The sequence below is a fragment of the Populus euphratica genome, unplaced genomic scaffold (assembly GCF_000495115.2).
Source record: "Populus euphratica unplaced genomic scaffold, PopEup_1.0 scaffold10.1, whole genome shotgun sequence".
In the NCBI taxonomy this organism is placed as follows: Eukaryota; Viridiplantae; Streptophyta; class Magnoliopsida; order Malpighiales; family Salicaceae; genus Populus; species Populus euphratica.
This window is the reverse complement of record NW_011499856.1, coordinates 2,833,626-2,887,268: the sequence shown is the minus strand read 5'-3', so window position 1 is coordinate 2,887,268 and position 53,643 is coordinate 2,833,626. Positions and strand designations below refer to the sequence as shown.

General features: G+C 31.4%; 1 protein-coding gene and 1 pseudogene across 2 annotated transcripts; one reads left to right on the top strand and one right to left on the bottom strand.

The window, feature by feature from the left end:
- The first annotated feature begins 12,059 nt into the window (after nt 1–12,059).
- Nucleotides 12,060–19,260, top strand: LOC105123495 (coiled-coil protein). 2 transcript variants are annotated; one of them, XM_011023123.1, is made up of 7 exons: nt 12,060–12,456; nt 12,621–12,682; nt 12,836–12,892; nt 13,159–13,398; nt 14,804–14,965; nt 17,583–17,672; nt 18,920–19,260. In XM_011023123.1, exons 1-7 carry the CDS (start codon nt 12,176–12,178, stop codon nt 19,105–19,107), a joined length of 1,080 nt encoding a protein of 359 aa, XP_011021425.1. In that variant the 5' UTR covers nt 12,060–12,175; the 3' UTR covers nt 19,108–19,260. The 2 variants fall into 2 exon arrangements, with proteins under 2 accessions (XP_011021425.1, XP_011021426.1); XM_011023124.1 differs by lacking the exon at nt 12,836–12,892.
- A 187-nt stretch (nt 19,261–19,447) lies between these two features.
- LOC105123494 (probable RNA 3'-terminal phosphate cyclase-like protein) lies at nt 19,448–23,701 on the bottom strand (annotated as a pseudogene).
- Nucleotides 23,702–53,643: the final 29,942 nt, after the last annotated feature.

The following is a 53,643-nucleotide window of genomic DNA, read 5'->3' as shown; positions in this document are numbered from 1 at the left end:
ATATTAATGAAAGCAAAGCATAAACATTACAAAAAATACAAAGAGAGAAAGGAAGAGCATGATCTTGATCTGAAAACCAAGATGCCTAAATGTATGACAAATGCTTTTTTTTATAGGCCAAAATTAGAAACTATTGATTTGTTGACTAATTGTTGAGTGGGTGACCATTTCTTGACTTGATAACAATCCTTATTTGCTTGTCTAAACAAAACTTTATTGCTAATGTCAAAATTTGAATAAACTTGATTCATGAAAGTTTTAGAAAATTGTCTCAACTTTTCAATAAAAAAATAAATTTAGTCATTCGGATTTTTAGAACTTGAGATATAGGGTGAACAAATTTAGTCATTCGAATTTTTAGAACTTGAGATATAGGGTGAACACTGAACAATGTTTGTGCCACCTGACAGATTTGTACTTCTTCATTATTGTTAAGATTTGAACTTTCAAACAACAAAATTGAGTCTTGCACTTATATAAATATTTTAGGCCTATGTCTTAACTTTCTAGCCATATAAACCAAATTGAAATCCAAGGTCTACAACTCTAAACATGACCCAATGACTGAACAATGTTCCACTTTGAACTAAACTAGCATCTCTTTTCTAAGCTTCAACCTCTTTTTGTCCTCTTAATTTCAATAGTTGAACTCATTAATCAATCCTTTGATTTATGTGATAGGCTTGCATTTAAGATGAACATTTACCATAAATTAAAAGTATCTTATAATATCAGACTTGTTATTATAAAACATGCTTTAGTTAAGGAGTTATTGATACTTCAAGTACAAAATATTAGTATAAAACCTTGATAAAAATGCACTTTTAAGTATTAATCAAGCATCATAATATTTTATGATTTGCTTTGTATGAAGTTATCTTGACCTCATAACTCGGATCACAGATTTGACATGTTATCTTAGGTTAACATAAGTGACTTATTGATTTATTTATTTTGTTTTTTTGTTTAATTTCATTATTTAATATTGGATTGTTTAAAGATTGAGATTCATGACTCTCTCTTTTTTACAAGTGTTTTTCTTATACAGGCCAATATGATGACTTTTTTGTTATAAAAAAATCATTATACTGACTATTGTTACTTCTATTTTTATCGTATATTTAAATGAAGATAATTTATTAGATTCAGTCAGGTTTATGACCCGAGTCATAAATTTTTTCTTACTTCATTAAAATATGTTAACATCTGAATATTTTTTTACATTAAAAAACGTTTAGTCCAATCTATAATGTAATGCGTGCCACTGTCTAATAGTATATTAATCACCAAAGGTTTTTTTAAAGTTAGTAACATACACAGAAGAAATAATATATATCTTGAACCAATAGTTATAAACAAATATTTAAGAATACATGCTAATCACTTTTAAATTAGAATACCAAAAAAAAAATTGATACACTACTACTAATAATTTTTTTTTATCTTTTTCAACAAACTAGATTAAATTGATGGTATAAAAAAATTTAAGAAATTATTGGTTGAATAATTCTTTTGACAAGCTAAATAAATAAAATAAAAAACTTCATTTTTTATTTTTATGTTATAAATGCATAATATAAATACTCATCTATTTTAAGTCTAAAAGGAAAAAAAATAAAGATAAAGTATAATAATATTTTAAAGATATTAGAAAATTATAGAAACCATTTAAAATATTTATTACTATTTAAAAAATTTAAACAAAATATTTTTTTAAAAAAAGAAGAGAGATGATATTATTAAAATCAGATTAAAAACAAAAATAAAATATTTCCTTTCCTTTACTTAGTTAACTTTTATGTTCTTATTTTGTTTATTTATTTTCCTTTCTTTCATTATGTCTAGCTAAGTTAATTATGTCAAGGTGAAAAGGTTACACTAATGGTGTAAGAATAAGTATAATGTAAACTTAATATGGACTTTAATGTTTAATACTAACATGTTTTATATTTGTTATTCTTTCTTTATTATTATTACTACTACTACTACTATTATTATTATTGTTATTGTAGTTATTATTGTTATTGTCATTGTTGTTATTATTGTTATTACTATTATTATTATTGTTGTTATACTATTGTCGTTTATAATTTGTACAATTAACCTCCCTGTAGTTCGACCCTAGTCTTGTCGGGTTATTTATTACTTCGACACTCCTGCACTTGGGAGAAGACATTAATCTTTTAGTTGTGTCAGTTGATAATGGATATTTTTATGTTAATTATTAAAAATAAATGGTTTTATCAATTTAGAAAAAAAATTTAATGTTAATCCCTAAAAATAATGTTATTCCTTAAAAATAGGAGACTCATTGATAATGGATATTTGAATTTTGGATGGCAATTCCTAAAAATAGGTGATTTCATTAATTTACAAAAATTTAGATGATAATCCTTAAAAATAAAATTTTTTATCAATGTGGGAAAATCTCTCTAAATTGATGACATTGTCTATTTTTAGAGATTATTGTTAAGATTTTCCTAAATCGATGAAATTATCTATTTTTAAGGATTATTGTCCAAAATTCTTAAATCAATGAAATAACTTATGTTTAGGGATTAACATCAAAAAATTTCTAAACTGATGAAATTGCTTATTTTTAAGGACCAAGTTCAAAGTTTTTCCTAAATTGAAGAAATTATATATTTTTAAGGATTAATATAAAAAATTTCCTTTATTAATAAGTCTTTTATTTTTCAGGACTGACTTTATTTTTTATTAAAATAAATCATAAATAATTAATAAAATGCAAAAAATAAATTTAAAAAACATATAGTAAAGATAACATTTCATTTGAAGTAATGAAGTAAGAGTTATGTCAATCTTTTCTTAGATATAACTAATTAATTAGTACTTAAAAGTGCATTCTCATTAAGGATTTATGTCATCATATTACACCTAAAGTATCATTAAATTTTCTAACAAAAGCATGTTTTATATTAGCAAGTGTAAAAATATAATATACCTTTAATTCATGGTAAATGTTCATCCTAAATGCAGGTCTATCACATAAATAAAAGGATTGATTGATGAGTTTAAGGAAAAAAAGGATTGACTGATGAGTTTAAGTATTGAAATTGAAAGAACAAAGAGAAGGCCAAACTTAGCAAAGTGTTGCTGGTGCATTCCAAACTCGAACACTGTTCAGTAATTGGATCATATCTGGAGCTGTAGATATCGTATTTAGGTCCATTTTATATGGATGGAAAGATAAGACATAGACCTAGAACTTTTATAGACTCAAAGACTCAATTCTGTCGTTTTCAAGTTTAAATCCTAGCAACAACGAAGACATCAGAAGTTTTCCTGCAGCTCAAACACTATTCAATTTTTTGCTCATATCTTAAGTTCTAGAAGTCCAAATGAGCTCTGGTTTTTTTTGATGGAAAGCTGAGACAATTGCCCACAGATTCCACAATTCAGTTGGCTATAATTCTGATGTGAGCAATGACGTTTTGGCCAGCCAACAATATAAAAAATCAGCCCACAATATAAAAAAACCAGCAGCCATTAATGTCAAAAACCAGCCACCAAATCAATGGATGCCCACCAATTCTTCAATCAATCAATAGTTCTGAAACTTAGCCTATAAAAGGAGGCATTGTCCATGTATTTAGTCATATTAATTTTCAGATCAAAGTTATCTTCTTGCTTTCTCTCTACATCTTTGTAATGTTCAAGTTTTCTTTTATGCTATAGTAATCTCTTGTTTATGCTCTTTCATTTCCTTTCCTATACTTAGTTAGCTTATATTATGTTTATGTTCTTATATTGTTTATTTGTGTTTTTCTCCTTCTTAATGTTTAGCTAAGTTAATTATGTCAAGGTGAAAAGGTTTCTCTAATGGTGTTAGAATAGGTATAATATAAACTCAACATGAGCTTTAAATGTTTATATCCAAGAAAGATTGTTATTAACATGTTTTATCTTTTTATCTTACTAATTCTTAATACCTTGCTTATTAAATGTTTAATTTAGATTTGTGTTGTATAATATTTGGTACATCAAATGCTTGATCTTTCATAGTTTTCGGCCGAAATCGTTATTATGATAGAAACTTGATTTGTTGTTAACATAAACTAGCAACATGAATGCTTGATGATATTTATAAGTATGGTATTACTTATATAAGATAATTAATATGATCATGTTAGTAATTTATAATGAGCTAATAACGAGAAATCATCCGATTAGAACCTCCTTTGTGTGTGGTTTCTAGTTGAGTAATAAAAAGAGTTTATATTATATTTATTTGAAATACCATTAGTGAATCCTATAACCTTGACATATATTTTATTATTATTTAATCCTTACATCAATAGCACATCCCAAAACTTTCTTGAACTCCTTTTCTATTATTATTCTCTTCAAATCTTTTTCTTTATTTGTAATTTATATAATTCACCTCCCTGTGGTTGGACCCCGGTCTTGCCGGATTATTTTACTTTGACACTCCTGTACTTGAGATAAGACATTAACTCTTTGATTGTGTCACTAATCAAATACATGAATCTCTAAGATTAGTATCTATTTAGAATATCTAATTTTCTTTAATTATTAGGTGGAAATTTTATTATTTTTTATTTTTTATTTTTCATTTTAATTCTGGAGAGTGCAATATTTATCACAGTGTGACAAACATAGATATGCATAGTGAAACAATGATTTATTTTAGTTTTAGTTTTAATTTTTTTGTTAATGTTAATATGGAGTAGTGACAATAGTGTTAAAAAAAAGAGAAAAAAAACTTAAAAGACATTTGGTACATGCATTATCATATATCCTCCAAAGCATATAATATTTATACTTGGCTAGAAATAAAAATTTAGTAATATGTTTTTATTGTGTCAAGGTTTGTGCAAAAAATCCATAATGAATTTAAACAAACTTACTATTATACTCTTAAGACATAATGTTTATAAGATTCAATAATAAATTTAAATTTATAAGAAAATGAAACATGTCAAATAAAATAGTAAGTCTGCCAACAAATTACATGTTGCATAAGCATATATATGTTAATTAATGATTTTAATAATATAATCAAGTTGTTAAAAATATATATATTAGGTTATTCAAACAAGTTATAACTTTATAAAAATTATATTATTACCTGTAAAAATAAGGATATACCTAGCCATTTAAAATGAAAACATGGACAATTAAATAAAAACATTAGTATATTTAGTATAATATGCAATGAATACTAAATTCCCTGACATTTATTATTTTTTTATATAATAAATAAAAATATTTTTAATATTAAATATAACTTGGTGCAGGAATTTACAACAACTCTTTTTAGTATATTTAAAAATATCTTCTATTATTATGACTTAAGGGACTAGAATGAATATTTTTTTTTTTAAAAGTAACTAATTTAACCATTTTTACTTTGTTTTGAAACTCGTACTATCTTTAATGATCGACTTGGGATTTAGCTGACACGAGTTTGGATCAGCTTGGGTTGAAACAATTGATAAAAAAAACTAGTTGATTTATTAAAAAACTTATGTTAATCTGGTTAACTTTGATTATTAACTTGTATATTTTAATTTTTTGTTAAAATAGTATTATTTTAGTTTTTTAATTTTTTTTAAGTTGATTTAGGCGACATCATTTTAATTCTTTTAAAAAGAAAAATTATGGGTTGATCTCAAATTACACTCTATACTGAAAGACATTAATCTTTTACTATGTGAATTCATGATAAAAGACTGATTTCACCCTATGGTGAGCAAAGTAATATGCATTGGATCTAGAGTATGATGGTATTTTCATGTAACATATTGGTCATTACTTGAAAGAAAGGAACTAGAGGATAATTATATCTTTTTTATAGTGTGACCACTTTATTGCCCTTGAAAAAAAAAATCACTTGGGTTAAGAGGCTTTTAAGTTTGACTTTATTTTTAAACAAGTTACTTTATTATGCTTGAAAATTAAAAATAATTATCTTTAACTTAGGGGCTCTTTTTTCATTTACATATTGTCATTTGGTAGTTATTGGATGTTCTTGGAGGCAATATGATAATTTGATAAAAAATTAAAAAAATTAGATGAATAGTATCAGTCGCCTTTAGATGGCTCATGTGGCATTGATCGATGGCCAAAACCATGATTTCAGGGCAACTTCCAAAACACCTCGACGTCCCTTCCATGGATTAGCGGCACGTGTGGCACTATGGCAGATGGTGTTATGTGTATGGTTTTTTGTTTTATTTTTTGTTTTTCTCTTTCCTACTCAATTTTCATGCTGCAATTAAAAAAATATATATAGCCCCTAAAGTTTGTTGTACTTAAGTTGTCATCCCTATTCTCTTTATTATAATTTTTAAATTTAGAATACTTTATGAAATTAAGGAGTTTTTTAATTTCATTCTTGTTCTCTTTGTTGCATTTTTATTTAATTGAGAATAGTGTATTAAATTAAGAATTCTTTTCACTTTTATCTGCAATTGATATTTTCATATATTAGATTTAGATTCCATTCTTTGAAAAAAATTTGGTTGGTTTTGGCAGTTTTTTTTTTTTGCAATTTTGTTTTGGCAGTTTTTTTTTTTTTTTATTTTTTCTTTTTTTTTTTTTTTTCAATTTCTTCATTTTTTGTTTTTTTCCCCTATCAAATCTATTTTTTTATATAGTTCTATTTTTTTACCCTACAAGATTTTTTTATATTGATTTATTATGATTAATATTATTCCATCTTCCAACATTTTATTAGTTGGATGTTTAACTTGTTAGTTGAGTTCAGATTTAAATTTAACAGTTTGAGGGTTTAAAATATTAACCCTGATTTACGATGTTGACATAGGTTTTTTTGGGTTTTTTAGCCTTTTCTCCTATTCTTCAGCATTTTGTTATTTTTTAATGCAATTTCTATTGTATTTTTTGGTTGTTTTGAAAATAACACCAGTTGCCTTGGTTTTTTATGTTGAATTTAACATTTCTAAAGGAATTTTGTTTTAAATTAAATTGATTGATTTTATCCTCTAATATCTAATTTTTTAAATGTTAAGTTTTTGGTTGAGCCCGGGTCAAGAATTTAATGGATTATGGATTCAATAATTGAACCTGAATTTACAAGGTTTAGTTAAGCTTGCTTGTTTTTTTTTTTTTTAAGCTTCTTTTGTTTTATATTTCATTCTCTAACATTCCTTTTTATTCTTTTTTTATAGGATTTATCTTTATTTTTAAAATAACAAGGGCTGCCTTAAGTTTTTTTCTTTTTTGTTAAATTTCGTTTCATTTAAAAGAATTTTATTTTTTAATTAAATTAAACTTATTGATTTCATTATCTAACATTTTATTTGAGGTAATACTTGAAGAAATTTTATTTTTTTAATTATTTTTTTTGGAAATTGGTATTGTTTATTTTTTTTACCTTTTCTTTCTATAGAATTATCCTAATATCATGTCATGGATTATGGATTCAATAGGTTTATCAAGTTAGACTTGAGACTTTTTTTACTACTTTTTATTTTTTTATCTCGAGTTAATAACTAAAATTTTAGATTTTTCTTGAAAAAAAATTATATTTTCTTAATATTTATTTACAATAAAAGAATGATAGGCCCGCGATGTAGCACATGCCACTGGTCTTTCTTTTTCTAAATAAGGTTTTAAAAATATTATAACAAAAGCTAAATATTGTGTGGAAATCACTATAAATCAAGAGACATTTCACTGTGGATTGTAATAGGAGTTTCATTATCAATTTCTCATCTTTTCATAAGTGAAAAAGATGAGAAATTTCCAAGTATAATCAGGTTTTTTCAATTTTCAAGTATAAGTAAATAACATTTTTAGCCTTAGAAAAGACAAAAACAAGCTTTGCCTTTGGGGGTATTTGTATTTATACATAGATATTTTGTGTAATTAAGAGGACCATAAGGGGAATTTTAGTATTTTTCACATTGTATTTTTTAATCAAAAAGTTGTTGGTGCGTGTTCTACGCACTCTAGCAAGTGGGCGGTGCTCGCATCATTAAGGAAGCAAGTGAGGCACTTCCTAGTAGTCAAATCTGACCATTCGTCGTATAATTAGATGTGTAGCGATGCCCTTTTAATATGAAGCGACATATATAAACATATCATAGTTGGATTGTCATCGATACTCGATTGTTTGTGTTTTTCTTTCTTTTCTCTCTTCTGACAACTAAAGTGTACAATTATCCTCTCTTTGTTTATTGCTTGTTTGAGTCTAGTATGATTGTCAGGCCCAAGTCATTTAGGTCTAACATGGCCGCTAGACCATAGTGCTTTGGTTTGATAGCCTAGTTTGACAACTATCCTAAACCCACGGTGCCTGGGTTTGGTAATCATACAGACCCAAGCGCATAAGTAAGAAAATTTAAAATTTCTCAACAACATGATCGGACTGCAAAAACAATACTATTTCATTCAAGCATGATGTTTTATTTATATGTAGTAGAACTTAACTTCAAACTCTTTTTTATTTGTTTAACTTATTTTATAAATTTGTTATATTTGAAAAGGAAACAACGAAAAAAATATTTGGTTTTAAGTGATTTATATCAAGACTTCAAAAATAAACTTCTTTTTTTTGTATGCATTATGAATAAAAATATTTATTTTATGTTTTCATCCAATTGTTGAACAATTTTTTAAAAGGTTTATGCTTTTTATAATTTAAAATATTATTACATGATCTAATTGTTAAAGTTTGTTACAAGCAGAGTCTTTTCTATATTATAAATATTAGTATTTATGAAAAATTGAAATATATAATCATAAAAAAACTTTTGAATTAATACATTATGTTGTAGGAAAAGAACATATTATACATGTAAAAGATTTATTGTCCTTTTAACTATCTTAATCTTATTGATGATTTCTTCACTAAAATTAGAAATAAAAAAAATTGTGTGAATTTTAGGGACACGTGTGGTTAATGTCCTAAAATAGAAGAAAAAAATATAAAAAAGATAAAAATATATTTTGTGAAAAAAATAAAAATAAAAATACAAAATAAATATATTTTTAAAATAATTATAAGTATAAATATATTTTTAAAATAATTATAAGTAAATTACTATAATTTTTTTTTAAATGCATATATTTAACATGGTTATCAAATCTAGTTACATTGATCTAATATGAGTATTAGACCTAGGTGGCTGTAACGAGTCACTTAGATGTATTATAATTATAAATTTAATTTGTTTATGTCCAACATGACTGTTAAATATTTTTAATATTTTTTTATATTTAAAAAAATATAATACTAAGTTGTTGCCATAAATATACTAATATTATATATAAAATTAAATGGTGTGGGGAAATCATTGTTTCTCCGCACCCAAAAATGCATTATGAATTACAATAGTAATCCATAGTGCATTTCTATTTTATTTTTATTTTTTTGCACCTTTTCATTTGTTTCCCTTTTTTTTGTTTATTTTTTCTTTCCTTTTTTTTTCCAAAATTACTTTCCTTTTTCTTTTTCCAACTTTCCTCTATTTTTTTCTTTTTATTTTTTAAATTATTTTTGTTGATTTTACTTTTTAAATATTAAATTAGTTAAAAATTCCGTTTTGTAATTTTTTTTCCTTTGAAATACTGTGGATTGCTATAGTGCTTTTTTACATAGTATTTCTCTGCATGATTTTTTTATTGTTTTTTATGATTTTTTCTGAAATTATCTTTTTTAATTTTATTTTTTAATATTGAGCTGGTTAAAAATTATAGTTACAATATGTAAGGAAAGTGCTGTAATTTTCCTCGTAAATTACTGTGGATTGCTACAATGTTTTTCCTACATGGTTTTTTTTTTCTGTTTTGTCATATTTTTCTCTAAACTTATCTTGGTTAATTTTATTTTATTAAATATTAAGCTGGTTAAGAAATGCAATTACAAGTAAATACAAGTTTTTCCTCACAAAACAATATTAAGCTTTCCTCTTTTCTTTTCATTTATTTTTTCTTTGTTAATTTCCCCACACCCACCTACACTTGGGATTACAATAGTAATTCACAGTGCATTCCTCTTTTTTTTTTTTTCACCTTTTCATTTTTTCCCCTTTTCTTTTCATTTATTTTTTCTTTGTTTTTCTCCAAAATTACTTTTCTTTTTTTTTCTTTTAGCTTTCCTCTTTTTTTATTTATTTTTCCTTTTCTTTTCTAATTTTTTTTATTTAGCTTTTTAAATATTAAGCTGGTTAAAAATTTCGCTTAGATTGCTGCAGTGTTTTTTCACATGGTGTTTCACCACATCATTTTTTTTTTTTTTATTTTCTGTAAAATTATTTTTTTATTTTATTTTTTAACATTGAGTTGGTTAAAAATTACAGTTGTAATATATGAGGAAAATACTTTAACTTTCCTCGCAAATTACTGTGGATTGCTATAATGTTTTTTCCCACATGATTTTCTCTATTTTGTTATGTTTTTTTCTAAAATTATCTTGGTCGATTTTATTTTTTAAATATTAAGCTGGTTAAGAATTACAATTACAAGTAAATACAAGTTTTTCCTCACAAAACAATATTAAGCTTTCCTCTTTTCTTTTCATTTATTTTTTCTTTGTTTTTCTCCAAAATTACTTTTCTTTTTTTTTCTTTTAGCTTTCCTCTTTTTTTATTTATTTTTCCTTTTCTTTTCCAATTTTTTTTATTTAGCTTTTTAAATATTAAGCTGGTTAAAAATTTCGCTTAGATTGCTGCAGTGTTTTTTCACATGGTGTTTCACCACATCATTTTTTTTGTTTTTTTTTAATTTTCTGTAAAATTATTTTTTTATTTTATTTTTTAACATTGAGTTGGTTAAAAATTACAGTTGTAATATATGAGGAAAATACTTTAACTTTCCTCGCAAATTACTGTGGATTGCTATAATGTTTTTTCCCACATGATTTTCTCTATTTTGTTATGTTTTTTTCTAAAATTATCTTGGTCGATTTTATTTTTTAAATATTAAGCTGGTTAAGAATTACAATTACAAGTAAATACAAGTTTTTCCTCACAAAACACTATGAATTGATATAGTTCTTCCTCACATGATTTTTTTCTAGTTTCTTTTATATTTTCTTTTTTTGTAATATGTTTTTTCTAAAATTATTTTTGTCTATTTTTTTTTTAAATATTGAGTTGGTTAGAATTTAACTTTGCAATAAAGTTTAATCATGTGGGGGTAGGGAAAACACTGTAACTTTCCTCACAAAACGTTGTAAATTGTTATAATGTCTTTCCACATTACTCATGATTTTTTTTAAAATTATCTTTGTCACTATGAATATGTGAGAAAATGCTTAATCATTGTGGATTGATATAGTTTCTTATGATTTTATCTTCGCCATGGTGTAATTTTTTCTTTAAAATACCATGAATTGTTGCAATGTTTTTTCATATAATTTTTTCTAAAATTATCTTTGTTGATTTTTTAATATGAAATTGGTTAAAAAATATAATTATAATAACATTGTGGATTGATATAGTTTCTTATGATTTTATCTTCGCCATGGTGTAATTTTTTCTTTAAAATACCATGAATTGTTGCAATGTTTTTTCATATAATTTTTTCTAAAATTATCTTTGTTGATTTTTTAATATGAAATTGGTTAAAAAATATAATTATAATAAAACTAAATCATATGGAAAAAACATTGTAGTTTTTCTCACAAAATATTGTAGATTGCTATAGTTTTCTTGTAGTTTTTTATTTTATTTTATTTTATTGGAAAAATACTATAATTTTTCTCACAAAACATTATTAATTGCTATAACATTTTTTCTCATGGGTTTTTTCCTTTCAAAATTATCTTTGATGGTTTTTTTAATATTAAGTTGGTAAAGAATTTAGTTATGAATTTTTTTTGTTTTTATTAACAGAAAAATTAAATCATATAGTAAAATTAAATGTTTTTTCTTATAAAATATTGTGAATTGTTAGAAATTATTTTATTTAGTTTTTAAATTTTTTAATTACTAATATAATTTTTTTTATTATAAAATATTAGTTTTTACCTTGATTACTTATTACACTGATTTATAATTATAATATATTTATTTTATATATGACACGCCATTTTGTGTTTTTTTTGACTCGTTTGATGAAAAAGGAAATTGTTTTTGCAATTTTAATCTCAAATAAATACGAGCACAGTACTCGTCCTCCAAAGCTTTCTTCCGAAGTCGCAATCTTTGTTTGAAATCCAATGGAGAGAGTGAAAGCACAAGAAGAAGATGAAGAACAATCAAACCAAAACTGGAGTGAAACAGTAGAAGATCTGGTGACAGCCGGTGACACAGAAGGAGCCATAACTCTTCTTGAAACTGAGGTTTCAAGGCTCGAAACTTTGAACCCATCAGAGGCGGCGAATCTTCAATTGGTTTCTGCATTAACAGAGTTGGCAAAGCTTTACTCTTATAAACATTTCTCCCTCAAATCTGACGAACTTCTCTCTCGGGCTTCCCTCATTAAACAACGCTCTTCTGGGTACTCTCTTTCTTTCTTTTTCTTTTTCTTTTTTTTTTCAAGAGTCTGTTAGGTTGATGAGAAAAGAAAATTTGGGAAAAAGATTTGATCTTGTTGTGCTTTTCGAGTGTTCTATTTATTTTTTCACTGGGTTTTTCTGGGGTTATTTATTTATTTGGTTTTAGTGATGTGGAGAGTGTGGAGAAGGAAGATGAGATTTCGAAGTGCAATGCTGTTTCTAATGATGGTAAGTTTCTGGGTTCTTTGGTTTTTACTTTCCAGACAACAAAGTTTGCAAATTGCATCTAGATGGGCATTATTATAATCAGATTACTTTCCAGACAACAAAATTTGATTGTAATGTGAGAAATAATTGATGGGTTTTTTGGTCTCTTTGAAGGGCATCTTGAGAAAACATCGAATCCACGTGATGATGTTTCACCTTGCTCAGATGATGGTATGTCTATTTATTCCTAAGTTTTCCTTTTGTTTGATCGACCTTGTCCTGTAGGTTAAAAGGTCTGGCTGTGATTCTCTAGTTTTTGCTTATATGCTTTGAAACACCTGCCTGACTTGAAAAAGTTCGCATGATTTCTCTGATTGTTATTTCTTATGTGACTTAGCTTGCTCATCTTATACTGTTCTGTCTGAGACTTATTTCCTATGTTTCTTTAATTAAGAATGAAAATTTTATGATCGAAATGTTGTTGTGGTATGCTACAGATTGGGAAGCTATTGCAGATCATGCGCCTGATGAATTGCTCTCACCACAATCCTTACCTTCTGTATCAAATATTTGCTTGGAAGATGCAAAAGTTCAAACTTCCAAAAGGCGTGGACGGGGACCATTCACGTACAAAAAGCATGAACTGTATAGCGATCGACAATCAGATGCAACTCTTGTTGATGATGTAGATGATGAAGATTTGGGCAGAAGTACACAAAATGCAGAATTAAAAAATTGTAAGCCATACACTTTTCATCTCCTTGGAATGAACTTTTCATGTGTAAAAATGCATTATCCTTGATCTTGTTTGTCTATTCATGTGGTTTTTGACCAGAGGAGTCCATTTGTTACTCTTAAAGTTGAATCATGGGAATATTTATAGGTTTCTGCTGTTTGATTTGTTGGAACTAATAGTTTTTGCATTATTCTATGTTCAGTTATTCATTTGCAACCACTTTTTTAAAGGTTTTTATGTTCTTGGACGAGACCCCAAAGTTACTTTTCCGGTACAAAAAATACAAGAATAAATTAGAGAATATTCTAAATGCCACTGTGGATCTATCCTTAAAGCTTCTTCAAGAATGAGAATATTAAATAAACTCTCTTAGGTAAAAATCTTTAGTTCTTACATTTGAGGTCTCATTTGTTATGAGGTAAAAAAAAATGGAAACCAATTGCCACATGAGCAATTGATACAGATATAAAAGTTAGTTTTTTATGGCTGGTGTCTTAACAAATTGAAGGTTGAAAATTTTAGTGGAGAGAGAAAAAGAGAAAAGGATGAAAATATCACTACTGGTAAAGAAGGCAGACAAAAAGGTTATTTGTGTTGAGAGAGGGACATGACAATTGTTACTCTTCTTAGCAATGTCCTCCTGCTGATGTATTTAACAAAGTGTGCGTAAAATAAATTAGCTATAAATATTTCCAGAAAAATGATGTCATTTTGGGCCAGAAATGCGTTTATTTAACTTTTGAGTCATTATTGGTGTATGTGTTGATGCGTTGAGGAAAATACTTACATTAGATATGGGTACTTTTTCATTCTCCTAGCCTGGTTCTCCTACAGGGCTTCATACCTGAGTTATTTATCCTTGGGTAGTTAGATAGAAGTTCCTTTTTTTTTTTCTTGCTTCTTCCCTTGTTGTAATTGCATGCCATCTTAATCAGGTTTTGGTTTGTCTATTCCTTTTGTCCTCTAATAAGCTGTCTTTTGCATATTAAGCAAAAGGTTTGTTCAATTTTTGTCCTTTTCACCCATTTCAAGAGGTGCAAACTTTACCCATCAATTCAGTATTGATGCCATATTTAGCTGCGCGGTTTGCTATGAACAGTGTTTTTTAAAATCTTTTTTCCTTCTCAGCTCAGCACCAGACTTGCATTTCTTCATGGTTTCAAAAAGGATTGTTAACCAGCTAAATATGATAAAGTAATTGAGAACATGAAAAAAAAAAAAAAAATCTTCGTCTGAAATAATGTTATTAGACACCTACTGATAAAAATGGATGCTACTCAGGTTAGATGCAGGGCCCCATGCATCAATCAATTATGACTAATGCCCTCATGGATATTAATGTTTTTTCCCACATAAGTTGTCTCTAAAATATTATGCAGGATCAATGATTTGTTATTTGAATGCAGCTAAATATGGCACACATCATGTTCTTGTTCTGGCTGACTTTCCACCGAGTATGAGGACAACAGATCTAGAAAAGCTTTTTGAAGATTTCAAAGATCGTGGATTTGTTATTCGCTGGATCAATGATACAGCGGCTCTTGCGGTATTCCAAACACCATCAATTGGTAATTGAAACTCGACTGACTTTACATTTGTATGATGATAAATACAAGATCAGTCCCCTATTTTCCAAACTAAATATTGCACCATATGATTCTCTGTTATGCAGTGTTAGCATAGTGCATAGTTGTAATTTGAAATCCACTGGTGAGGGACTGATTTGGTGTGCTGGTGTCTTGGTTTTGAATCCATTAACTGATGCAGTTATTAAGCTATCACAGAACAGGACAAAAAGAACAAGATGAGAAGGACATTGAACATTAGATTTACCTCAGCATTTTCACACACATACTTGGCGGAGAGATATGCGTGCAGAGTGCAAAATATAAGTTCTGCATAACTAATAAAGATCTGGATAAATGTATAATGGCATGGGATACTTTGAATTTTTTTTTTTAAATTATAGTCTTTCAGAAAGAATACATTAAACCTCATTATAAATTAGTTAGAAAAATAAAGGATATGGTTAGGAGTTTTTTAGTTTTTTTCTTATTTTGGTTGTCAAATAGGCAGGGATAAGGATCATAGTTTTTAAAAGATGGAAAGCTTGAACTGCATCATTTGACCTCGTGAATTTGAGGCATGAGTCATTTAGTTTATGATAACTTTAATTTTTATAATGGAAGAAATTAATTGTAAAGGTCATTCTAAAATATTATTAAAAGATGTTATTGTTTGAAGATAAAAGTAATAAATTTAATGTTTCATTACATGTTCTGACTTAAGATGTAAATCAGAGTGGATAATGTGCTGGCAGTGCAGATAGTAATAGGGGGTGTTTGAGGGTGTGATAGCAGTTTCTTTTCAAAGTGTTTTTTGCTTGTAAATGTATCAAAATAATGTTTTTTTATTTTAAAAAATTATTTTTGATATCAACACATCAAAACGATTCAAAAACATAAAAAAAATTAATTTTAAGCAAAACAATTTCAAAATTAAGTAAAACGCTGTTTGGAACTTAGTTACAAATGACCCCATACATATATGATATCAAGTTCAATGGTGAAGGAAAAAATAAATATAAGCATGCAATAACTTGACATATCTGATCATCTCTGTTAGTCCGTCCTTCAAGAGGATTTTAATTTGTTTCTTGATTAACAGGACATGGGTGCTATACGATGATTTTACAGTGCTTCTTTTAGTGGTAAAGTGAGAAAGAAAAGAAAAGAGAAGGGCATATGCTCTGATTATATGGTGTGTGCTTTTTCTAAAGAAGGCTTGCATATATGAGGCAACCTACTTATAGTCAAGGAAAGGATTTTAATCTGTGGTTTGAGTTGAACCCTGTACATCTCTAACCTTTACTTACACTCTAATCACCCATAAAAATTAGGTCTTTAGGTTTTTAAAACACAGCTAAGAATAAATGCAGAAGATAACCGCAGTCAAACAACAGTACAGCATCACCACACTTGACAAATCTTATCTACAGCATGTTTTGGAGGAACTGTGAACCCATTTTCTCTTCCTTCTTTAATCTCCAAAACTCTACACAATATAATATCTTAAGAAAGAAAGATCCAGTAAACTGGAGTTTATGATCTGGAAGAAGCAAAAGGAGCATAAACTTTTAGTTATCTTTGGAGCTGGATGTAAACAAAAAGAATTGAGATTTCAAAATTTGAGTTTGTGAAATAAAATATATTGGAAAACTCCAATTTATCATTTGTAAGTATTTCTTGAATCTATGCTTCATAAAATTAATTAATGCAACCCCTATTACTTTCAAACATTTTTTTGACTGAAGCTTGTGAGATGTTATGTTGATAGGAGTATGGCATGATGTGATACTGGGAGTTGACTGTATAAGAATCTTGAGGAACAATACCTGTTTAGAATGTTCCATAAGCTATATAGTATTGAAGGTTGAACATGAGCTAGAAAGATGCACTTATTACATGGGGTAGCCTTAGGATGACTTGGTTAATAAGAAGTAAACCACTAAACTGGCATGCTGTCAAACTGCCCATTTGTCTGTGGGGCAGGAGCAAAGAGTGTCGTTGATGGTGGCCATCCTTCTGTCATTCTTCCAATAAAAAATATGACTTTAACCACCAAGATCCCTAAGCCATGTGATGTAGAATGCAAGTCTGGACTTGATGAGGGGAGGCTTGTTTCCTCCCTCCAACTAGCACTGTTCTGTTTGATGATCTCCCCAAACTTAGTCAGTTGGGTATAGCTACCATGTGCAGCAGTTTTAGTGAATGAAGATCTTCAATTTCTGCCTTGGCTATGCAGACCCTTTATGCCTTTGAGGAGGTGTAGGCTCTAGACATTCTGGTTGCAACTTAGTTGTGCCATTTGGAGCCAGTGGACTGTTGATATCTAGCAGTACTTGTGTGCTTTTGGCTATTTTGATCCTTCAGTGATTAATGCTGGACATTGGGGAATGATTCTGTTATTTCCCTCTTGTGGTGAAGTGGGGTTGGTAGTTGACCTGTCTTTTGAAGCTTTTTTCATCACTGATTATTCAAATACTAGTCACGTTCCTTCTTTTATAGTGCTCCTTTTGAAGTTGATAATTGTCCATATATCAGTGTTCTAATATATGTGCTGCTGTTATTGAGATTAACTTGGAACGGTTTTAGATCCTCTTACAGTTTTAATTTTCTCATGCAGCGCTTGAGGCACGCAACCACATTCAATGTTCATTTTCTGTGCGTATTCTTGATGAGGATGATGAACTCATGGGCTCAATCCCAACAAAAGGTAAATTATTTTCGCCCAACTTTTCTCTGTTCAGAATTCTGTGGAAATTTGATGTATATCCAAAATGAAATGCTGGTTCAAAGGAGGGCCCATTTGGAAGCTCAGTAAGAATGGAGATGTTGACGTTGACCCACTACCAGTCAGATAAGGTACATAGGACTGAAGTCTGCTTAAGAACCCACTGTCTAACTCATTGAAGAGGCTGCTTACTGAACAGCTTGGTGAGAGAGACAGAAGCAGAAAGACATGCAATCCCCTTCCCACTTAAAATTTAGAAAATTGTTGATAGTTAGAACGGATTTGTTGAGCAGTGCCAGCTTCGAAAAGGCTTCTGATGTTTTAACTTATCAGAAGCTGCAAAGTTATTTGCCAACAATATATATAAGCTTCAAAGAGACTCTTTTGGAGCTAAGCTGAATTTCTACACGCTTTCTTTTCTTTGCAACAAAACTGCAATAAAAATTAAATTAAGAAGCCTGAATTGTCTAAATTCCTTTCTCCTGTCCTCATGAAAAAAACTATTGAAGTTGATGATGACACCTCCCAAGATAAGATATGTTAAAATCAGATTTGAATGGTTTGCAACTTGACCCTACAAGAATTTGCTGTTCTATAACAATTAGCAAGAACTGAATTATCATAGTTACACCATGCAAGAAATGGTGTTTGGGGGAAGAGATAACAGGATTTGAGAGTGATTTTCTTCTGTAGTTCAGTCATGTTCTGTCATTTTGATCTAATGAAAGTTCTTTGTGCCCTCTTTGTTCTATGTTAAAATAGTCATCCAGCTACTTCAAGTTATTCGACTGCTTTCTTAAATAAAATCTTTTCAAATAAACCTTCCTATGCTGTAGCTAGCGGCTTTTGTATTGCTTCTAAGTAGGCCTATTGTAAGAAACCTCAGTGGTGTCTTTTTGCCTGTTTGTATCCCAAAATTCCTCATCTGTGTATTAACGAGAACTTTCTATGAATTAATCACATCCTTTTCTTTCCAGCTATAGTCATGTTCTTATTGAGAGAGCATTCTTACTAGCACTCAATTGCTTCTGCGTTCTTACCGGGAGTCCTAAAATAGTCAGAAACAGTGGAGCTTGGGCATCTTTCCAGGAATTATTTTTATGTCGCATAAAGCTACATGCAAATATTTAGCAATCCTAACCAGTTTTCTGTTATTTTATTGGAAATGGGAGGAAAGCAGTTCTCTAACCTTCTGTTTTTAACTATACTTGTGTTATTCCTTTTGTCAGATCTGGAGCCTCCTCGTCAAAGGCCAAAGACATCAGCAAGAACTGCCCAAAGGCTAATAGCTCATGGAATGGGATTGAAATTGCCAATGACCTTTGGTTCGAGAGAACTGAAGAGCCAGGAAGAAACCAGAAAGAACCGGATAGTTACAAGGCAGAAAATGAAAGACGATGCATGGGGTGATGATTGATGGAAAAAATGGATGTAGCTTCATGATTTGCAATGCAAAAGTGATGGTCTCCTCCATATGTGTACTTATTGCACTGTACATGACATTAATTGTTACCGTTTACTTGGAAATGGACATATCTTTTATTAGAGGACTATTTGGACAAAATTTTCATTCTTCACAGGTTGGTCTTCGTTTCTGCTTGTTCTAATTTGCTCATTAAACTGACAAGACACCGATGCATCTTGCTCCCCTGATGCAAAAAGGATAAAAAGATTGAATCCTTATGCTTCCGCTTCTGTTTATAGCTTGGTCCTTTGTTTCTGTTGCAATTTAATTATTTATTTTTCCGAAAAATACCTTCACAAAAGTGCCAAAATGACCTCTGCTCGGACAAAAGAAAACTCATATTCGCTTGCCAAAGAACCCATTTTACATTTGAGCATGAATCTGCTAGGAGCCGTATATACAATACAAGAATGAACCAAAACTTATCTCCCCCCTCTCTCGTAGATTGCATGTAATAGTATGATATACATGAAAAATTCAAGCCGACAAGACCATACGAAATTGCAGTATCATAGCCCCTCTCCCAGTGGACCTTGCTATAAAACCTTCGAATCCATAAAAAACACATAATCGAAAGAGATTCAAGTGATGCATTTTGCAATCAAGAACTCTTTCTAGAAAGATTCTTCAATCCACTTCCCACACATTTGAGTAAGACTGTCCCTGTGGATGGATCTGGCTTAATAACGAATTTAACACCCAAAAAATCTCTGATGAGCCTTAGTACCTCTATTCCATGGGGTGTCAGCTTCCCTATGCGAATCTTTGAAACATCTTGTGGACATAATGCACACAGAAGAAACAACAAACCCTGGAACAAGTCAATAGCAACGACAGTCATAATAAGGTATGAAGTTGACACTATAAAACCCAAAAAGATTTCACGCTTCTTTTCCTAAAGGTTGTCATGCTATCCTCCAAAGTAGAAATTTGAAAGATATCATTAACGTGGTCTTCTAAAGGAGATAATTAGTCATCAAAAGGTTTCATTTTGCTGCATTTAACCCTGCTTGTTGTAAAGTAATATTAAAGATGGAATGGGATTTGAAGACCCACTTTAATGAATTAACCAACGTTGACTTAGAAAAAGATTACAGAGAAGAGAAAATACAAACCTGGTGTGTTGTATCTACAACTCCACCCTGTTCAATCTCTTGAAGGAGAACAGAAGCAATTTGCTCACCAACATCTTCTGGAGGCATCAGCTCTCCTTTCTCATCTTCCATTCCACCATCTTCCGCTCGTGCATAAGAAACTGCAGTATTAGCAGAGATGAAGCAACCAGAAGTAGTTTCCGCAACCAAGGTATTCCATAACCAGGTGAACTGCCACTAAATGAATATATATGTGAGCTATACTATCTGCAGCAAGCTGAAAGGGAAAAAAATCCAAGCAGCAATTCACATTTCTCTCTACAGTGTTTGAAAGATGCCGACAAACAAACAGATAACATTTTTTATTCTATAAACAGATATAATACTTTCCAACTGGCAGACCAACTTCATTAAGCATAAATATATGAACATCAGGAAACAAATAATAGAAAGAAAAAAAAAATCAAACAGCAATTCACGTTTCTCTCCACAACATTCCAAATGATGAGATGACAAATTTCTATTAACAGATAACATACTTTCCAGCTTGTGGACCAGCTTTATGATCAGTAAATATGTGGACATCAGGAAGCAAATGATTAAAGATTCCTCGAGCAGCATGTATCATAGTATTCTCAAACTGAGAAGATACTCTGGTTGAGAAAGTCACCCCTCTAATCCTCTTAACCATTCCCTAATCGATCCATGTGACTGCCTGCTGAGCATAACATATAAGAACATCAGGGAAAAAAGAATCCCAGACAAATGAACTACCACAGGATTAAAAATATCACCGTTAAACTTTGAATATTGGGAATTTATAAAAGAACTTCTCCACCACCATGCAGTGGAACACCACGAGTTTCTATTTTCAGCTCCAAACCTTCTGATGGAACTCCAAAGTGCTTCAATAATGGTAAGGTAGTGGAATGAAAAGTGTCAACACATGGGTCATTAGAATCATTTGTAATTCCTGAAAACCATTTATTATCTCATTACAAGTGTTGTCAAAGGCGAAAGGCACTAAAAGGTGCCAAGCCTGTAAAATGCCCGAGGCACTAAGCACTCGCCCGTATGAACCAAGGTGATATGCTATAAATTAAAAAAAAAATATTATTAGATAAATCTAAAATATACATCTTCCTAATTTAGATTAGATCTTTAGAAAATCAAAAGAGAATATAAAATACCATAACATAGTCATCTAAAGTTATATTTTTCACCCTTGAAACAAAATAAGATAATTTAAAGTAGTAAGTATCCATACAAATTAAAAAGCAAAATTAAATATCATCATCATTATTCATTAATCTTCAAAAACATCTCCATCCATGCTTTCCTCTCATTCACTTGAATCCTCCATTTCATGATTATAATTGAAATCCTCATCTCCCAAACTATATTGCACTTTTTTAGAAAAAATTAAAGTATTAACTATACAGATGTGTTGTTCTTTGACTCCCATTGTTGAAAAAAGGTGTGGTTGGTGTTTCTCTTCTAAGTGTCCTTCATTGTCTGTCTCCCACTTTAATGATTTTTAAATTTTTTTTTACCCTAATCTTTGTTTTTTACAAAAATAAACCTTAAGTTGTTTCTTGTGGTATATTAAAAAAAAGGACAAATAGGTCAAAACATAAATCATTTAAAAAAAAAGAAAAATCCAACAGAAAAGGAGGAACTTCCAGCAGCGCTAGCCTTAGCACCTTGCACCCACTCACAAGGTGCTCACCTAGGTGGCACATAATTGAAATCCAATGCCAGAGGCTAATAAAGGAGCAAGGGCCTTGCCTTGCCTCACCTGAAGCGCATAGGTGAGTGCCCCAGTGCCTCTTGACAACACTGCTCATTACAACCTCTTAAAAGGAAAAGCAATAACCCTTTACAGTTATGTTTCCCTATGCACAAATCATAAACAAAGGCATGCTATGTAAAGTTTGTGTGTGGATACTTCAAAGGTAAGTCAGAGCTGATATCATCAAGGTAAAGTTAGCATCCTAACATCATTTTTTTTTACAACACGGTTGGGACAAAGACCCTATAGATCTTTTCTAAACATTAGGTTGTGGACTAGGTGTGATCTATACAAGCTCAAGGGGAATATGGCTGCCTTTGCCAGTGAAGATAGATAAGAAAGGTAGACAAAGCCCCTACAACCAATCATTCTCCAAACTCTCAAAAGGCAAAGCATGCTTTAAAGATTTTACATTCCCGATTGCTCCTCATGTTACTACACAAGAAGTTCAGAACTCAGTATCAAGACATCCTCTTGTAGACTTGGCACAAAGATAAAAGACTGATCCATGCCTTCTAGAAAGCTTCTCTGCTGAGCCTTTGGATATCTATCTTTGATAATTTCTAGAATAATCCGCATGGATAAATATCTTACAAGCTAATTAGATTTGTACATTGATGGAACCCTCAACAAGCAGGGCATCAATTATACAACAGCATATGACAGAATTCTGTTTCCCATTTTGGTTCCAGCAGAGAGCAGATGAAATCAACATAAGTAGAAATGGTGGCAGTTCTGGCTTCTGTAACAGCCTTCTTTCAAATCCTAGTCAATCATCGATTACTCTAAAACAAAGTCTCCTAGAGCCCATCTAGGAAAAACATTAAACTAGTTCACTTCCTAACCCCTAATTTTTTCCCCTCATTAAGAGCATAAGACAGTAAAATAAAATCACTCACAAGGATATCATTTCGAGCAAAACAAGGACATAACTGATAAAAAAATAAAAGAGTAATTCAACTACTAGAAACCCCATAAACAGAAGAACATACAACCGAACAAACTGTAAGCACATGCTGACAGGTCAAAAAGTTTAGTAAACCCAACAAAGAAAGCAACAATACCTTTGAGTCTTATCGAAAGGGGCTTTTTCGAAAACAACCCAAGAACAAGCAATGGCTCCAAGAAATACCCAATTGCTCGACTTTCACCACAATCATGCACAAGATGTCTCCCACCCATCAAAATCCCAGGCTTGTACCGGACCATTGTTCCTGTCAGATAAAATATATTCCTCAAAAATCAAACCCCGCACAAGTTAACAGCAAAAACAACAGTAGAGTACTTTGTTTTACCTGTTTCATTGATTTTGACAACACAGTCATCAGAAATCTTCTCGACGAGGCGAAGAAGAGAAACCTCATGGAGGCGGAGGCCAGGAAGCGTGTCATTGGCTCGAATGCCCTTGATAATGATAGGTGTGGCGGAGAGCGTCGCTAATATCAGTCTTTGACGGAAGTTCTGGCTATCCTTTAGCTTCTTGTAGCTTCCCTTCCCCATCTCTTGCTTGAGTGGATTGAAGGCCTTCTTGATACTGAATCCGGGAGTTGGGTTTAGCCGCAAGCCAAAACCCTAGCTGTTGAATCTTTCTTCTTGTGGATACGGGTCAGGTTTACATTTTATTGACCCGTTTAAAGGAGGGTCGGCTTAGTAGATTTACAAATACTATAAACACTCTGATATAAGCATTCTGGATGTATTATTTACCTTCTCACATTTTTATTATAGATTTACTGATATTTTATTTTATTTTTTTATTTAGCACGATTCCATTTTTTCTGGGACATCATGAAAAAATAATTAAATTAAATTTGTTGAATAAAAATAAAATTAAAAGAAGAATCAAAGAAAAAACACCACACATTTTTAAAACTATCACAAAAAAATTTACTTTAATCTTAAAACTATATAAATTATATCTATTCGGATCCTCAATATTTTTTTAATTTAATTTTGATACAAAAATTTATTTTATTTATTTTTAATTCTTAATTTGAGAAATAAAAAAGAGAACGTTGAATTCCAACAATAAAAAAAACATCAAAGTTGATATCGATTTTAATCACTAAAATTATTGATTTTGGTGTCTAAATATTTAATTTGGTGAGAGATGTTCATCTCAGGCGTTTTCTTGTTAAAATTGTCTTAAAAACCAAATCTAAACTTGAGAAGAGTTTTTATTTTAGGTTGATTTCAAGGTTTTTTATTTTTGTTTTTTTAAAGCTATTTATGGGTTTTTCAAAGTGTTTAGGCTTGTTTCTAAATGTTTTTGTTTAAAATTGGGTTGAAAATGAGTTTTGGGTTAAAAAAACATAGACCTTGTCAAAATCTAAGGAATATCACATGAAGTGTTGTCTAGAATTTCTTTCTTTCTTCTTTTTTTTCAAAAAATAATGGTAAAAAAAATAGGGTCATTATGAATGTCCTTTTTAAATGGGCCTTTACATATATTTTTAAAAAAAATTCCATCTTTTTTTAAAATAATTTTTTAATTTCTATTGAAATTAATGTCCATTCTCTATGATTTTTTATTTTTTGTATTTAACATTGTCACGTATAGACACGTGATATTAGAGGGTCGTGAGAGTTGTTATCTAATTGTTTGATTTAAGATTGTTAGAACACCCATGTGTATTGGTTTTATCACAAATTCTAAGAGTAAGAGATTAGTTGTGGCTAATAAAGGTATTAACACTCCCTAATGTACCCTATATAAAATAAGCTTTATTGTATGGTTTGAATGTGGTTTAAAGGTTTTGACAACAATTTGTTTAGGACGAGAATTTATTCATATTAATAAATCTAGTGTTTTAAATTTATTATGAGTTCGTGTGCCTAAATAAATTCTAAATAACACCTTGTGCATTGGAGAGAAATATATTTTTGAGGAGAGGAAAGGATAAGGTTGTGATTTCTAGTTGTGGTGGATTAGTCTCTGGTAACGCATTGAGTGTACTCGTCCGAAGAGGTTCGTGACTAGTGGTGTATCAATACACACACCGATGAGGCCTAGGGGTAAGTAGACCAATCCATCAGATGCACAACACCTTTTTCTTTCTCCCTGTATTGGCGGTGCACCTTACCACCCCTATAGGAAGAAGATCAAGACTAGTGGAGGTCTATTGTTGCTTTCTTTCTTTACTGGAATTTCAACGGTGGTTGGTCACAAAGGTCTTTAACTGTGGAAGAACAAGATTTGATCGGTTGGAGCTAGGAATGTGAAGAGTGAAAAAAGGGGCAATATGTTTGTGTTGGTTTGAGAAAAGCTTAGAGACATGCTATAGGTATATGTTGATGATGATTTACTGGTTTGTTGGTTATAGGAAGGAGATAAAAGTGCTATTAATGTGATTGAGTGGTTCGCAACCATAGGCTGCTGAAAAGATGAGAGAGAGACTATTAATGGGGTGCCATTTTTGGCAACATGACGAAGAAGGATAGAAAATTAATAGTGGCTGACAACTTTTAGAGAATGAGCTTGGGTTTTAATTTTGAGCGAGATAGTGACGGAGTACTAAAAATTATCTATCATGTTGATTTGGCTTGGTTAAGATAAGGTTTATTGGTGAGCTAGGCTAGTGTTGATTAAAGATAAAGTTATTTGAGGGTTTCAAAGACTTAAGATTACTTTCTTCCTACCTCTTTTCTCTTGTGAATTCATCTCATGGACTTTGTTCAGATAAGCTCTCTTTCTTAGTTATAAAAGAAAGGAAAATTCATAGGCTCAAAACATGTTTGAGAGTTTCAAAGACCTAGGATTACTTTTTTTCTACCTCTTTTCTCTAGTGAATTCATCTCATGGATTTTGTTTGGATAAACTCTCTCTCTTAATTAAGAGTCTAGCTTCATGATTTTTGCCTCAGTCTTAAAATGCATCTAACCATTATTTTCTCCACCCTTCCCTCTGTTTTTTTTTTTGCTTCCTCTTTCCTGCCCTTTCTCTTTTATGATTGTCATAATCCAATTCTGAGATATTCCCCTAAAAATCCATTTATTTATTTTAAAAATAAAAATAAAAAATAAAATAAAGGCTAGCAACGTAGAGAAAGCAGGCCAGGAAATCAATCTGCAATTTTTGGAGGTGATTCAAGGATAATTGTCCCCCGTTATGCCTAAAAATAGAGAAAAAAATATAAATTCAAGGTCAAATGAAATGATTATTGAACAAATTTGCATAAAAATTAAGTCCAAAGACTTAATTAAATTTTTAATAGACCAATTTAATTTAATCATGGGCCAAATTAAATTTTAATTATGTTTAAAAATTAGTTTGGGTCCAATTGAAGGATTTAATTAAGTGCAAGGACTTAATTATACTTTAAATGGGTCAAATTAATTTTATTTGGGGTTTAATTGGTGAAAAATCAAATTTGGTGGCCTAATTTGGGCTTAATTGAGAAGATTGAAATTTTAAGAGACCAAATTTAATTTTTACCAAGTTATTTGATTGAAATTAGGGGTCAAATTGTAAGAAAATTGAAGTTTTTGGGTCAATTAGGGGTTAAATTGAAGAAATTCGTAGCCAGGGACCAACTTGTAAAAGGCGCCGGACTATAGGGGCCTAATTGACAAAAATCAGGGACTAAATTGAAGAAATTAAAAGTTTAATGGTCAATTAGAGGTTAAGTTGCAAAAATCCGAGACTAGGGACTAATGTGCAAAAGACACGTAAATCCAGAGTTCCAATTGAAATTCGGCAAGGGTGTAATTGCATTAAATCAAAAGTTTAGGTCAATTAAAGGTACAATTGCATAAAAGTGAAAGTTAAAGGATTGTTTTGAACTTCAGAGAAATCCCTATTTAAAACCTAAAACAGTGCCGTTTTGAGTTAAAAAAAAACGGGAACCAGACGACGTGTCGTCTGGTCACTATTCATTATCTTCTTTATTTTTCCAGAAAAACTAGTATAGTCATCTCCTTTGCAGGTGCATTTAATGCACTCAACGTCCACCAAATTTGCCAAACCATACACGAAATTGATCACCAGACATCCCTCTACGTTTGTGTATGGTCTTCACCGGCTCACTGGTATATAAATGGACGTGTCATCACTCCAAAGAGGCCACCTCAGGCAGCCTGCAGCTGTAATTTGACAGTGCATCATGCCTACTTTGAGCCAACGATTGGGATCCATCCCAATCAAATCAAGGGTTGAAATTTGTTCTCCTGTGTAAACAAGATTGCCCTCTTTCACTGCCTATAAATAGATGATGATTCCATGGCCGGAGGGAGGAGAAAATCGAACCAAAAGTTGGCAAAAAACTAGCCTTCCCTACCAAATTTTCCTGCAACCGCCTCTTTTTTTTTCTTTCTCTCTTCGTCGTGGCTTTTAGCCACCATTATCACCGTTTCCTGTCTTTTGGCCGTCACCTCCACCTGGAGTGGCCTCCAAAACATCTTATGTGATATTTGCACTATTTCTCTCTCTCTCTCCTCTGTAAAAATCTTCTTCTCTGCCACCGTGATCCTGATGGCTGCGGCAACAACAGAAGCAGCGTCCACCACCTTGTCGTAAAGCTCCCTTCCTTTCCTAAAGTATCTAGGGCAGTAGCTCTCTCCTCCGCCACTCCAACAACTCCAACCATGAATTTCTCTTCTCTCTCGCAGGCCTTCGCTTCTTCTCTTTCTTCTAGCAGCGACCAAAACCAGCCACCGGCCTCACCGTCTCCAGCCACACTACGCACCGCCGGTCATGCCACCAACACCCTCGACGCCAGGTAAGCCTCCTTCCTCTTCTTCTTCCTCTTTGTTACTGCTGCATGAGAGCAGTACAACGTGAATTATAATTCATGTTACACTCTTTCATGCAACTTAGTCACTAGGCCGCCAATGACTAAGTTGCTTTGGGCTGGACCTCAACCATCCCATCCCAATTGGCAGGGCTGGGTCCAGCCCGTCCCTAAATTTTTTAAAAATAAAATATGTTGGGCCGAGTTCAGCCCATCTGCTTCTAGGCCTAGACTTGGCCTAGTTATCTGGGCCCTAACCCATATGTTTAAATAATTTTTAATATATATATAAATAAAAAATTTCAATTTTTTTTTCAAAAATCCTAAAAAACTATGATTTAAAAAAAACAAAAACAAAAAAATTTAATTTTTCATAATGTTGGGTTGTATATTTATACTATAAAATACAAATCTGGTATTAAAATACATGGTTTTCTCTCAAAATATTAAAAAAATTCAAAACATTTTCAAAAAGAAAAAATATATTTTGTTGCATACGGCCAAATCCTAAAAAGTTTCCAAGCATATTTTTCATAAAAAACAAAAAACAAAAATTGCATCTTTTTCATGTTTTTTTTTTAAATTCAAAAATAGATATTGTAACCAGTTTATGATTATCCATTAGGATTTGGCCAACATGTCAAAAATCTTTTTCATTTCTTTTTAGGATCCAGATATAGACTTTAATATTTGTGAGGTGTAAAATTACACGATAAAGTACACCTTCAGGTATTAAAGATACAAAGTGTAGAAATGCGATGCTAAAGTTTAGACTTTAGAATAATTAGGATTTAACCTAATAAGGTAGAGACTCTCTCATGAAGAGAGATCTGCCTTGAACCTTAGAAAAGATTAATAAATAAAAACTTGACCTAGAAAAACAATCAAACAACAATGCAGCTTACCTTAGGTAGGGTGTACTGGGGGTGATGCGTCTTTTCCTTGCACAACCAGTCCCTTACCTTCTCTCGCAGACCATAGGTTCCTAGTGACCGTAATACTAGGTGGCTACTCCTAAATATTAATCATAATTTTATAATTAAATTAAAAAATCTTCTAATACACAACACCCCTTATCAGGAGGCACGACAAAGAGCCTCCGCTGTCGCCAAACGACGTTGTGCCCTCCGTGATAGGATGACGATTCCACTGGAAAGACCATCTTGGTTGAACTAAGCTTTGCTTGTTTGATTGCTTGCCTTTTTATTTGTCTTTAATTTTAGCTTGCATCTTTACTGCTTTAGCATGCATTTTACTTTTGCGAATAAACCTAATTCTAGGTTAGGTAGGGAGTAGCGGTCTGCCTCAGGACTTTTAGTCGGGGTTTAGATTTGTGAAACATCCAACTATAAGCTAAGTGTTTACTTGGTGATGGCGGTCACATAGTTCCCCAACCATGCTTGTAAACCCCCATACTGCCTTCACGAAAGGTAGTCACTAAGCAGATCATAGACCTCTTGAGACTAGTTAGAAAGCATACCCCACATATAATAACCTAGAACTTGTTTAAACTCTGCAGGATTCTTGAGCTAAGACCATGACTTCCATTACTTTTTTAGAATACGGGGAAAGATCTGAGATGATACAAATAGTCGAAGGGGATTGCTCAAGAACCAAGGTTGAAGAATTGCTGCACATAATCAAAGTGCACTACTCCATAGATAGCATAAAGAAGTTGACCCCAATTCTAGGATATATAGATGAGAATCTGTTTGAGAATTTGACCGGGGTGAGAGAAACTAGCAAAAATCACTCAAAAAGAAACACAAAAAAGAAAATGTGAGAAAAACAAAATAATCAACCTTTATCTACAAGATCATTCAAACCAGCTGATTCATTTTCACTAGGAAAATTATCAAAGTAAGCTTTCAAACGATGTCCATTTTCCTTAAAATCATTGTCATTCATTGAATTCTCAATATCACAGGCCCCATAAGGATTGGTCCATCTTAATCTTAGCTCTTTAGGGAATGCATAGAGTTGAGAATCATAAAACAAAACTTTTTGACCAGTATCAATCTTTTGACAATTTTCACAAGTTTTGCAGAATGCATGTGTGTCCTTGAACATGGTGGGCCAATAAAATCCATTTTGAAAGATTTTTGCAGCAGTCTTTTTTGACGAGAAATAACTTCCACATGCTTCAGAATGACAAAGTTTAATGACACTACTTACCTCATTGTCGGGAATGAATCTTTGAAATATTTGATCAGGACAATATTTGAATAAGTTAGGGTCATCACAATAAAAGCTCTTCACTTCGTTCAAAAACTTTTCTTTGTCTTGGGTACTCCAATCAGCTGGCAAATCTCCTAAAGCAAGAAAATTGATATTTTTATCATACCAAGGCATTGAACTAAGAGAAAGTAAGGATTTGTTAGGAAAGTAATCATCGATTGGTGTGATGTCAGATGTCGAATCTGTTGTCACTGTTGACAAAAGATTTGCATCAACATTTTTGGTGCTTGTTTCATCCGTGATTTCTTCCTCAGAATAAATCATTTGCAAATCTTCAGTTTCATCCAATTCATTTTTACTTAAAGTAGATTCAAGTTGATCATAAACTAATTCGTCAATATGATCTACTTCTTGTAAATCATTATCATCTCCAGGTTGCTTGCAAATGTTGAAAATATTCATCTCCAATGTCATGTTTCCAAATGATAGCTTCATCAGTCCATTCCTACAATTAATCAATGCATTAGAAGTTGCAAGAAATGGACGTCCTAAAATAACAGGAAATGAATTACATGCTTCAACAGGTTCTGTGTCCAAGACAATAAAATCCACAGGATAAATGAATTTATCGACTTGTACTAACACATCTTCAATTATTCCTCTAGGCACTTTTACAGATCTATCGGCAAGTAAAAGAGATATAGAAGTTGGTTTTAACTCACCTAGATTGAGACTTTGAAAAACTGAATATGGAAGTAAATTCACACTAGCACCAAGATCAAGTAAGGCTCTTTCAATTTTATGCTCTCCAATAAAGCAAGAAATTGTAGGACAACCAGGGTCTTTATATTTCAAAGCATTATTGTTTTGAAGAATAGCACTTACTTGTTCGGCTAGAAAGGCTTTCTTTTTCACATTCAGTTTCCTCTTCACAGTGCATAGATCTTTCAAAAATTTAGCATAGGAAGGAACCTGTTTAATAGCATCCAGCAAAGGTATATTGATCCTTACCTGTTTGAAAATTTCATAAATTTCAGAGTTGTGATTGACTTTCCTTTGTTTGGTCATGGCTTGAGGAAATGGAAGTGCTGGTGGTGAATCAGTCGTTTCTTTGCAATTTTCAGATTCATCCCCTTCCTTACCCTCAGAGATTGATTCATCATCTTTCTCATAAGGTTCAAGAGAGGGTTTTTCAATAACCTTACCACTGCGCAGAGTAGTGACTGATTTGACTTGATCCATGTGTTGGCTTCCGGAACTACTTGCATTTGCATTGTATTGCCCTTTGGGATTTTGTTGTGTTTGAGATGGAAACTTACCTTTCTCTTGGAAACTGAGAGCAGATGTTAATTTAGCAAGAGTATCTTTAAAATCTGTCATGTTTTGAGCAAGTTGAGTATTGATTGTCTCTTGCTTTTCAATGAATGCATGCAATGTTTCCTCAAGATTTCTTCTAGGAGGTGGAGCATAAGGAGGTGCATATCCATGAGAATTTTGGAAATTATGGTGTGCTTGAAACGGTGATTGTGAAGTTTGTGCATTGTTGTTCTCACTCTTCCAATTGAAATTTGGGTGATTTCTCCAACCAGGGTTGTATGTTTGGGAGTATGGGTTGTGGTTGGCCCTTTGGAAACTGTTTAAAGCATGGGCTTGTTCATGGAGACATTCTTTAAAAGAAGGCAAGGTTGGACAATCGTTGGTTGAGTGTTCATTTGTTTCACAGATTTGACACACAATGTTTTCAACAGATTTTAATTGACCACTCTTTTTTAATTCTAGTGCCTCGACTTTTCTAGCTAAAGATGCAAACTTGGCTTGAAGGTCATGATCTTCCCTAAGGTTGTACATGCCTCCACTAGATGTGTGAGGTTGAGTTTTACTCGGTGCCTCATATGTACCCGCGGTGTCCCAATTTTGAGCATTTTCAGCTAACAAGTCTAAGTACTCCATTGCTTCATCAGGGTCTTTATCTTCAAAAGTTCCATTGCACATCAATTCAACCATTTGCCTATCTTTAGGTGTTAACCCTTCATAGAAATGTGAAACCAATCTCCATGTTTCAAAACCATGATGAGGGCAAGTACTAAGCAAGTCTCGATACCTATCCCAACATTTGTAAAATGTTTCTCCTGGTTTTTGAGTGACAGTGGTGATTTGTCTTTTGAAAGAGTTTGTTCTGTGAGATGGGAAAAACTTCTTTAAAAAGTGTTGTTGCATTTCATCCCAAGCACGAATGGATCCTGGTCTCAAATTTTGTAGCCATGTTTTAGCTTTATCTTTTAATGAAAAAGGAAAAAACTTTAATCTGATGGTGTTCATGCTACAATTTGGAGGAGTACAATACGTGCTAAGAACTTGGGGGTTAGCTGAATATATCATTCTGTTTAAAGAAGTTAGCTCTTTAGATATGTTAGATGCCATCAGAAATGATTGAAAGCAACCTCTTTTGGTTCATAAGGAAGAGTATCAAACATAGTTCTTAATTAGCCCTACATACTCGATATGGAGGAGTGTTGGCTCATCTAAGATACTTTAAAAAAAGAAAGAGCAAGGAGGAGCCCAAAATCAGCCATCTGTTATATTAGAGCTGAAAAGAAAAAGGGTCAGCAATGAGGAAGATCTCTAAGAAGAGTTGGACAAGCTGAGGATTAAGCTCAACAATAGCAAAAATCATCAGAAATTCCTGAAAAACCAACTTTTGGAAAAAGAAGAGATGAAGATCAGTAATTGAAGGAAAGAGATAAGCAAATTGTTAAGTTAAAGAAGAACCAACACAAAACAAATGAGCAATTGGAAGAAGGGAAGGTCAAGTATGACGAGTTGGTAAACAAGCATATAATGCTGGAGTAGGAATTGGTGACTCTAAAAAGGGCCTTAAAAAGTAGAAAGTTTGCTGACAAAGAGACAATAGCTTCTTTGAAGAAATAAAGGGACCAATATAAGTTAAAATAGGAAGTTGAAAAAGAGAAGAACAAATGAGCTGATCTCACCATTGAAGAAGAAAGAAGCTTAAAAACTCGATATCAGGTACAGGCTGAAGATGAGAGAGAAGCAAGGAGGATAGCCGAGTCAGATATAAAGGAATACCTGGATAAAATAAATGGTATGAAAAACTGAGTTTTTGAGATACAAGCCGAGCTTGAGTTCCAAGAGGAAGAAACAAAGAAGATGCAAAAACAATTTAAGGAATGGTAAGACTATATCAGCAGCCTTAATATACAACTAAACACTAAGGCAGTCGAGCTTGATATAGAGAAGGAGGAATTGCAAAGGGCCAGAAAACATATTCAACAATTGGAAAAAATGGTTCAGATCTTGGAGAAGAACAATGAATCATTAGCCACTAGTAATGGAACACTGCTTCAAGATAACACCTTGTTCCATTACAAGATTGAACAAACTGACAGGCTAATTGACATGGTGGCTCGAAAGGCAAATGAGCTACGAGTGACGGCTTCTAGAATTGGCAACAACCGTCATAGATATGAGGAATATCTGAATGAAGTTTCCTCTTTCATCAGGAATGTAGCCAATAGAGGAATCATATTTGAATAAAGACACTTTGTATGAACCATATATATAGGCCTAAGCCTACTTTTGAACTTTTGTAATGCATATGAAATTCAATCAATCAAGGGTAAAACCTCTTTGAGTATATCAGATTTCAGATTCTACCTATGTTTGATAATGGAAGTAATGGATTAGCTCTTTAATCCATATACATGCATCTTTTTCATTTTGCATTCATATTTATATATTATAACACACATGCACACCAGGTCAAAATATAGGTCCCTAAAAAGTCTATAACACTCAACTTCGAGCAAGGAATATGGAAGATGAAGAGCGTGCATATCGTGAAGCTTGCTTCCAAGAAGAGTTGGATTCTCTAAAGGTTAGTGTTACTCACCTCACTAGTTTACTTGAGCAAGCACTAAGGAATATCTTTGGTGAAGGCCTTTCCACTAGACTTGCCACTTACCTAGTAAATCAACATGAAAAAAATAATAGGAGAATAAGTACAAGAGCCCCGATATAATCTAGCATTGGTGCAGTCAACAACATTAACACTAACACCTCTAGTTGCAGATGCATTCGCTAGTGAGTCCCACAAAACCAAGCCATTTGATGACATTGATCAAGACAAAATGGCAGCATTAAAGGCCATGATTAGAGCTATTGAGGGAGTAGACTTATATGACCTAGTACGAGGTGCAGAAATGTGTCTAGTCCCTAATGTGGTAGTACTAATTTTTTTTTAAGTTTCTGAATTGATCAAATATACCGAAACTCAATGCCCTGTTACCCACCTCAAATCTTATTGCAAGAAAATGGCTGAAATAGTGCATGATGAGAAACTATTGATGCATTTCTTCCAAGACAGCTTAAGTGGAGCGGCGTTGAGTTGGTATATGAGGTTAGATAATACTAGGATTCATACATGGAAAGATCTTGTAGATGCTTTCATTAAGTAATATAAATACAATATGGATATTGCTATAGATAGAACAAGGCTATCTAATTTGGAGAAAGGAGATAAAGAGAGTATAAGGGAATATGCCTAGAGATGGAGAGATTTGGCAGCACAGGTTCATCCCTTTCTATTAGAAAAAGAAATGGTTGCTTTGTTTGCTAACACACTAAAAACACCATATTACGAACACGTGATAGGTAGTTTGGCTTAATAATTCACTAACGTTATAGCGGTAGCAGAACGAATAGAGCAAGGAGTAAAGAGTGGGAGAATCTCTACACTCATGGAAAAAAAAGGTTTTGGAGTAAAAAAAGGAGATTGATCATGTGGAAAGTAACTATAAAAACAAGAAAGGTCAATTCCAAAGATATAACACTCCATCCCTTTCATCCCAAATTGCCAATACCAATTTCAACTTCCCAATCCCAGCCAAAAAACCTAAACCTCAAAATCACCAAATAAAAAACCAAGTTGAAAGTTTTTCTAAAAAGAACTATCAAAGAACCCAAAAACAATTGCCTCTATTGTCGTTACCCTTGAATGAAATGTACCAAAAGCTACTAAGTATCGGACAAGTAGCCCTCGTACTTAGAGCACCCCTACAACTGTCTTACCCTAGCTGGTATAAGCCAGATCTTACCTGCAAATACCATGCCAGTATAGCTGGGCATATCATTCATACCTGCAATACCTTCAAGAGAAAACTTCTACAATTGATCAAAATAAGATGGATAATATTTGAAGATGCTCCTAATATGAATATGAACCTTTTACCTAATCATGCTTCAGGTAGTGGGTCTGTAAACATGTTAGAAACAGAACACACAAAAAGTTTGAAGGCATAAATGGATAAGATCTACCTAATGATGGTAGATGGAAGGTACAAAGAGGGTAACGAGATGTGCTATGAACATTATAATATAGAAGGCAATGTAATTAGCCAATGTGAGGGTTTTCACAAAAAAGTGATGCAAATGATGAGTCGTGGATTATTGCTAATTGAGAAAGCAACAGGTGAGGAGGTGTTCATGATGGAAGCACTAAATAAAGGGGTATGTTGAGTACAATTCATTACAGAGAAGCCACCCAAACTAGTCTTATCCAAACTAGTAGTGGCACGTAAAGGGAATTATAATGTTGTACCTCATGACTATGGGTGTTCCTTTAAAAGCACTCAGTAGCCACTTATTTTTCAAGTAGAAATTGGAGGATTAACCTGTAGTGGCAGATGTTTCACTCTAAAAAAACTGAAAAAACAAAGAAAAGTTGAGGGTAAAGAGGGGGTTGACGTGATTGAGGAAATAAACAAACTTGTCATGGAAAAAGAAACTAATGAATTCTTGAAGTTGATGAAACACAGTGAATATAGTGTTGTTGAATAGCTTAAGAAAACTCCAGCAAGAATATCATTGTTGTCTTTGATTCTAAGCTCTGAGCCACATAGGAAGGCCATACAGAAGGTATTGAATGAGGCATACGTTTCTCAGGACATCAATCAAAAAGTCATGAAACATTTGGTGGGCAGAATCCAAGTCTTAAATTACATATACTTCACTGAAGATGAATTGGGTCTTGATGGTACCGAGTATAACAAGCCACTATACATTATAGTGAGGTGTAAAGATATTCTAATTGGAAAAGTACTTGTCGATAATGGTTCTGCACTGAACGTCCTACTAAGGCATATGTTGAAAGAAATGCCTATCAATGAGTTACATATGAAGCCTAACACATTGATGGCGAGAGCATATGATGGTTCACCAAGATAGATAATTGGGACTTTAGAAATGGAGCTATATGTAGGGTCGTAGATGTTCCTGATAACATTACAAGTAATGGACATTCTCCCATCTTACAACATATTATTAGGGAGGCCATGGATTCATGTAACTAGAGCAGTGACTTCTTTACTACACCAGTGTTTAAAATATATTATGAATGGAATGTTGATAAGTGTCAAAGCTGAAGAGACAGTTTCCATGATAAAAAAAACATAGCCATACCCTTCATTAAAGCAAAAGATTATAAAGATGGGGATATTCATGCATTTGAAATTGTGAATACAGAATGAGTTCCTGAAAGTGCAGTGTTGAGAAAGCCCAGAATACCTAAAACGGCAAAAATGGTTGCTAGATGCTTTCTGAAGAAGGGGGCTCCTTTCCAATATAATCCTAAGACTGGACCGATCAAGCTAAAGAGTGTGGATCAAAGATTTGGGCTTGGATATAAGCCCAAGAAAGATGACTACAAACAGGTTGCCCAGATTAGAAAGGAGGCAAGAATGACAAGGATTGAAGGAAGAGAGCTAGAAAAAGAGGAACTTGTCATCCCACCGCTCCAAGTATCTTTCTCAAGGGCTACAGAAGTGATTAGATCCATCATAGTAGATCTCCATATTAGTACCCCGGAGGGCCAAGAAGAAAAACAGATAGAGGAAGCGGATCTAGAAGTGAAGGATGAAGTTCTACCACAGCTTTCCATTCACACCATTGATGAACCCCCTGTAAGATTTTTTATGCGAAGATTGGCTGAAGGAGAGGTGTACTAGAATTGGAAGATAGAGATTGCTCTTATTGTGTTTAAAAAGTAATTGCTCTTGTTTGATCATGTTTGGATTTGTTTCACTTTGTTTTGAATTATGCTAATCTTATTTAGCTCATGATACCACAAGATTTTCTATGTTAACCGAGCACTTTTGTTTTAATGAGATCATGCATTTTCTTGTGTCCAATGTGTCTTCATCCTCTTATCCTTTCACGAATCACACTTACACGAGCACACCTTACATTTTGAGGAATCCTAAAAGTTCCATCGATTCACAAAACCACTACACTAAGAATAATTGGCCAAACTTTGATAATATGGTTGCAATGGGCGATGAAGAATGGGAGGAAGAAGATATAAAAGAATTTACTAGGTTGGTAGATAACTCCGAGAAGATCTGGGAACCTGCTAGTGAGAAACTAGACGTCATCAACTTGGGAAATGAGCAAGAAAAGAAGGAACTAAAGATCGGCACCCTTGTTACAACTAAGGAAAGAAATAAACTAGTCTCTCTTTTACATGAATATGCAGATGTTTTTGCTTGGATTTATGCAGATATGCCTAGTCTAGATACTGACATAGTAGTACATAAAATTCCCTTAATAGAAGGTGTCATAACCCAATTCTGGGTTATTCCCTTAAAAAATCAATTTTTTTTTTCAAAACAAAAAAAATAATGGCTAGCAACATGGAGAAAGCAAACTGGGGAATTAAGCTGCAATTTAGAGGAAGTTCAAGGCCTAATTGTACCTCATTGTACCCAAAAATGAAAAAAATAAAAATTCAAGGTCAAATTAAATGATTATTGGATGAATTTGCAAGTCCATGGACATAATTAAATTTTTAATAGGCCAATTTGATTTAATCATGAGCCAAATTAAATTTTAATTATGTTTAAGAATTAATTTGAGTCCAATTGAAGGATTTAATTAAGTGTAAGAACTTAATTATACTTTAAAATGGATCAAATTAATTTTATTTGGGGCATAGTTGGTGAAAAATTAAATTAAGTTTGAGAGCCTAATTTGGGCTTAATTGAGAAGATTGGCATTTTAAAAGATCAAATTTAATTTTTACCAAGTTAATTGATTGAAATTAGGGGCCAAATTGCAAGAAAATTAAATTTTGGGGTCAATTAGGGGCTAAATTGAAGAATTTCGCATCCAAGGACTAATTTGTAAAAGACGCCAAAATTGAAAGCCTTAGTTGACAAAACTAGGGGTGAAATTGAAAGTTTAATGGTTAATTAGGGGTTCAATTGACAAAATCCGATGCCAAGGACCATATTGTAAAAGGCGCGTAACTTCGGGGTTCCAGTTGAAATTCTCTAGGGGCTTAGTTGCATTAAATAAAGAATTTAATGTTAATTAGGGGTTTAATTGAAATCAATTGAAAGCTGGAGGGCTGGATTGAAAATCATTAAAAATCCTTACTTAATCCAAAATGACGCCGTTTTGAAAAGAAAAGTAAAAAAAAAAGAAATCGGACGACGCGTTGTTCAACACTGTTCATTGTCTTCCCCGATTTTGCTTGAAAATGCTGCCCAGGTGGCTACTTTTTAGATGTATTTAATGCTTCATTGCTCCGTCAAATCTAACAAAAAGTCCACAATAATGATCCCGTGTAGTTTCTTTACAACACCGACTGAACAGTTCAGTTTGAATGGCGACGAGATGACACCGGCGCCGGCCTAAAGTAGCCAACTCAAGTAGCCTTTTCTACAGATTGAACAACTCATGAGGCATACTTTGAGCCAACGGTTGGGATGCTTCCCGACCGAATCAAGGGCTGAGCTTTTTTCTCTTGTGTAGACGAGATTACCCTCTTCCATCAGATATAAATAGAGGCGAATTTGATGGCCTGAGGGGGGAGAAAATCAGGTTCAAAGTCAACCAAAAACCCGCCTCTCTACTCGGTTTCTGGAATTTTTTCTCTCGCTTTCTCTCTCTATCGTTCCAGCCACCAAACGAAGCCACCAACAACTTTTACACCACCAGTCCCACCACATTAAGCCACTAGCCAACCACCTGGAGTCACCGCGAGGTTTTCCCTCTCCCATCTATAGACTTTCTTCCTTTACTTATTCTTCTTTCTTCCTCCACCACCGCAGTCAACTGAGGCCACCATTTCTTCCACCAGCACCTCCGTCGATTTCACGTTAGGCCGGTGACAGCAGCTGCTTCTCCTCTACAAGGTTGCCTCCATTAATCCACTGTCCGCAGCCCCTGCATCTGTTTGGTTGCATACAGCACGTGAATAGTGAGTGTTCATGTTGCTGCATATAATTAACATAGAATTTGGGTCGGGCCAGCTATGACCCAGCCCAATCAGTTGGTCTGGCCCGACCCAAAAAAGGAAAGAAAATATGTTGGGTCGAATGGCCTAATCTTTTGGGCCGAGTTCGGCCTAACCACTATTCCCTGGTTTATTACCTAGCCCAGTTATATGGGCCAGGCGGACCCATATTTTTAATATTTAATTAATAATATATTATATTATATATTTCCTTTTAAAAATACGAAAAAAATTCCAAAAAAATTCAAAAATCCTTTAAAAAATTTGTGATTTTCTTAAATATTTTTCAATTAATTTTGTATAATATTGATTTATATATTTACATTGTAAAATACAAATCTGGTATTAAAATACTCGGTTTTCTCCAAAATATTTCAAAAAATTAAAAAAATTTCAAAAAAAAAATATTTTAAATCAATTATCATTTTAAAAAATTATTTTCATGCATACGGCCAAATCCTAAAATTTTTCAAGCATGTTTTCATTAATTTTTTTTTTATATTTCTCATGTTTTGAAAACTCAAAAATGAATATCATAACCAGTTTATGATCACCCATTAGGATTTGGCTAAAATATCAAAAATATTTTTTCTAATTTCTCAAAGATTCATATGTAGACTTTAATATTTGTGGGTGTAAAATTACATAATAAAGTACACCCTCAGGTATTAAAGATGCAAAGTGTAAATAAATGTGATGTTAAAATTTAGACTTTAGAACGGTAAGGATTTAACCTGATAGGGTAGAGACTCTCTTATGAGGAGAGATCTGTCTTGAACCTTAGATAAGACTAATAAATAACAACCCAACAAAAAAAATAATCAAACAACAATATAGCTTACCTTAGGTAGGGTGCACTAAGGGTGATGCATCTTCCCTTTGCATAACTAGTCCCTTACTCAGATTTTCACAGACCATAGGTTCTTAGTGACCATAATACTAGGTGGCGACCCTTAAAAAATTATTTTTTTTTCAACACACAACACCATATAATGGGAGGCACAACAGAGAGCCTCCGCCATCGCCAGACGATGTCGCCCCCGTGACAGAAGGAAGCAAACCAGTTAAACAGAAAACCAGGCGAATGCGCCCGGACATACCTTAAAAAATTATTTTTTTTTCAACACACAACACCATATAATGGGAGGCACAACAGAGAGCCTCCGCCATCGCCAGACGATGTCGCCCTCGTGACAGAAGGAAGCAAACCAGTTAAACAGAAAACCAGGCGAATGCGCCCGGACATGTTACTCAAGGTAAAGGTTAAGATTTAAAAACAGTGAGATGCAGGATTTCTAGATATGGTCCAATATCCTCAATAGGTAGCCAATATGGTTGTAGTCCCAAAAAAGAATGGCAAGATTCGGGTGTGTGTGGACTAGAGAGATTTGAATAAGGTAAGCCTAAAAGATGATTTTTCTTTACCTCACATAGACATTCTAGTTGATAATGCTACAAGAAATGCTACATATTCTTTCATGGATGGATTATCTGGTTATGACCAGATAAGAATGGTGGAAGAAGACAAAGAGAAAACCACCTTTATCATACCGTAGAGGACATTCTGCTATAAAGTAATGCCATTCGGATTGAAGAATGCCGGAGCCATATTTCAAAGGGCAATGGTTACCCTATTCCATGATATGATACACCGAGAAGTGGAGGTTTATATGGATGACATACTTGCGAAATCAAAAGAGAAAGAAGATCATGTGCAAGTATTAAGGAGACTATTTGAAAGGCTGTAAAAATTCTAACTAAAGTTGAACCCTGCAAAATGCTCATTCGGAGTAAAAATAGGAAAATTATTGGGCTTTATAGTAAATGGTCGAGGAATAGAAGTTGATCATGATAAAGCCAAAGCTATTCAGGAGATACCTACACCTAAGATAGAAAAGGAAGTAAAAAGTTTCCTTGGGCGCCTAAATTATATAGCTCGATTTATATCTTAGTTAATAGTGACTTGTGAGCTAATTTTTTATTTACTTGGACAATGACTGTCAGGAAGCCTTTGATAAAATAAAAAGGTATTTGCAAAATCCACCACTGGTAGTACCTCCAACACTAGGGAGGCCTTTGATCTTGTATTTGACAGTAACAAAAACAGTTATAGGCTATGCACTGGGACAATATGATGAGTCAGGAAGGAAATAGCAAGCTATGTATTATTTGAGTAAAAAATTCAATGACTGTGAGTCAATATACACAACAATTGAAAGGTCGTGTTGTGCCTTGGTTTGGAGTGCAAAAAGACTCAGGCAATATATGTTGTATTACACTACCTGGTTGATTTTAAAATTAGATCGGCTCAAGTATATTTGTGAAAAACCTTACCTATCAAGTAGAATAGCAAGGTGGCATGTGTTGTTGGCAGAATATGACATTGCCTTTATGACAAGAAAAGTTGTAAAAGAAAGCATAATCGCTGATCATCTTGTAGATCATGCCATGAATACGACTAAGTATGAAGCTTGCATTATTGGCTTGGAAGAGGCTTTAGAACTTAAAGCCAAGAAGCTGGAGGTCTTCGAGGATTCCTTACTAATCATCTGCCAAGTCAAAGGTAAGTGGCAAACCAAGGATGAGAAATTGAAGTTGTATATAAATTATCTCTTGAGGTTAGTCAATGAATTTGAGGTGATCTAATTCACCCACATAAGTAAAGATAAGAATCAATTTGCTGATGCCCTGGCAACCTTAACCTCAATGACACAAGTTGATATTAGAAGCAAGATCCAGCCAATAGATGTCGAAGTCAAAAGCTTCCAAGCCTATTGTTGCTTAATTAAAGAATCTTTAGATGGGAAACCATGGTATAATGACATCAAAAAGTTTCTCTAACATCAAGAATACCCTTAAGGGAATTCCAAGACAGATGAAAAGACTTTAAGGAGAATGACCATGAATTTTTACATAGATGGAGAAATTTTATATAAAAGGTCATTTGATGGGACCCTACTCAGGTGTCTAAATGAAAATGAGATTGAGCAAACATTAAAAGAAGTCCACGAAGGGATTTGTGCTACACATGCTAATGGGTATACAATGGCAAAGCAAATACAAAGGTTAGGATATTTCTGGTTGACCATAGAGAGAGATTGTATAGACTATGTGAGAAAATGTCATTAGTGTTAAATATATAGTGATAGAATAAATGAACCTCCAACACCTCTATTCAATATGATTTCACCTTGGCCTTTTGATATGTGGGGTTTGGATGTTATAGGGCCAATCAACCCTAAAGCAAGCAATGGACATAGATTTATTCTGGTGGCCATCGACTATTTCACCAAATAGGTAGAAGCCAATTCTTACTCCCATGTAATGCAGAAAGTAATCAAAAGATTCATTGAAAAGGATTTGGTTTGTCATTATAGTTTGCCAGCAAGATTGGAAACTGATAATGCTTAGAATTTCAATGGGACGCTGATTGACAAATTATGCACTAAGTGGAAGATTAAACACCTCAATTCTTCCCTTTATAGACCAAAGATGAATGAGGCAGTGGAAGCAACCAATAATAATCTTAAGAAAATCATCCAAAAAATAGTAGTCACTTACAAGGATTGACATGAGATACTCCCATACGCACTTCATACATACCACACCACAGTTATAACTTCTACAAATGCAACCCTATATTCTTTAGTGTATGGAATGGAGGCGGTTATGCCTTTAGAAGTAGAAATCCCATCACTGCCTATCTTGAAGGATGCATAACTAGACGAATACGGGTCCAACCATGTTGATTAGGGTAAAAAATAAGTTTTCAGGTTGTTTCGAGTCAAAACCGTCATTTTCAATCAAAACCGAGACGGATCCAACTATGTCAATCGAGATAAAAATGAGTTTTAGGCCATTTTTTGGTCAAAACCTGGTTCACTGGGTTGATACCCATCAAAAGTTTTTTTTTAGTGTTTCAACATAATTTTCAATACTTAAAATTGATTTTTAGCGGTTGAAACGAGCTTTTTCAAATACTTATTTGAGTTTTTTAGTTTTACCCACATAAATATTTATTATTATATATAATAAAACAAAATCAATAATGCAAAAATTTTTGTCATAGTAGGTGGGGTAGTTGGGGTGATAGTAGGTATGGCAGTTGTAGTAATGAAAATTTTCTTTAAGCAGATCATGTCATCGTCATGAGATTTTCATGTATCCTTATCATTGGTTATAAATAGCAAGTGAAAATTCGCTAGAAGGGAGGAGAGAAAAAGAAAAAAAAGAACGAAAGAAAAGAGAGAGATTTGTTATTACTATTAAGTTTTTTTTCTTTTTTTTTCCTATTCCTTCACACATTAGTAAGATATTGATTTTTTTCTAAAAATAATTTGGAAATACCAAAAATATCTTAACCATTAGATCTACTAGTATTTAGTTATGGATCTTTGATTTAAAAGGATCTAATAGGGCTTACCACACTAGATTAAAATCTAAGTCCATCTCAGCCTTTAAAACAATTTGCCTTTCGATCCTGTCGTGCCACGTCACCTGGTGTACCAAGCTATCGATGCATCTCACCACACTACAACAAAGTTCTGTCCATCCAGACCGTCTGATCAACTTGCAGATCAAGCCAACCACAGCCAAAGGATCATTTCATCTGTCATCCAATGGTTTAAAACCTTTAACTCCAGCGGGTTACCATGCTAACGTTCACACTTCAACAAATCTCGAAGGCTCTCTCTCTCTACTCTTGCCGGCGACTCTTTCTCATCCAATCTCTCACCTCTGCTTAAAGCCTCCGAATCACCACAAAAAGGTTAATCGCCTCTTTTAAAGGAAAACCCAGGTGGTTTCCATCGCCTTTTCTGCCCCGTCTGGCCGAAAAAAGGTCGTGATTTCTTCGACCACCCAAGTTTCAAACCGTCAATTTTCTCTCATTAGCCATCAACAACCATTAAAACCACTGTTATCAGAATCCTTACCCTTAGATATACCAGAATCAACCCTTTTTGGTCGGGAATCTCACCGAAGAATTTCACCCCCTCCAATAGTGACCGCGCGTGGGCTATACGTGTTATTAGGGTTATTTTCATAATTTTCTAAGAAATTCAAGGGTATTTAAGTCTTTTACCTATACAATGGTGCTCATGTAATTTTTGGGATTCCTAATGGTATTTTTTTAAAAAAAAAATTTTATATATAAATACTTGTAAAATTTTCTTTGTATGTTGTAAAACAAAAACCAAAATAAATATAAAAAATAACGACGCAGATCCAACACCCATCTTATAATGTTATCGTTCGTGGGTCCAAAGCCCAATTATCAAATATGGTTATGCTAATTTCTCAACGATACTGACATATTTTTTTTGAATGAACGTTGTTTGTCAACATGTCTCTCTCTTTTTTTTACAGAAAAGGATTGATGTCAAAAGTTTAAATACCAAATATGAATTATATCCATTATTTCTTTTTGGTAACTAAGACATAACTCTCCTTTTTAGGGTTAAACGTCAACATTTTAGACGAGTCTTCTATTTTTAGGGACTGATGTCATTTTTTTTTTTGTTTTTTTACATGTTTCCTATTGAACATTGTTTGTCGACACGTCTCTTTTTTACAGAAAAGGACCGATGTCAAAAGTTGAAATACCAAATATGGATCATGTCCATTATTTCTCTTTTTGGTAACTCAGACGTAAGTCTTCTCTTTATGGTTAAATATCTACATTTTAGACGAGTCTCCTATTTTTAGGGATTGATGTTATTTTTTGACGTGTCTTCTATTTTTAGGGACCAATGTTAATCATCTTTAAAAACAAATTGTAAATAAGCTCAAAATATAATAACATTTGAATCAAATAAAAAACATATAAGTAAAGGTATCCTTTTTCTTGAAAGGATGTTTTAAGGGTAGTGTCTACTTTCCCTTAATCATAACTAACCCAGTATCTGAATCTCTAAGATGAATATCTAATTTGTGATTTCTAGTTCTCTCAAATTACTAGATGGTGACTCCAATAAAATCTTCATTTCCTCAAATCGAGCAATCCTTTCGTTAAATAACAAAAGTGGAGCCATTGTGCAATGTCGTGTATCGACAAACAATTAGACCACTTGGAATAATTAGATCATTTTTATAAAATTTATGAATTTTTTAACAATGAGTACGTTGCCTAGAATAATTAGATCATTATGAAAATCTTTTAATTTTTCACAATAATGAACAGGTCATCTAGAATAATTGAATTATTTTTGAAAAATCTTTGAATTTTTCATAATGATGGATAGGTCACCTGAAACATTTAGATTAATTTTTAAAAACTGTTTGACTTTTTCACAACAAAATAGATCAATTGTCTGGAACCATTAGATCATTTTAAAAAAATCTTTGATATTTTTACTAATAAAAAGGTTTTCTAGAACAATTTTATCATTTTGACAAAACAAAAAACATTTTAAATTGTTCTCTAAGAAAGTAGGTCACCTCTCAAATAAAAAGTTTCAAAATTTTCATGATTTGGATGTTCGCCTCTTAAATGACTATTTTTGAAGTTTTGCAAGGTTAACAAAAAAAAAAATTGCTTTGATGTTTTATGTTCTTTGCAAATTTATTATATAAAGTTAAAAGAAAATAAATATTATAAAGATAAGGCGCATATTATAATCTAATTTTGATTTTATTTGTTTTTATTTTAATTTTTAAAAGGGTTTAAATCAGAAATTAAAAAATTCAAGATCAATTTTGATTAAGGGTGCAATTTAATAATGTGCAGAAGAATAAGGGCAATAATGAATGTTTTTTTGTCCTGATATTCAGTTGAAACAAATCACTAGGGCATTCAATTAATCTTCTTGATTTAAAATTTAAACAATTTTTTTTTAAATGAGATTTTTTGAGAATATGTGATTTGGTACACCTGTATTAATAGTACCGCACAAAAAGGGCTCATGGACTCTCTCCTTTGGGCTAGAACAATATAAAACCAACATTTTTATCCAGAAATCAGACTTCAAACACAAACCCAAATCCAATTATCCCTTCCAATCATCATCATCAACAACGAGGGCTTCTCTATGCTGTTGCTTCCTCCGTTCGTGGGTTCATTTCCAGACCGATACACTCATAACAAGATCAGATCCCAACAAAGTAAGGCTAAAGGTACACACTTGAATAAAAAAAAATGAAAAAATAAGTCTAATTAAAATAAAAATAGAACCATGGACACTAAAATTCAGAAAAATTAAAGAAAGACACTTGATTAGAAAGTTTGAGTAAGTAGAGTAACTAAATTTCTCATTGCCCCCTTATCTTTTGTCACAACATCGTTTCAAGTTTTTGGCCAAACTACATATACACTCTCCAAGTATTGATATGGTTTAATTTTCATCCCTCGTGTTACAAACTTGCAACTGAAATTGTCTCCAATTTTATTGCTGATCTTCTTATCAATTCATTCATGGATGTTAAGAGACGGTATGGCTGTAACAACACTGGAATTAGAATGACATGAACGCAAGAATATAAACATTCATTCTGATTTTGAATAAAGTTGTAAAATAGATCATATTGTTAAAAAATTATAAAGGTAAAACCTGGTTTGAGATCGACCCAGGTCATTAAGTTCCAAGCACCATATAATCTCTTCAAGTATTGGTTTTCATGACAAAACTCATTGCAAAGCTATGAATCTAAACATGAGATAATATTGTTATTGTATATATTATGGAGTCAATAGATTAATTACACGTGATGTTTATTCATGTAAATATATTTAATTTTAATAAAAAAATTATTTATCTTTAATATTTATAATTAATATTCATCAAATATTTAATTAATAAATCTAATAATTAATTTATGAATCTAAAGTAAAGATGAAGTTTTTAAACAAAATTTCTTCACATATTTTTAAATAAAATTCTTATAATTATAGGATTCTTATTGCATTAATTATAATTAATATTCATCAAATATTTAATTAATAAATCTAATAATTAATTTATAAATCTAAAGTAAAGATGAAGTTTTTAAACAAAATTTCTTAACAAATTTTTAAATAAAATTCTTATAATTATAAGATTCTTATTGCATTAAATAATTGTTCCTAAATATTCATGGTCAATGCTATATTAAAACTGAATATTAATTAAAGCTCTTAAGACTAGTACATATTATAATTTTTTTTATTTTTTATGAAAGAAGTAATTATCAATATTAATTAAAGCTCTTAAGACTATTACATATTATGATTTTATTTTTTATTTTTTATGAAAGAAGTAATTATTCTTATAAGCCGAGATATAAAGGATACATAGAACTAATATATAGGTATTTGTTAGATGACATATATACTAAATTGACTCACATGAGAATTTTATATAAAGAGATTAACTATGTCCATAGAAAAGCTTACATGATGATTATGTAAGTGATCTTAAAAGTTAAAATCACTAAATTGTCTCATATAAATAATGTTATACTTTAATCATACTATATATTCTTCTAATTAAAAGTAACAAACAAGTAGATATTTGATATAACTTGAACTATATAAAGGTATTTGAGTAATCAAAAGAGGATTTATTGCTCTATAAATTAAAAAAAATATTTCATCTATTCTAAAATAATATTAATTATAAATCCTTGGATTTAAACATAGTTTTAAATTTTATTTAAAGAATCAATAACTATAGTATTGAGAATAAACATGATTTGACAAACTATACACTCTTTATGCTATAATATCTAAATTAGAATATTATTGATGAATAGATAATAATTATGTTAAGAAACTAATTATTGAAAAGTTAAGTCAAACAACTTATGATTTTTTTAATATTTAGGGGATCATAATAAATTGCTAAACATTATACTTGATCTTGAAATATAAATCAATTAATTGTTAAATTAACAATAAATTAATTTCTTTAATGTATTTAATCCTATTTTATTTAGGATTGTAATTTATATTTGGGCCGACTTGTTAAGGAACCTAATGGGTCACTCACATAAGAATCATTGGTCATAAATAAATATATGATCATTAATCCAGTGTGACTTGATTGTAAATAAATTTTATAAATTAAAAACTGAAATGTGATAACACGAAATTATAATTCTATACCTAGAAAAATTAAGTAAGGATTTTATTGAATAAATTTCTAAAATTATCCTAAAATAATATATATATATGGTATTATTTAAGGGAAAAATCAATATTTATTCTATTTATAAGGTATTTAAGTTTTTTCATAAATAGAATGTCATGTGTTTTATTTTTTGAGGAAAAACCATATAAGTTACAGAACATTAGAAAAACATAAAAGAAAATAATTAGCACTAAAAAACATAACAATCCCTCTTTCCTATAAGGATTTAGAATATTTCTTACGGGTGGATAATATGGATTAGTGTTAGAGATTGGATACTTAAACGACTTGTGGTTTATAATAACCTAATTTTAAAGCAATTATTCAATATTTAAAAGAATATATGATTATAAAATAATCTTCATATAAATCTTAAATAATTTTAGATTTATCTAACCAGATTTTTTAAAAAAATTTAAATTTATAATTTTCACTATATATATATATATATATATTAAAAAAAAATTAAATTTATAATTTTTACTATATATATATATATATTAAAAATCCTAACAAATACTTCTCAATGGGCTAGCCATGTTGTAGAATTGGGTCAAGTCATTGGCGTCTATGAGGACATGGGCTAGGTGTTCTTGGCTCTGAAGGTCCTTAAGTAGAGGGTGTATGATGATACCAATATCTCAATTATGAGTCAAGGGTCTTGGTAACTCATAAACTTTAGGTACATCTCTTTTTACAAGTTCATTTTAAGAACAAAACCTACCGTTAGATTCTAAACTCAAACATGATACAATACCGCTTGAAATCCCAACATATAGTGAATTTGAGCCAAATTGCTATATTGATAACCCATCACATTTGGCTTTTCAAGGTGTTTGTTAGGTGCGCATTAACATCAAAGCACGATCCAAGCATGCTGTAATGAATTTGAATGTGCTTCCCAATTTAACCTCTTGAACAAAATCATCCTAGCTACAAATATTCTGTTTTACAAGAGACTTCTTTTCTTCAAGCAAAAGCAATTGCAGATGCCCTTTCGCTTATCCATTGAATACCTTTTGTTCCCTTTTTCATTCCGCGTTCCCCTTTCAAGTTGGACTGCAAGTTAAATTCGACATGATGCCTTCACATAAATGGGACTACACACCCCACGTTTTCATGCCTTCACTTGCATGGTATTACACGCTCCTCTCCTTTTTCTCTTCTTTAATGTCTAAAGCCAATCTGAAAGCAAAGTGCAATTCACACTTTCAGCATTTCAAAATCTGACGAAAGAATGTCCAGACGTTGGCAGTGTATATGTTCGAAGGAGAATGAAAGGAACAACTTCTAGATCTCCAAATATAACATCAACTTAATGATATAGTTCTCACTGTTTAAAGGAGAAATATTTGTTTTTACACATAAACTCATTAATATTTCAATCTCCCATTGATTCTCGAAAGTCTACTGGTTTACACACTCCCTGTTTCATTACACGTTGTGTCGAGTTGCGGTTTTTCTATTCCTCTTTCATACCAGGCTTTCATGGTGTAGTCCTTTTTTGTAATAATAAAACAAATAAAGTGAAGAGACTTACATAGAAAGAGTGAAACATAAACTTGAAGGGCTTGACTAAGTAATACGATAAGTTAGTGATGATTATTACTTTTTATGTTTTAATTTCGGCTTTCATTAGTAATCTGATCATAAGAAGAATGTTTTTTCATAAATACATAAATTTAAATTTGGATGATTTATCTAAAAGTTAATTTTGACTTAAATAGGTAAAGCTATAATTTTAAAGTGCAAAAATAGTTTATGATTAATACTGTAATGATTGGATTTTTGGAGATAAATTCATACATTGATTCGAGTATTTAAGTTATTTATTTAGAGGTCCTAAACAAAATCTTTTGAAATAATATAGGCCGGTTAAAGATAATTTTTAGTGTCAGACTATCATTTTTTTATTTTTTTATGAAGGTTTTTATTGGTCTATCTAGTTAGTTCTCAATTAATTTATTTTTGAATCCAAGGTTTCTAATTGGAATGTGATTTTTTATTTTACTTTTTATTATTAATTTGATTTTTTAGTTGAAATTCTTAATTAGAAACATCACTTATATAAATTTTAATCTAGTTAGAAATCCAAAATATATCTTAAACCAATCTAATTAGTTTGGTTTTTGTTTGTGTACTCCTTTTAGATATTGACATTGTAAGCTTTTATTCTTTCGGTTACCATCTTTTTAACGGTACTATTTTAATTTAACTCTACTGTAAATGTAAAAAAAAATAAAAAATACACGTAGACTACGTTTCCTTGATGCTGCCACGAATTGGTATGGAAGCCAACTAGAAAATAACTGCTAATCCGACCTGGCTAGGTAGCTTTTATGAGTTGCTATATTATTTAGCAACTTATACTTTGTATGCATGATAATTTCATTCATTTTAGTGTGTTTTAAAATTTAGATTTTAATAAAATAAGAATATTTAATCATATATAATAAAAAAAAGAATATATATATATATATATATATATATAAAATTAAAATCTCTTATTTATTTTCTTAAAAGATATATTATTGAAATTTTATATATTTTCATCACTCTCTTGTAAAACAAGAAAAAGTCATATTTATTAAATTAATAACGTCTATGTGTTTTTATATTGGCTTATGAACAACCATATAACACTTATAAGAAAAAACAATATATCTTAATAAATTTTTTTTAAGAATAATGCATCTTTCATGGTAACAAGATTGATGGGTCAATTTAAATTTTATTTTTCTAAAAAGAACTTAAAGTGATATTATCTTAATAAAAAATTAATTTTATATAAAATCTAAGTTAAATCATGTTTTATAATTATCATCGCACTTTATCATGTTAAAGAATAATGCATCTTTCATGGTAAATTTAATTTTACTTTAAAATAATAAAAAGGAAGGTTTTATAACAATTATCACACATCTTATTATTATTATGTTAAAGGATAATGTATCTTTTTATCAATTTTCATAGTAACTTTAATTTTATTTTAAAATCATAAAATGAGAGATTTAGTCATAAAATTACTCTTGAGCTTTCATCAAAGGTATTTTTTAATTAGTACACAATATGGATATCTTCATCTTATACATATTTAAATAATAAATAAAATATTAATTAAAATAATTACATAAATTCTGGTCAAAATATTTTTCTGAAGACTGGTTTCAGGTGTCAGACTAACTACGGTAAATAAGAAGACTAATCGTATTATTTTGTTAATATAATGAAAAATATATCAATTTGATTGTATACTTTGATCATGCACTATATTTCTGGAAGCCGTATATTACTGTATATATTAAAAAAAAAAAACGGTATGCAAGGGAAGATGTGAGGATTTGGTAACGAAAATGCCTTTTGTTGCGTATGTATCACGCTGAAGATTAAACAATAATTTTTCTTAGAGAGAGAGAAAGCAAAAACGGCGAACTAATTAATTAGTCAAGACGACCACTGAAAGGTTCAATTAAACCGGCCAATATTGCGTAATTTATTTTTATTCTTTCATAAAAAAAAAACAGAAAGGTTTGCAGGTGATTTTATATTCTTCAGCGCTAAATATTATGTCTATTTTTCTATTTATTTCTTCATCTGTTGTTTTCTCATTATAATTACAATTCTATCATTGCTAAGCACACGAGGAAGAATTAATTCTTTTTTATTTGATAGACCAATTTGTGCATTAACCATTTTTGAATCTTTTCTTTAGATAAGAGCATATTTTTTATACCGACTTATTGCATTTAAAGTATTAAAGAATAATATCTAAACTATTGACAAAGAGCCACTTAATCATTTAAATTTTTTTAATTGAGATGCTCCTTTAAAATGATATAAAACATTTTCATTATTAAATGAGTTTGATTCTTATCTTTTTTTTTTCTAATTAAAATAATAAAACTAAGCATAATAAAATAGTGATTGATGAATTTATGCAAGTTTCAAATAATTTTTTTTTAATTTAAGAATGTGTATTAAAAAGTAATATAAAAATAATAAATTTAATAAAATTTGATAGATGATGGATAAGGTTTCAACCAACCCCTCGAGGCTAAAGAAGAAACACCTTTGATTTCATTGAAATAATAATTAATGGAGAAAGTAATGTTGTTTAAATGATTATAACGTTGTTATAAGAATGTTGTTTCATTAGGCTGAGGATTTTTTTCGACATGAAATACCAATTTGACAATATTAAAGTGGTTTCAGGATTCACAAGAGCTTTTTCACTTATTTAGAATTGTATTTGAGCTACTTTCAATTATGTAAATGACTTTCTAATAGCTTGCATAATTCTATCTCAATAATTGTTGGAAATGGAGCTCAAACATCATTTTAAACTTTAAAATTATTAAGAGATTTACTCTCAAATACAAGTTTTCTAATCTTTATGTTATGTGTAGAAATACAAATGATTTCATCTGTAAGATGGAACAAGGAATGACTTTACATGAGATTGGTAAAAGATTATTGGAAGAATGAAAAGGAAAGCAAACTTTTGCAAATGTTATCTAGGGTTTTTTTAAGCCTAAATGTTGTAAATAAGAAGATTTGGAGAGCAGATCCAAAAGCTATTTTTTTCAGTAAAAACCTGCTTAACTTTTATTGATTCATTTTTTTTTAAGGATATAAACCATTTATGGTCCTTTTCCGCTCCTCTGAAGGTTGAGCTTAATCTTTGTCTAATTATTACGAGTAAACTACCTACAAAAGCTTTTCTCCACTAATGAGGAATCACTATGACATTTAATAGTTTTATCGATATAATTTATCTATTGGTATGATATTAACATCCATCGGTGAAATTTTTTATCAATTAATTCATCGATGGTATACCGTTTATCGGTAATTACACCATATGTCGCTAATTCTATCATAAAAAAAAAATTGATGGTTTAATAGATGGACAATGTGCACCAAAACAAAGTCCCCACTGGAAATACATCAATGAAAATATTCTGTTAGAATATGTCCATTTGTGATAGTGGCATATGTAGTAATTTTTTTCAAACTCTCCGGAATATACCAACCGGATAAATTCTGTATGTAGTCCCATCGATAAATTATCAATGGAACTATTTCGTTGGTGATTGTCATAACCCAATTTTGGTTTATTTCCCAATTTTGATCCATATTTTGATAACTTTTTAGGAAAAAATCCAAAAAATAGAAAAAAACAACAAAAATCCAAAAAATAAAATTTTTAAATATATTTGCATTATTTTTAGCATTTTCAACATCATCTCAAAAGAATTTAAATTTTCAAAGATATTTG

What these genes read in the sequence shown, in the direction of transcription:
- LOC105123495 (XM_011023123.1), top strand. Translation starts at nt 12,176, where the DNA reads ATGGAGAGAGTGAAAGCACAAGAAGAAGATGAAGAACAATCAAACCAA. An exon ending in CAATGCTGTTTCTAATGATG is followed by an intron (nt 12,683 to 12,835) that starts GTAAGTTTCTGG and finishes GTCTCTTTGAAG; the next exon opens with GGCATCTTGAGAAAACATCG. An exon ending in TTCACCTTGCTCAGATGATG is followed by an intron (nt 12,893 to 13,158) that starts GTATGTCTATTT and finishes GGTATGCTACAG; the next exon opens with ATTGGGAAGCTATTGCAGAT.